The 66,873-nt window shown below is 60.5% G+C and overlaps 4 protein-coding genes and 1 long non-coding RNA gene across 16 annotated transcripts in view; 1 reads left to right on the forward strand and 4 right to left on the reverse strand.

Moving 5' to 3' along the window:
* Positions 1-238: 238 nt before the first annotated feature.
* Positions 239-12,635, reverse strand: SRF (serum response factor). 4 transcript variants are annotated; one of them, XM_042789286.1, is made up of 8 exons: positions 12,084-12,635; positions 10,807-11,073; positions 5,710-5,971; positions 5,207-5,362; positions 3,418-3,537; positions 2,481-2,672; positions 1,850-1,926; positions 1,231-1,551 (listed from the first exon to the last, which is right to left on the reverse strand). In XM_042789286.1, exons 1-8 carry the CDS (start codon positions 12,543-12,545, stop codon positions 1,456-1,458), a joined length of 1,632 nt encoding a protein of 543 aa, XP_042645220.1. In that variant the 5' UTR covers positions 12,546-12,635; the 3' UTR covers positions 1,231-1,455. The 4 variants fall into 4 exon arrangements, with proteins under 4 accessions (XP_042645222.1, XP_042645220.1, XP_042645219.1 ...); XM_042789285.1 differs by having other exon boundaries at positions 2,481-2,688; XM_042789288.1 differs by lacking the exon at positions 5,207-5,362 and having other exon boundaries at positions 239-1,551.
* A 5,551-nt stretch (positions 12,636-18,186) lies between these two features.
* PTK7 (protein tyrosine kinase 7 (inactive)) lies at positions 18,187-57,341 on the reverse strand. The gene is made up of 20 exons (XM_042789611.1): positions 57,228-57,341; positions 32,473-32,766; positions 31,861-31,963; positions 31,206-31,396; positions 30,369-30,516; positions 28,261-28,391; positions 27,700-27,966; positions 27,354-27,487; positions 26,837-26,972; positions 26,582-26,701; positions 26,288-26,437; positions 25,886-26,036; positions 25,428-25,555; positions 25,065-25,268; positions 20,898-21,053; positions 20,492-20,724; positions 19,825-19,905; positions 19,596-19,747; positions 19,339-19,517; positions 18,187-19,104 (listed from the first exon to the last, which is right to left on the reverse strand). Exons 1-20 carry the CDS (start codon positions 57,256-57,258, stop codon positions 18,944-18,946), a joined length of 3,150 nt encoding a protein of 1,049 aa, XP_042645545.1. The 5' UTR covers positions 57,259-57,341; the 3' UTR covers positions 18,187-18,943.
* Positions 57,342-60,471: 3,130 nt separating this feature from the next.
* Positions 60,472-65,903, reverse strand: LOC104368536 (heme-binding protein 1). Of its 2 annotated transcripts, XR_006165067.1 has the most exons (6): positions 65,750-65,903; positions 65,528-65,613; positions 62,049-62,190; positions 61,747-61,930; positions 61,368-61,610; positions 60,472-61,232 (listed from the first exon to the last, which is right to left on the reverse strand). XR_006165067.1 is itself a non-coding variant. In XM_042789868.1 (5 exons), the coding sequence occupies exons 1-5, from the start codon at positions 65,871-65,873 to the stop codon at positions 61,436-61,438; spliced, it is 711 nt and encodes a 236-aa protein (XP_042645802.1). In that variant the 5' UTR covers positions 65,874-65,903; the 3' UTR covers positions 60,472-61,435. The 2 variants fall into 2 exon arrangements, 1 of the variants encoding a protein (XP_042645802.1); XM_042789868.1 differs by having other exon boundaries at positions 60,472-61,610.
* Positions 62,290-65,573, forward strand: LOC116965859. The gene is made up of 3 exons (XR_004409732.2): positions 62,290-64,229; positions 64,397-64,601; positions 65,511-65,573. It is a non-coding gene; the product is annotated as an uncharacterized LOC116965859 (long non-coding RNA).
* A 65-nt stretch (positions 65,904-65,968) lies between the features above and the next one.
* Positions 65,969-66,873, reverse strand: part of KLC4 (kinesin light chain 4) — a 26,298-nt gene continuing 25,393 nt past the window's right edge. For all 8 annotated transcript variants that reach the window (XM_042789861.1, XM_042789865.1, XM_042789863.1 and 5 more), the window contains exon 16: positions 65,969-66,606. In XM_042789861.1, coding sequence (XP_042645795.1) covers positions 66,517-66,606 — 90 coding nt within the window. In that variant the 3' untranslated portion in view covers positions 65,969-66,516. The remainder of the gene's footprint in view (positions 66,607-66,873) is intronic.

Consider the following 66,873-nt stretch of genomic DNA (forward strand, 5'->3'; position numbering starts at 1 on the left):
CTCAAAAGCAAGGCCCCTTTCCTGCCTCCGTGCCCACCCACCCCTCTCCCATCCCCCTGGTACAAACCCCATGAAAACTGTACAGGAGCCAAACTTTTATTCCTTAAAGAATTACATAAATACTGAGTTTAACACTTAGAAAAATAAAGTAATTTTCTTTTTTTTTTTTTTTTTTCTCATTTTTTTTTTTTTTCTCCTCTTTTTTTTTTTCTCCAAGGCTTCTTTTGTCTTTAACTTAAAAAAAAAAAAAAAAAAAAAAAAAAAAGTTACAGTAGCCGCTTCTTCCCCCAAGGATTCAGCAGCTTCTCTCACTTGCTCTCTCTCCCTCTCCAGGGACAGGGCTAGGTAGTAGAGCCATTCACAGCAACTCCCATGCAGGACCAAGCATGCTCCAGCCCTTCTCCCCCAGCCTTGCCGAGCCCGCGCAGGCTTCCGACCTGCTCCTCCACAGCCCAGGGTGGCCTGCAGGTCACCCGGGGCAGGGGGGTTCAGAGGAAAAGGAAGACCCTGCCACCTGCCCAGCGCCCCACGGGCTTTTCCTTTTGACACTTGAGTTGTTTCTCTCCACCTTGTGTCTGCCAAATCTAAAAAGCACCGGCTGGAGCTGCAAGGAAGGGGGGGGGGGGGGGATGTGGGAAAGACCCAGCCACGTTCCCCTGGGTGTATGGAGCTGGCAAGCGGCGCGAAGGGCGGAGAGCGTGGGGCTGGGCTGGCCGCAGAGCCCCGTGTCGAGGAGCTTTCCAGGGCATCCAGCGACCACCTCAGCTGCCACGGCAGAGCCGAGTCAGGGCTGCAAATCTGCCGGGGGCAGCCCGGCGAGGAGGCACCGAGGGCTCGCCGCCGCGCGCAGGGGGAGAAAGGGGGGGGCCACGTGCCCCAGGCTCTGCCCCCCAAAAGGAGGGCACGCAGGCCCAACCGGAGACCCGGCCGCTTTCCCCTCTCCAGAAGCCTGGGGCGAGTCGCTGCAGCCAGGGACCCGTCGCCACCACAAAGGCACATTGCTGAGGCCAAGCAGCACAGCCTCGGCCCGCTCCCGGTCCGAGCTGAGCCCCACGCAGAGCAAACACTCATGGGCAAGGTTGACTCGGAGCGCCCAGAGCCTCCAGCTGGGAACGGCCCACGGTATTTATTTACAGCGCAGAGCAATCCTCCCCTCGAGAGACAAGTTTCTTTGGCTGGCGTGAGACAAGCACAGCTATCGCAGCGTCCGAACGTCCCCAAGCCCTGCGTGGCCCCAGCACAGCTCCGCCCCAGGTGAGTCCTGCAGCCCCACGCGCATGCCTCGTGTGTGTGTGTGTGTGTGTTTGTGTGGATGGGTGCATGTGTGTGTGTGTGTGTGGATGAAGGAAACGTGAAAAGGCAACAATAAATAACTGGTGCAGTCTGTACGAGAAGGGATTGCCACCAGCCCTGCCCGCAAGCCAGGGACAGCACAAGGCTGGCAGCAGAGGCCTCTCAGTCACTCTTGGCGCTGTGCGAGGTGTCCAAGTTGACCACCTGCAGCTCCGTGAGGCTGCTGCCACTGCTGCTCTGCTGCCCGATGACAGCCATCTAGAGAGAAAAGGGAGGAGGAAGCGCTGGGGGACAGCGTGCCCCGCGAGGAGACCGCGCGTGCCAGCAGCCAGGGTGGCACCGTCCCCTCCGGGCACCCGCCCAAAGCGGGCGAGACCTCCTCGCCTAAGGGTGGGTGGCACTGAGGGGGTTTTCCCAGACCTGAGGACAGGCCCTACCCAGGGACCCAGGTCTGCCCAGACCCACTAAGGATATGCAGAGCAAGGACACCCCCCCCCACACACACACACACACCACCCCCCTCCCCGAACACCTGCGAGTACCACTCTGCTCCTACCTGGTGAAGCTGGACAGCTGAGACTGGGATCTGAACGGTGCCTGATGGGGCTGTCAGGAACACTTGGGGGACACCACCTGCCACAGAGAGAGGGAGAACGCACAAAAATGACACCGTCCCTCAAAACAGTGCATATCCACCCCCCCCCCCCCCCCCCCCCCGGGGGATCTTTCTCTGAGCTCCATCAGGATGAAGGTGCCTGTTTGCAGGCACGGAAGCATCCCAGGAGAAAGCCACACGCGCTAGTGACCCAAACGTGGGGAGAAGCAGGCACAAGCCCTCCTCAGTCCAACTCTTGGCTTCATGCTGCTTCGTCCCCCAGCGCAACTACACAGCTGTCTCCGAGCTCCCTCCGCTGCCTGCCCCACACACCACCCGTCCCAGCAACCCTCACCCCTTTTCCCCAGCCGCCGGCTCAAGCAACCCTTTGCAGAGAGAATGGCGGGGTCTAAAAGCAGGCAGCAAGCATCCAGGCCTTTGTACAGCCGCCAGGACTACTCCAGAAGAAAATTCTTGTAAATTAATATACAGTGTAAATACATGCGCGATGAGAAAAAAAAAAAAAAAAAATAAAAAAAATATCAGGGTGTCAAAGCCCTTCAGGGAGCAGTGAGGCAGACAGCTGTCTTACCCTGATCCTGGACCTGGCCATGGGACACCTGCATCGCTGAGGGTGCCTGTGAGAAAGCGTTGAGGACCGCAAGTCCACCGTCCGCGAGGCCAGATGTGGGCGCGTACATCACCGCGTGTGGGCTGGGGTACATCATGTGGCCACCCACCGTGGTTGGCACGGACGACGTCATGATGGTTGCCGGGAGGGTCACTGGCACCAGGACAGACTACATGTGAGCCACACAAAAGGAGTCTGCTACACTCCAGACAGCTGCTGAGCACCCCTCCCTCGGCACGCTGTCCTGGGGTGCAGGTGCCTGGAGATACCCGTCTTACCCTCCCAAGCCCTTGGGGGAAAGCCCTGGGGAGCAGGCAGGAGAGCTTCAACCTCTCCCTTCCACCAGCGAGTACGAGAGGGCGGAAAAAGCAGAGGAGCCAAATAGCCCAGGACTGAATTTTCGACTTGAGATCGGTTGGATCTCAAAAACTTGAGTTTTCGGATGAAGCTTTAATCAAGCTGTTGAACTGGATTCGGTCTGCATCCAGGCACCCGAACTCCGATTCTGCTGACAACAGTGGTGTCGTCCACATAAAAAATCTCAAGGAGACGCGAGCCAACACCTTGTGCTGGGGGGGGGGGGGGGGGGGGGGGGCAACGCTGGCTCACTAAGAAACCATCTGAGAATTGGGCAACCTGTTCCCAGCTCCGTGCTGCAAGTAAGAGCAGATCAAGTGTCTGGGGAGGCTCCGAAATCCCCAGCAGCAGATATAGCGTAGCACAGGGGCTGGCAACAGGGATAAATACACCCGGGAGACTGCCAGCATGGCTGGGATAGGCTTGGTTTGAAGAAGGATCCTGAGCTGGGAGCAGGCGTGAGGTCTGTGGGTGCGAGTCCTTGTCAGCAGTGGTTAGGGAGGAAAGACACAACACGGTTACGGGTAACAGTCCCCATTACCTGTTCCACTGGAAGAGGTCTGGGTAAGGTCAGTGCTGCTGTCACTAGAGGGAGACGTTTGCTGCGGTGCCTGGTGCACCTGGATCGCCTGGACTGGGACCTGCTGAGCCATGGTACCACCTGGGGAGAGAGGGGAGCCCGTGAGCCTGTGGCTCTGCGAGGATACGGGCACTCTGGGCTACGTGAAAACCAACCCACCCCCCCACCCCCACGTCCTTCTCCGGACACGCACAGCTCCGCAGCACAGCTCTGCGCCGGGGAAGGCCAAGCGAAAGCAACACGTGGCAGAAACCAGGCCCTGCCCCCCCAAAAAGCAGGCCCAAAAACGCTTTCTCCTGGTACACGGGGGCCGTTAGCTGGCTTACAGGGCTCCAGAGAGAAAAGGAAAAGGCTACAGCAGGTTTTGTCAAGCTCCCGGGGAACGCTTCAGGTGTATCCGGGCCCCTCCTCACCGTTCCTGGCTCCGGCAGGATACTGCACAGGTGATGCTGGGAGGAGGAGAGGGCCCAGCACACGTCCCCAGCACCGCCCAAGCTCAGCCAGCCCGGCGAGGATCACCTCTCTGCACCAAGCAGAGCTCCAAACGCCCAGGCCAGCCGGGCTCCGCCGCCTCCATGCTCTGAAGCCCAGCTCCATCCTCCTCCACAGGGCACTCGGGGGACAGCTCGCTCACCCGGCCCGTGATCTCGAGGACATCACAGTGCCCTACCCGTGAATTTAGAGACCACCAGGCCACAGGGTAACGCATCCCAGAGCTGCAGGGGCACAGCCACACAGCCTCCAGCCCAGCCCACGCGCTGCAAAGCTCTTCAGAGAGAGAGCTCAGCACAGAAAGCTCCCCTCTGGCTCGGGTCCTGTCCCTTAGACGGGAAAGCAAGGGATGCCAGAGAGCAGGAATCACCCTGCTCAGACTAAGCACCTCCCCATGCACCACGCCACAGACACACACCTCCGTTATTCTCATAGCTCGTCCAGATCACAAGGGAAATCCAGTCCCCTTTCACGGGATCACACCGTCTGCCAGGGCCCACGGGAGCCATAAAGGCTCCGGGAAAGCACGCAGGCTTGTCAGACTCACTGACGTGGGCACAAACGGGCAGGACACAAGAAATACCATCTCGCTCCTCAGATGATGACTGCCCCCACGAAGGAGAGCCCACCCCTGCTCTGAAACGCCAGTCTGGAGCACGTCCAGCCCCAGGACGACACCTGGAGAGCCTTGACTCGGCGCAACAAGAAATTCCTACAGAGGGACAACAAGGCAGCACAGCAGCACCGCTCCCTCCTCTGCTCCGGGTCTCTCCTAATCTATCCTCGGCACTGTGGTTCAGCGGCACGGGCTGCTGCAGATCCAAACACAAAAGCGAGGGCAGCTACTCAGAGCCAAACGCGAGCACTCAGAAAACACCCACGGGGCACCTGAGCCCCATCAGTCCCCCGAGCAGCACGGGTCAGCCTCAGCACAGCCGCCCCAGGGGACCTTATCTCCTCTGCGTTTGCTAGCCGCGGGGGCAAACCCTGGGGGCAGGAGAGCAACAACCCACTGCTCCCGTGGGTATCCCCCGGGGATGCTGCCGCTCCTCACGCCAAGCATCCTCTGCCCTGCCTTCCTCCCTGCCCCCCTGCGGGTGGGTGCCCTGTGCTCCCACCTCCTCCGTGCTCCCGGGGCTGGGAGGGTGGGGTTGGGGTGGGGGGATCAGCTCTCTGGCCAGGACCAGGACCCCCTGGCCCCCCCACACACACCTCCATCCCTCCTCCTCAAGCAAGCGGAGGAGAAGCGAGTGCTGACCTGACAGCGACACGATCTGCCCTCCAGCTCTGGCAGGGAAGCGGAAGACTGTCTGCTGTGCCTGCTGCAGCTGTCCAGCCGTACCCGTGACCACCTGGCCCGGCGGCTGTAACTGAGCGAGAGGCATGGTAGGGGTCCCCGGAGACAGGGAAGCACCTGCCAAAAGGAGGGAGAAAGAAAGGCTTTGTCACCACCCCTTCTCCTCGCTCCCTCCAGGCTTCTCGGTGCTGCCCTGTGGTCCCAGCTCAGCTCCCTGCCATCACGCCCTTCCCAGCAGCAGGGCCAGCTAGAAACACTGTAAGGAAACGGTCGCTACACGACGCTTTCTCCAGCCACCGACCCGGCCTGGGCTCAAGCAAGGCATGCCAGCCAGTTCCACCCTACAGCAGCAACCACTCCGCTTCCTCCTGCCGCTAAGTCTCCTCTCCTCTCTCTTCTGGCGCGTGGCAACAACCACAACAACAACAGGATGGACGCAGCCCTCGTCCCCTAAAGGCACTGACCTGACATGAGGGTGAAGCCGGTGGGTATCGGCATGAGGCCCCCCGATGTCACTGCACTGGCTCCAGTAGTCTTCAGCACTGTCCCGTTGGCACTGGTGACGGCATTGGGGCTGATGCTGGCAGACACTGGCGCCAGGTAATTAGTGATGGGGAATGACGGGCCGCTGCTGACCTGCATGGAGGTCGAGGTGGTGGGGGCTGTCTGGATGGTGGACGTTGTCCCCGGCAGGTTGGTGATGGTGAACGCTGGTTTCAGTGCATCCTGGGGAAGGAGAGATTGTGACAGCTCAGAGACCGGCCCTGTGGATCTGGGCAACGTCTGCCCACGAGAAAAAAAAAAAAAAAACCAAAAAACAAAAACACCCAGGCTCCATAGGCTGCATCCCCATGCTAAAACATACCCCCACAGCCTGGTGCGGAGCAGAGAGGAGCTGCTGGTACAACCACGAGGAAACTGTGCTCGATAACGGGGCATGAGGAGAGCTGGAGGGAGCTCAGCGTAAACCTTGGACAGAAGCCCAGGGCCACGCAGGTCCCCTGAGAGACTTCCCTGCAAGACACTAGGGGATGAAGCAACCCTTCCAGGAGCCCCCCACCAAAGCCTCTAAGAGGAGAGCAGCCTCTTTTTGGCACGCAACAGGCAAAAGCAGCCCTTGCAGGGCCAGGCGTAAAGGCAAACACTGCGTCTCCTGTCAGGAACACACATCACTTCCCTTATGGCAGGAAACACATGGCCAAGAACGAGCCAAGAACCGGCTCTTAAAGGCAGCTGTACACCAAAAAGCACCAAGGAGAGGTGAGGGAGGCCAACCCCGGGCACCACGGAGCCTCAAACCCAGCCCTGGCAGCTGCTTTGGCAGGCCCCGGGGAACGCCTCCCCAAATCTCCCGGAGCAAAGGGGAGAAACCTGGCGAGGGGAAGCAACCGTGTGCCAGCCCGTTAGCAGGAGACGGGCGCTGAGGCGAATGCTTCCAAGGGATCCCTGCGCGTCAGCTACAGCCGGCACGCACCGCGGCCTTGCGAGGAGCCTCGGAGCTTTGTGCCAGGCTGAGGACAGGGAGGCTGGGCACCGGGAGGGAAAGGGCCCTGTGCTGAGCCTGGGAGGCCGGCCTCCCGAGGGACGGTGTGCCCAGCAGCCTGGCATACACAACACCCCAGTCTCCCCAGCCACAAAGGATGCAGCTGGCCGTGGCTTAGATCTGCAGGAACCCAGCAAGCCCAGCGGGATCCCCTGGCAGTCGCACTTCACCCAACCTACCTCCTTCCCCTGCCCTCCAAAACCACCTTTTGGGTACCCGGGGTCTTCACGGCTCCTCTCCCGCCCTGCTCCGCTGACCCAAAGCGGATTGACAAGGCACTGCTCCACAGGAGACCGTGCCACAGGGGACCTGCTGTTCCCGTGCCCTGCCACGGCTGCCAGCACGCCTGGGAAGAGTTAAGGCTGCCCCACACTCCCACCCCTCCCCGCTACAGGCTGGTGGGCCCAGCTCTCCCATGCTAAGCCTTGCTCCCAGCTTGTCCAGCTGCCAGGAACAAGGAATTCACAGCTCAACGAACAGCTAAAAAAGGGAAGGCAGCCCATTTTGGACAGGGGGGAGCCAATCCTGGGCACCCAGCCCTGCCCCAGGGCCCAGGGAGGGAGGAGAGCAACGCCCCTCCGCCTTGGCACTGCAGCCCTCGAAGTCTGAATTAGAAGAGGCACGTGATAACGGAGCGGAGCCCGGCAGAAGCACTTTCCATTAGCTCAACCACACACTCCTGCCACCCGGCACACGGAGGCCGTGGGTGCCCTCCGCACACGGGTGACAGGGCAGACCTCCCCAAAGTCCACCGGGTCACGGGAGCCACACCGGAGCAGGGTGGGTCCTGTTCCCAGCTGCTAAAAACAAGGCTCCCTCATCCCCCAAGGCACAGCCCTGAAGCTGCACACCCCCGAAATACAGTCCCCAAGCACCCAGGGCACTTCGCATCCCCCGCCTCGCACTCCGCACTCCCAGGGCTGCGGAAGGCACACCGAAAGATCCAACAACCCCCAAAACTCAGGGGTATCCTCAGGACTCCCTAAAAGCACGAGGGCAAACCTCAGCGTGACGCGAGCAGCAAAAAGGTGCTTGGAAGGGATGCTGTGCCAGCAGGCTCAAAGCACGCACGCAGCATCCTCTGCCCTCCCTACGCTGCCACAGGCGAGAGTCAGGTTCCTCCCATCTCCTCCGTGCTGCTACTGGGCTGCAAGCAATAGTTCCCAGTACAGAAAGAGAGCTGGGAGAGACTTTTTGCCTTCTCCCCATGGCTGGCTGGGGTGCCTCAGAGCCCCTGGGCACCTTGTGTCCCCACCCCCCCCCCCCCCAGCACCTTGCAAAGCGACGACCACAGGCACGAGGCCAGCCTTCAGTAGGAGCCAAGTCGCGGGTCACCTTCAGCAGAGACTACCCAAGGGGTCACGGACAAGCCCTTCCTTTCCTGATCCTGCTGCGCCATCCATCCCCCAGCACAGCTCGCTGCCAACTTCAGCAAGCAGAGCAGCACCTGGGGGGGGAGGGGGGATCAACGTGCAGCGGAGAGGTGCAGGAGGTGCCTGCCCAGACCCCCACACCGCTGCGCCCGCGTGATAAACGCGATACCAACACGAGGGTTCCGCAGGGCACGGCCCAGGCCATCCAACGCCCGTCCTGGATCGTAGTAGGGTCTTGGGGACAGAAACAATCCCACTCCACAGCTTCTGGGGGCTGCGTGGGACGGCGTGGTTCAGTGTTATTACACAGATGTTGCAGGACAACTGAACTTGGAGGTACATGGGAAATCCCAACCTGGTCTCCAACGCCTGGTCTGCATCCCAGATGGGGCAGAAAGTCCTCACACCTCTTCCCCCCCCCCCCCAGCCCAAAAAGAGATGGCCAGATCAGGAGCACTCCATGCTCTCACCCCAACCTAGAGCACCTGAGCTCCCTCCAAAAATCCCCTCTCCCACATAACCACACCCAGGAGATTATCACGAGGGCACTGTGTCCCCCTCTGGGGCCCAAAAGATCAGACGGGGCAGTGCGCGACCCTATCGCCACGAGGACAGAGCCGCTGTCTGAAAAGTACAGCACGCCCCAGCCCCAGCTGCAGTCCGAGCTCAAGTCCCCGGCAGGGAGCTTCGGTCTGGCACAGCGGGAGCATCTCGTAGCCGCTGCTGGCCGCAGCGCGGAGGAACACACCAGCGGGCTGCTGGTGCAGGTAACAGACACCGCCTGCGGTGCTCCCCCCTCCGCTGCAGCAGCTGAACACAAGCAGGTTTTGTCCATACAGAAGTCCAGGAAGACAGAATTCGCAGGAAGGCCAGGGAACAACTGCCCAACCCTCTCAGAACATCCTATGCGGCTGGACCTGAAAGTCCAGGCGCTTAATTTCCTGTCACCTCCTCCAAGAGGACACCGAATGATGACCCAGCCGCGTGTACCACCCGCCCCCCCAGGCTTCCTTCACCCTCAGAGGGCTTCTTGGTCTTTCTGAATTGGGCTGATCTCTGCCAGAGCACCAAACCAGGCTTCCAGCCCTGCAGAAGGCACAGCAGGACTGGGGAGGGTCAGGGTGGGACCTGTCCCAGCCCCAGGGCTTTGCGTGTGACAAGAAGCCACACTAGACCAGGGTGGGTTTAGCCAGGGTGTCAAGCAGGAGGCAGGGACACCTCGGCCCGCCACAGCTCCTCTGCCCACAGGGATCTCCGCGACCGCTGATATTTCTCAGGGCTCAGCAGCGATAAGCTTTTGCTTGGGGCAGCGCTGCAGACACGTGGGGAAGAGGGCAGGGGAGAGAATCACGGCTGCCGGGTCCCCAGCAGCATCACCACCAGAGCTGGCTGGGCTGCTGGGGGCTACAAACACGCGGCTGAACACCTCTGAAGCCCCAGAAAACACACCGGGCACGTCTCAGGGCTGCACCCGCTGCCTTCGGGATTACAGCGCAGAGATCTCACACACCCTTTCTCCAGGGTCTGCTCAACTGTATAAACTGCCCGCTTGATGTTTAGGGGCTACTATACAGCAGGGGTGCTGCTGTGGCTTGCACACAGCTTGCCTGGGGGGGGGGCTCCCTAAGAGCGAGGCCACAGTTGAGGTGGAAGGATGCTTTTGCAGCAAGCCCAGCACCCGTGCCATCAGCCCAGAGGTTCAGCAGAGCGGCTGCAACTTGCAGCACCCAACAGCACTCCACGCAGGCCCCGGGGAAGCTGCGGCACAACCACCCCCCCCCCCCCAGCTCGGCAAGTCGTCCCAGCCTTGCGCCACAAGTTCCCCTGCCTCCCGTCTCCAGGCTCGTGCAGAAGCTGAGCACCAGCCTGCAAAGGAAGAAGCAGGGATGCAGGAGCCAGCTTGCTCGCAAGCAGCTCCAAGGGACAGCACCAGGGGACACTAGGGACAGGACAAGACCCTTTCAGACTAAGGAGAGAAAAAAAAAAAAAAAAAATAAAAGGGGGGGCTGTCACCCGATTCAGGCCCTCTGCAGCACCCTGGGCAAGAGGCCACAAGGAACATGGGCAGGCAAGGGCTGGTGCCTGTAGGGACACCAGGCAGGGAGCAGAAACAGTCCGTCCAGCCAAATGTTTCCATTCCCCCTGTCCTCCCTGCCCCCTTCCAAAACAGCACCAAAGCAAGAGACAGCTGCAGCTTATAAGGAATGTGAGGGGCCCTGCCAGGGACTCTGGCGAGGGAAACCAGGCCTTATAAGGCCATGGAGGCAGAATCAAATTTTTATCAATGAGAGCAAGAGCATGGAGACGCCCAGGGAGAGATAAGAGCTCCAAGAGATGGCCGGGGTGGGGGGGGGGGGGTGAGCTGGGCCGGTGGGGAGCCCCGCTGCTGAAGCCCAGGACACTTGTCACCCGCTTCCCACCCTTCGGAATCGCTACCACGGGCCGAGCCAAGGAGCCAGCCCGGGGCACAAGCTGGCTCACCGGCGACACGGCAAAAAAAAAAAGGGGACTCGTCCTCAGCTTCCCGAGTTGTTTTTCGGGGAGGGCTGGGGACCGGTCGGGGGTCCCAGCTCAGCCCCAGGGGCACAGCTGTTGCTCCCCCCCCCCCTCCCCCGGGGTGCCCGGGTTAAGCACAGCAACCTTACCTTGGTTTCCCCGCTGCTGTCCGACTCGGAGACCTGGTAGGTGAGATCGGTTTCCTCGAAGCCCGTGGCGCTCATGCGCTGGTCAGTGGTGGGGTCCGAGCGCGGGGGCGAGTCGGGGGAGTTGAGGCACGTTTGGATCAGCGCCTTCCCCGTCTCGCTGGTGATCATGGGCTGCAGCTTCCGCGTGGCGAACGTGTACACGTGGCCCGTCTCGCTGGCCACCAGCAGCAGAACTTGGGTGCCGGTCAGCGTGGAGAGCTCGTAGGCCTGCCAGCAGCACGAGAACAGGGAGTCACAGGGCGGGAGGGACACGCAGAGAGCGGGGTGAGAGTCCCCGGCACCTCCGTCCTTTCGCTCCCCGCGGCCTCTCAAAGCGACTCGAGATGGGTTCCACACGGGTGGAGGTGCCCCCCATCCCCTTTAGCACGCCCACGGAGGGCGCGCGGGGCTGTCCCCACTCTGGGAATCCCACCCACTTCCCCGGGGAACATCTGGTTTGCCTCCCTGTCTCACCTCCGCCGAGCCGCGTGAGAGGATGCTACGGAGCCCCCGCGTCCCTGGCGCCCCTTTCCCTTCGCCAACACCCCGACTGGGCCGGGGACCCCGATTCCCCTTCCCCGGCGGAACACAACCACCTCCGCAGCGAGGCCACCGTCCCCGCGGGGCTAAAGGAAGGCGACGACCCTCGGTGGTTTCGCAGGCGGGGACGGCTTCGTTCCGCGTCCCGCCAGCACCCCACGACCGTCCCCCCCCCACGCTCCCCCCCCAACTATCCCGGGGTGCGCCAAAGCCCGGTTCACGCCGGGACTTGGTTGTTCAGAGGATGCTACGGGTGCCCACGGTGAGGGGTGGGGGGGGGGAAAACCCACGAAGTTTTCCAACGTGTCTTCACGCAAGAGCTCCGGCCAGCAGGAATCACGGAAAGACCGAGACATGGCGCTGGCCTTTTCCGCTAAGCCGAAGGAGACGGCCCCGCAGCCCGGTTTGCACGGGGGGGAGCTGGAGCACCCCGTAACGCCTCACGGAAAAAAAAAAGGGGGGGGGGGGGGGGGGCCGCCCCGGGACGGGTACCCTAAAGTGGGGGGGCTGCGTGACCGTGACTGCTTTGCTCACCCAAAGCACCGAGCGGAGGCTCCCGGGCCGCCCCCCCCCGCTTCCTCCCCCCCCCCCCGGACGGGGAAGCCGGCGGTGTTTCCGCGCAGGGCCGGTTCCCCGCTGCACGCACACCGCCCCCCCCCCCCCTCCCGGGGCCGCCTCCCGCCATCCCGGAGCCGCACCTTCTTCATGATGCCGGTCTTCCTCTTGCTGAAGGTGGTGTAGCGCCGCAGCTTGTTGTCGATGAACTCCATCTTGATCTTCACCCGGCCCCGCGTCTTCTTCCCGGGCTTGGCGCCGCTCACCGCCCCGCCGTCCCCGCCGCCGCCGCCGCCGCCTCCGCCGTAAGCGCCGGCCGCCGCTCCCGCCGCCGGCCCCGCCGCCCCCGCCGCCTCGGCCAGGCCACGCTTCACGCCGCGCCGCTCGCCGCCCAGCTCCTCCTCCTCGGCCGACTCCGAGTCGCCCTCGCTGCCGCTGTACAACGCCTCCCGTTCCAAGCGGCCCCCGGGCGGCCCCGCCGCCGCCCCGCCGCCGCCGCCGCCGCCGCCGTTCGCCCCACGCGGTACCGGCGGCCGCCCCAGCCCCGAGTCGCGGGCCAGCGCGGCGGCAGCGCCGTTCCCGGCGCCGGCCTGGCTCGGTAACATCGCGGCGGGTCGGGTCAGGCCGGCCCCGCCATGGCCCCACCGCCCCGCTCCGCGCTCACGGCCCCGCTCCGCCGCCGCCGCCCCCGCCGCGCCGCGCCGCCCCCATGGACCGGCGGTACAATGTTTGCCTTTTATGGCGAAGGCGCTCCTTATATGGGGCGAGCCGGCGCCCCGCCGGGGGGCGCCACCCCATTGGCTGGCGGGCGCCCCAGCGCCGGCGGCCATTGGCTGGGCGGCTCGAGGTTTGCATACGTCGCGGCGGCGCCCGCGTCACCCGCGGGGTGAGGGAGGGCGGCTCTTAAAGGGGCAGCGCGCCGCGGGGAGGTGGGGGGGGGGGGGCACCCTCTTTCGCTCCCCACGCGCTCAGTGTCCTCTCGCGTTTAAGGCCCACGCACACGCCTCGCCGTCCTCAGGACGCAGCTCCGCACCATCCTGACTGCCCCTCCGGGTTCCACCCGCGCCCTTCCCACACCCCACGGGGGACGTCTGGGGGGGGGGGGCTGCCCAGGGTCTGGAGGGACCGGCTGCAGAGGCAGCGGGAGGGTCTGGGGGGGGGGGCTTGCGTGGGTGCTCAAGGGTGGGCAGATAGGACCAAAAAAATACGTGTTGCCCAAGCAGCTGTTGACCAAAAAGGGTCTACCCCCCTCTTTGACAGGGGAGGGGAGTCCACAGGAGGAGAGAAGGGGGTCGGGGAGCTCCTCTGCCCACGGGCAGGACAGACCACCTCCATCCCTGCCAGTCCCCCGGTCCCAGTACACAGGCAGGAGCCCACGTCCACCACGAACGCGCCTCAGAGGGTTCCACCGCCCTCGTCCCCCGGCTTAGTTGTGAACCAGGACCTCCGTGGGAGAGGGACAGCCCACGCGGGCAGGACGAGTGGGCGCAAGGCCGGCTGCCAGGGACCGGGAGCTCCGAGCAGCCAGGAGAGACGGAGCCACATCCTCGGCTGAGAAAAGGGGCTCTGGTCCTCCAAACTGGGAACCGCAACCCCGGGGGCAAGCCCTCGCCCCTGCCAGCACCAGCCCCGCCACGGCCCCGGCTTGTCTCCTGGGCACACCGTGGTCGTGGCGTGGGGTGGGGGGTTCTGCCTGCCTGCACCAGCCCTCTTCCCCGCGCCCGTCGTCCCTCGGAGGACGCGCACGCTTGCCACCAGCCTTCAGAGCTGCCTCCAGAGCCAGGGAGTAACCGCACAACCAAAGCACAACCCCCCCCCACCCCATATCCCCGCCACCCCCTCCCCTCCCCGCCAGCCATGCTCCTCCAGTGAGCACACACGCCGTTTATAGCTCCCAGCAGCGCTGCTGGGACTCACATGCCTCCCCCATCACATGCCCTGGCCACCCTCTTTTTTTTTTTTTTTTTTTTTTTTTGAGCCGAGCTCCTACGACACCTGGCCCAGGTGAGACGCGGGGTCTCGCCGCGTCACGCTGTCACCGCTGTGGGGAGGCAGGATTGGGGTTCCTCTAGCCCGTGGGGACGGCTGCGCGCTCCCTCCCTCCATCCTCCTCCCCCCTGGGCCTTTTGATTGCAGGACCTGTGCCTGGAGGGGCCTTTTGCACCCCAAGGCTGCAGGAGAGCCTGCCCCGGGGGCAAGAGGGGCGAGCTGGCTTCATTCGGGGCTGGCTCACCAACCCTTCCACAGCCTCATCGCGGGGACGTTTTCCGAGACGCTCTCGCCCCACTTGTGCTCCGAACGGGACCAGAGCATCAGCCTGCCTCCGAGCTTCCCGGGATGCTGATCTCTCACCCGACGCACACTGCGGAGCCAAGCCCCGTGTCCCCAGGCCACCACCACCACCCACAGCACACCAGTCACCAGCAACAACCGGCCTTCCTAACCAAACCAGCACCCCGTGGCAGCCGAACGCAGCTTAATCCAGGTTGTTGGCCGCTTGACAGTCCCGTTTCATCTTCAGGGCTGTTCTCATTTACAACCCCCCCAGCCACGAAATTCACATTTCTAACCCTCTTACACAGCTCCACAAAAAAAAAAGCTTCTTAACCCAGCACCCCGCAAGGATCCCTCCAGCCAAGCCGCTGCCTGTGCCAGCTCCGGCGCAGCACGGGCCCCGATGCCAGCCACCCCCAGCCCCCCGTGACCCCTTTGCAATCCTGCTCTAGGACATTACAACAAGCCCTTTCTCACCCTTTTCCAGCTCTTCCTCCGTATTTCAACTGGGGAACTACCAAACACCCTCTGTATTCAACACTGGGGTTGTGATGGTTTCCATCCCGTTACCACTCTCCTTACTATTGATACTTCAGCTGCTTTTTTGACTGCTGCTGAGTACAGGTAGAAGCTTTTTTTTTTTTTTTTTTTTTTTTTTTTTTTTTTTTAAACAGCCGTATTTCTTCTACAAGCAGTAACAACCAGGCTGGGGGTCCCGCTGCACATGTAAAATGAAGTTAGGGCCTTTCTGAACACGCTTTTTTCAGTCAGCAGAGGGGTGCTTCTGGCCTTCACACACGGTATCAGAGATTAGCACGAGCGGGGCATCATCAGCCCACGAGGGATGATGAGGGGGTGTCTGAGGGTGAACCCCCTGCCCTCGCTATTGTCCCACAGAACCTGAGCAGCGCAGAGACGGGTGCTGGTAACAGGGTCCCTCCACACAGCAAGCGATTAACCAAGGTCAGTATCCACCCAGTCAGGGCCAAAATCAGGACCGGATAATAAGGCTACAATATACGCCTAGAAGACAGGACTAGAGGCAAAACCAAAACAGGAACGCCTACAAGATGGCACAAACCAAAACTGAAGACCCAGGCTCGAGCTTAAATGCAGCTCCAGAGGGCGGGGGAGTCCCAGGTGATGCTGTTTAGGACAATTAAAGCCCAATTAGTTCCCCTCCAGGTGCCTGGCACGGCCGCCTAAGAGCCACAAGGCAGCAGATGAAATCAGAGCAAACCAAAAAGTGCTTCTTCAAGCTGCATAGTGGCTCGTCGCCGCCCTGGGGTGCTCCAAGCATCCAAGTTCCCCTGACACCTAGGCATAAGTTTCTTGAAAGGAAAACCGCCGAGGACCGATGGAAATGCCTGGTTTGAAGGTTCTTTAGGGAGCTGCTAGCTGGGACAGTGCACAGCTGCTTGCGATCCTCTTCTGCTGTTCAGTAAATGTTCAGTTTTGGCCACAGCTGGCAGCCCACTAGGTAGACCTTTGCTCTGATGGAGCCGTTCTTTCTGGCCCTGGGTACCACAGCTTGTCTTCCTTTCCTGAGTTGTTTTGGGGGCTTTTTTGTTGTTGTTTTTTTTTTTTTTGTTTGTTTTAAGATGTTCCTTCAATGTGCGCTGAGGCAATCGGATCCCACTTCTGTCAGCTGCCCCAGGCCTCTCATTCTCCTGCAGGGGCTCCGATTTTCTGCCCTCCTCCACCGCATTTAGCTAGGCCTGTATTTGCTCAGCTTGCTGTTTCCAATTAGCTTGGCCAACATCTGTCCCATCGCCAAGGATACAGAACTTTTTCATGACATCACTCCCAAAAATACACAACCCCCAACCCCCCTGTCTTTCTGCACCCTTCGGGTCTGGAGTTTGTCCTAGCTTTGGTGCCTCTCCATCTGGGTGCTGTCACCCGGTCTTGACCGCACGGTAGACAGGCACTCGAGTCCCCCCCCCCCCCCCCCCAAGATGCGTTGGGATAAAGCGGGGCGCCCCATCCTGACACTGCTCGCAGAACCAGCAGTACGCCGCGAGAGACACCCGCGTGCACGACGCTGGCAGAGCAAGGACGTCACTCCAGAAGTCCCTGGCATCTCTCTTCTCCAGCTGGGCCATCGCAGGGATGCTGCTCGGCTAGGCCACCCCAAGTGACGGTGCCCGGCTCCAGCTCCGGCCCACCCAGCGGCATTTTGAGCGAGCACAAACGCCAGCCCTGCTGCTCTGCGTCACGTCCAACACCGGGGCAGCAAGGTGGGAGGACAGGGGCTCATTCGTTGGGTCCGGCAGGCAGGTTGGCCTTCAGCTGGGTCGCTCGCTGGCCTGGCTGATGCTGTACGACTGCCCTTACCCGCCCCTCGCCTCCCAGACACTCGCTGAAGACCATGGGGGGGGGAGTAGGTAACCCCCGCCGAGGGATGAGATGAGATGCTGCAGCGTAGGAACGCTAGTCCAGCTAGGAGCGAGCGACAGGCTCCGATAGGATCTATCCACAAATGTCCAAGGAAGCAGTTGCAGAACCATCTAGGAGTATTTCTGGGGCAAGATATGCTCTAGAGGTAAAAAAAAAAAAAACAAACCATACTACAGGGACGCACAGGCAGGACAAGACACATTCCTTAGTGACTTGGCTGCAGGAATCAGCCCACGAGTGTGCAGCCCTGCTGCCCGAGAGATGTAGGGCAGCAGGCAAGAAGGTCCACAGGAACGGGATACGGGTGGGAGAGACGGAACGAAAGGGCATCAAAGACCAGCAAACGCACGTGAGAGGTCCCTCGCAAGTTGGAGAGCACGCATGCAGCAGTGCTACAGCACTTGCACGCTTCGGCCGTGTTGGGAGACACAGTGGGAAGGACTAAGAGAAGCAACAAGAGGGACGCTGAGCTGCTGGGGGGTTAGAGAAAGCACATCGGGAGACCTCTGCCCGTAACAGCTCATCCCAGCGTGCGCAATGCCACAAGCCCCAGGCTGCGATGGCCAGGCCACCTGGAGAAGGGTCGCGGAGGCAGAAAGGGTTCAGGGTGACGATGACCTGCTGCCAATCCCACCGTGTAGAGGAGCAGCAGGTCTAGGGAGGAGAGAGGGGCCCAGCAGCCAGCCACAGCCGGACCTTAGCTCGCCAAGGCGTCTTGGCTTGGGGAGGCTCCACAGTTCCCAGCTGCCAGACGCAAGTCTCAGAAAAGGGACAAAACGCTTTAGATAACCCTGCTCTACAGCCAGCAAACTCGCTTGAGCAGAGAGGTCCAGCTGACCCCCCCCCCGCCTCCCAAACCCTGGCCCAAATCTCAGCTCGGAGCCAGCTAGCACATTCCAAGAAATGAGCCGTCTTCACCCTCCAGCATCTCCACAGCCTCTCTGGGTAGGGGATCGTGGACATTTCTGGTCTATCCCCGCTTACAGCACAGCCAACTAGATCGGGCTGTTCAGGTTTTATCTGGTCCAGGGTTGAGTATCTCCGATGATGGAGATCCCACCTGCTTCGCTGGGGCTGTCTCAGACCTCTATCACCCCTGGGGAGAAGCATTTTTCCTAATACCCAGTACGAATTCCCCTCACACGGCTTGTGCCCATCACCTCAAGTCCAGCTCTTCCCCTCCAGGAAGAGCTCAGATTTTATAACACCCCCCCCCCCAGCCCAGAGATGTGCAGCAAGCAAAACCACTGGTCCCAGCGTCCCACTCTGGCTCCAAGGGAAAAGGTCTGAGGGGGACATTTTCTTAAGACACATGTCCTTCTCGGAGAGCAACCCCTGACTGCCCAGAGAGACAGTAAGTGCTGAAGCAGAGTGCTCCCTCAGAGCACAAGAGTGGCATCTCAGATGCAGCCAGGAAGGGGGCAAAAAGAGTTAAACAGAGGAGAGAGATGCCTGAGGAACCAGCCCCCAACCCTTCCCAGGAACCATGTGGGAAAAAAACACAAACAGCCATCTAACAGCAGCACCTTACAAAGACCCAGGGGAAGGGGAAGAAGAAAAAAAAGAAAAAAAAAAAAAAAAAGCCTTCTTTATTGAGAGCAGCACATAAAAACCCAACAAAACCCAACCCTTCTTGGCTGCAGTACCCTCCGCTCAAGCAAACAAACTAACCCACTCTAGGCTGCATTCCAGTAACAGAAATACTATGGTAGGGAGGAGTCAGCGCTCTGGAAGAGGAAGAGAGGGGTGCTGCCTGGAGTCGTCGTACAAAAAAAAAAAAAAAAATAAAAAAAAAAAAAAAAAAGGCACAGGGTAGCTGGGAAAGGTAGTGAGCTCCTTCATGTGCCAGGCACTTTGTGTTCCTGCTGGCTGGCGGGTACCCGTGGGGCACGGGGGAAGGCAGGCACGCCAGGCACAGACGGACAGAGAGAGAGGCCAGGCCGGCAGATACGCACGTCGTGAGCGGGGATGGAGAGCCTGACGCTGGAGCCCGGCTCTCGGGGGCAGGGGGGGGAGCTGCGCTCCAGCCACACGCCAGCAGCCCAAGGGCGTTGGGCTGAGCAGGCGGAGAGCCAGAGGCAGCGAGGACTGTCTGTTGGGACCCACAGAGGAAGGGGGGGGGGGGGGGGGGTGTGGTGGGGGGGGTGTCGCGGGGCTGGGGTACACTGGCTTGTGCTTTTGAGTCCAGCAGCTGCTGGTGCTGAGCTGCTCACGGGCGCGTTGGGGTCAGATTCAGGAAGGGGCCACGGGAGAGCCAGGGGCTCCCCCGGCACCTCCGGACCCCCCCCGTCCACCCCGCCGCGTCCTTCCCCAGCGAGGGTCAGGGTGCTCAGGCTTTGCTGTCAGCCGGGCTGTCCCCGAGGGTGGCGGCGAGCTCGCTGAAGGAGGGTCGATCCTTAGGGCTGGGGGCCCAGCAGCGCTGCATCAGCTTGGCGAGGCGGGAAGGGCAGCCCTCGGGGTGCGGGAGCTTCGTCTTTCCCGCCTGCAGACCTGGCAGGAAAGCAAAACCCAAAGAACCGTTGGGAAGAGGTCTGATCCTCGCTGAGGGGGGGTGTGTGTGTGTGTGTGTGCAAAGGGGGCAGCAGCATCTCTCCACCTGGGCTGGAAGAGCCTCACCGGCCAGACAAGAGGAGGGGGGATGTCACAGAGCCCAGCTGGCCCCCTCCACCACAAGGAAAGGCGGCAGGCTGCGACGCCAGGGCCAGCACGAGGTGCTCCCCATACCTGCGAGGACCTCGTCGTCTGCCAGCGGGGTGTAGGGCATCTCTCCGTGCGTGAAGACCTCCCACATGAGCACCCCAAAGGACCACACGTCTGACTTAGTGGAGAACTCGTCCTCCAGCACGGCTTCGGGCGGCATCCAGCGCAGTGGGATCCAAGCCTGGCGGAAGTGGTAGTACTCGCTGCGGGCAGGAGAGGCAGGCGGTGAGACCGGTGCCCGTCCCTTCCCCTCCCGTTCCCCCGCCAGGCTCCCGGCTGACCTGTTGTACACGTCCTTGCTGAGGCTCAGGGATGAAACCTTGACCTGCCGCTGGGCGCTGACGAGGCAGTTCCTGGCTGCCAAGTCCCGGTGCACAAACCTGCCGTTGGAGAGATGCTCCATGCCCAGGGCCACCTGCGTGCAGAGAGACACCTGACCCCAGAGACACGTCAGCACTGGCCACCCTGGGGGTCCCCGGCCCCACAGCGCTTCCAAAACTGCACTGTCACCTTATGTTTGGTAGTGAGGGGCTGCGGCTTCAGAGACTCGTCTTTGCTCTTGGAGATCCTCAGGAACTGCTTCAGATCCCCCTGGGAGACAGAGAGCAACTCAGAGGCAGGACCTCTCCTCTCCAGGCTGCCAGCCACCCTGGTCCCCGCGCTGCCCCGATGCGAGAGGCACCCACGGATCCTCATCCATAGTCCCAGCCCATCCTCCCAGCCCCTGTCCTGGAGGACAAGCCTGTATCTCACTCCTGGGCCTCAAGCGGCTAAGATCAGGACAAGCAGGCCTGACGTTTCCAGGAGGTTTTTTTCGTGCCCTACACTGATTTCCCTCCCACAGACCCCAGGCTCCCCACAGCAGCCCTTGGCATTTGCAGCCGTTCTGCAGCACGGAGTCCCACGGCTTAACTTACTCCGTTGTGTCCTGGCCATAAACCACCCATCAGGGGGACGTGGAAGAGGACGAAGCCACCTCCAAGTCTCGCAGAAGACCCCCGTTCCCCTTGAGCCTCCTCCACACGTTGGGAAAGCTCAGCCTGGTCTCCCTAACACCCTGTTTGCCCCGTGCTGCCAGCCTGGACCACGTCGGACGTCGCGGGCCCCGTGCCCACTGCCCACCCCTCCTCCTCCTCCTCCTCCTCCTCCTCCTCCTCACTGCAGGCAGGGCCCTTACCAAGTCCACATACTCCAGGACCATGTAGTGTGGCTCTGCCTCACGGCACAGCCCCAGCAGCCGCACCACGTTGGAGTGGTTCAGCTTGCCAAACATCTCTGCCTCTCGACGGAAGTCCAGCTGCAGCTGCTCATCCCTCGTCTGCAGGCTCTTCACCAGGACCAGTGCTTCACCCTCACCGTCCTCTGCACCTTTTGCCTTGGCCAGGAACACTTCACCAAACTCCCCCCTGCCTGGAAGCGGAGGGCAACACAGGGGAAGGCAGCACACGTTAGGACAGCGGGCGTATTTGACAGCCAGCAGCTGCAGGGCCCTCTGTACCCCAGTTTCCTGGCTGGGACGCGCTGGGGTTTCAGCCACAGGTTCCCTGCTGGCGTGGGGTCAGGGCCACGGTGGCCCAGCCTACCCAGGGTTGTGATCGTCTGCAGGTTGGAACGGGGAAAGTGCGTCTTGTCAGCAGCGCTGTGCCGCTTGCTGGCCCCGGAGCTGCTGCCCAGGTTGGTCAAGGCCACTTCTTCCTGGATCTCCGCCGTCATCTGCCCGTTCTGCAGCAGGGCCCCACCTGCGAGGGAAGCACAAACGGCTTCAGCATCCTGCCAGCCTGTGCAGGGGACGTCACGCTGGCCATCAGCCCCTTCTCGGCGCCCGAGGCTCCAAGCACCCGCAACTGGCTCCGGTCACCCCCGCCTGGTGTCTAGCCCCGGGGCAAGAGCGGCTTTCACATAGTTTTTCTCTCCGGGCTCCCACCTGGCCCCATCTCTGGCAGCCCTGCAGCTTGAAATCAGACGCTGAGCAACGGCTTCGGTCCCCGAGCCAACCAGCCCCATCTGACCTCGTCCATCCCACGTCGCTCGCTCATCCCCAAAGGGGTGACTACATCCAAACTGCCATTTTTCTGTCGCTCCGCGGAACAGCAGCAGGAGGATGGGTGTGTGAGGCAGAGACAGAGCAGAGAGGAGCCTGCTCGCTACAGCCGCGCTCCCTCCATGCTCAGGAGACTCTCAAGCCTATCTGGCATCAGCCGCTGCAGCCTGAGCCCCCCTGCTCCTGCTCGGCCCCCCCGGCAAGCCAGCAGTGCTCAAGTCCTCGGTAATCCGGAACCTCTCGGACCACATCAGCCTGGAGTTTCCTTTACTGCCTGGGTTAAAGCAGTGCTAGGAAGCACTGCCCTTGCAGTCAACCCCAGCAAGCTTTCTGCTCAGGAGCTCCACTAGAAATTTCCCCGGCATGAACAGAAGCCAGGCAATAAGACAAAATATTACTGCCCTAAGAAAGTAGAGAAACCCCGCATTTTACAGGCAGCCTGTAAGGGAAAGACTGTATAGATAGTTCTATAGAGGGCAAGCATTGATTTTGAATGCATTTACTGCTTGGATCAGACCCGGCACTAGGAAGCGGCACTTTTCATAAGCTGAAGGCAGGAGTTTGAAGGTAAAGCGGGGCACAGCACCGAGCCGAGGTGGCTGACACATATGCAGCACCTCCCTGCATCACTGTGCACGCCCCGGTTCAGCCAGCCCCGGTGTAAGCGTTAAAGAAACACCTGGCCACGCCAAAGGATTGAATCACAAAATTAAGGCTGGACCCAACACGGGGTAACTCCAGCAGGAATCCCCCTGCCCGTAACTTCCCTCAAGGAGTATTGCACAGCGGTGTGTGTACATGCGTGCTTCCAAATGCACGCGTACGACTGAGGTACCAGCCCACCAGCGCATCCTGAGGAGGTCTGGCCACGATGACAGGGACCGTGGCTTTGTCACAGGTAGGCTGGGAGCTGTGAAGACTGAGAGATATGTTGGCTTAAGAGCTGTGGCTGCTGACAGCTGCTCTCTCTCACACGCTGGATTAACATTCGCAGGCGGCCAGAGCAAAAAACCACCACCTACCCTATAAATCACAGCCCAATGCTACTCACACTCTCCCCGGTTTTATGCTAATTATTTGCGAGACTGTTTGACCCTGTGCTGTCTGCCCTCGTGACTGATAGTGTCTCAAGAGTGCAAGCTCGAAGCCAAGAGGATAATACAAGGCGACCGCTGCAGCTGTGCCAAGAAAATACCAACGGCTGCAGAGTGAGTATGCTGCCACTGAGAGACAGCACGAGTGGGCAGCAAGGACGGAGGCTTTTGAGAACAGACATCCCCGTGTCCCAGAGCTTTGACAAGACAGTCGATAACAAAGGGACCGCAAAAACGAGCGGGAAATTTCATTTATGTAGCCAGCGGTCCGGAGGGGAAGCGAGCGCAGAGGAGCTGCCCTGCTTTGCCCACCTGCCTGGCAACACAGGAGCATCTCCTGGAGAAAGAGACGCAGCCTTGCTGCCCTGGAAGAATTAGCACACGCCAACACACAGAAGTGAAACACTCCCCTCAGTCGCCACAGTCATTAACCTCCCCGAATGCTAGGTCTGTATTCGCCCCCAAAAAAAAGCAGCGCAGCCAGCCAGAGGGACACCGAGAGCAAGCACCCTTGTCACAGAGGATGTGGCACATGAAGGATGTGACCCTGGAAGGTGACTGACTTGTTAGGGGTGCATTGATCCATAGGAAATCCATCGGAAGGATCCACTGCGAATCCACAGGAAGGTCAAATCTGTCTGGATGCTGAGGGCACTGGAAAAAAATCGCTGGTGGCCAGCCAGGGAGTACTTGTCATCAGGTAGGTGCCGAGACACTTCAGGTCACCCCGCTAAAGAGGGACCGCATCAAAAGGAGGAAAAGAGCCAAATCTTTGAAGACCATAGTGAAGGGGGCGACTCCACTGGAGCTGACAGCAAACGCAAACGACTTCTCCAGAGAGGCTATGGAAGTACCAGAAAGGAACGCAGATGTCTGGGCAGCTGGGTCTGCTTGTGGCAGTGAGGATGCGTACCTCTGACAGCTAAACTGGTCCCAAATGAAGGGGGTAAGAAGAGGCAAACTCTGGCAGAATAAAAAGAAAAATAAATATAGGCCAAAGCAAAAATCAGAGACCACCTCAAAAAAGATTAAAACAAATCCCTTCCCAGGAAGAGCCTGCTGGCTCGGGCGAGCTGCCTGGGACTTGTCCACAGGAAGAGCTCACGGTGGCGACAGCAGCAGAGCACAAAGCTGCACAGATGCTCCTGCATCCCTGCTCCCGGGAGGCTCCCCACGGCCAGACTGCTCTTCTGGAGGTTTGGCTCTGTTCAAAGCACCGATACAAGAGAAAGAAACGGGAGACAAACCTAGAAGCGACCTTTTGCCAGAACCTCACAGCGATCCCCGCGCAATCAGAACACGGCTGCGGGCTGGAGAACTGGGAGGGGGGAAGCACGATCTCTGCCTTTACAGCGGTCGGGGGGGCAGATCCAGGGAATTGTAAGGGCAGCGAACTCCACCGCACCCCGTCACTTACAAGCCCTCGCTGGTATCAGTGATGCGAGGACAACCACGATGTCGGGAGAAAAGAGCCGAAACAGCTTTTGGCAATGAAAATGATGCCCCGGAGATCTCCCGGGTTCCCCACAGGAGTTCACGTAGCTCACGCGCAGTGGGGACCCAGTTTAGTCTATTTGCAGGGCCTCCTCGAAACAACTGTTAAAAAGCAGCTCAGCTGCCACAGGACGGGAGAGAGCAGCCTCCAGTGGGCACACAGAAGGTAGGAACCAGGGTAGTATGATATGCTGCCGACGGGGAAAAAAAAAGCCACCAGCTGAGCTAGCAGCAAAGGTAAGAGGCCAGCTGTGGCCAGCTGCAGGGGGAGACGGAGCACAGGGAGGTGTAGCCAGAGGTCCACGAGGCCTGGGGAAAGCAACCCTGGCGTCCCATCCACGGCGATGGGCTCGGCCCAGAGCTGCCTGCTTTCTCTCCAGCGCGAGCTCTGCGGTCAGGGAACGGAAGCCAGTGGCACAGCTGAGAACAGGACACGGCACATCCGCGTCACTCCGGCAAGCGGGATGCGCCGGGTCCCTGCCGGGGACTCCCCACCTCAGAAAGGTGACAGCGCCACCGCAAAAGGCACTCGCATCAGACACACAGAAGAGCCGTGTGCTCCAGTGCAGAGCTGATAGGTGACAAGCTTGAAAGAGAAAGAGAGAGGTTACAGATAACCTGTTATGCTCCAGAAGTCCTTGTGGGAAGGTGCTGTAGATGCTCAAAGTGTATATGGGTTTCAGAGATAACAGGGTGAGTTCACAGCGGAGTTCAGGGCTGTTCACTGAAAAGTCTCTCCTCCAGCACCACGAGCTGCTGAGCTGTGATTGGGACAGGCCGACAAGAGTGCTACTATTTCATTGTATTGCAACAGGGATACTCCCCTCTCCTTGGCAAAGGACGTATGTGGTGCCACGCGTGGGTGCTGGAAAGCAGGAGCAGTACGTAAGGCAGCAGGCAAGAGACGGCCACGCCGTGGGGCTGGGATGCAGGTTTCACACTAACTTGCCTATTTCTCATCTGGCGGCAGGTCTCTGCCGCCAGCCACAGCCAAAACCAGGAGACTCCAAGGGTAAGGAGGAGTCCCGTGTTCTCCGGGAGCTCCCTGCCCCTCAGCCCCTCCAGCCCAGGTGTACGGGGCTGGCAGTGAAGTCCCCACCCCCAGGGGCCGCCGGCCTCACCATTCAGACACTCCATTTCAGGCTCCTCGCCCTCCGGGTGCTTCTTCAGCCTCTTGGCTTTTCTCCGCTTCTTACAGTAGAACATCAGCCCCAGCACGATAATAATGTAGGCAACGGCCGCCCCCACCGAAAGCCCAATGGTCTGGATCATCTTGTAGGGCGTGTGGCTGCCAGGTGCCCCATCCTCATCCACTGTTGGCTTGTCTGTGGGGCAGAGAACACCAAACCCATGAGGCTGCGGAGGGATTTCCCAAATTCCTCCTCGGGAATGGGCTGGGGCAGGCACGACCTGAGGCGTAGCACCCACCCGAAGCAGGGCCTAGAGCTGCTGGGGATACTGGGGACACCGGGGGCCTCCCTTACCTACAACATACAGGAAGGCCTCGCGGTGCTTGATGTTGCAGCTGTTGCCGGCGATGCAGGTGTATTTCCCGGAGTCCTCGGTGGTGACGTCGTAAATCACCAGGGAGCCGTTGGGCATGATCTGAATCCTGCCAACCACAGGGAGAGCCCTTTGCAAGCGCCGGAACCTGCAGCCCCATCTCCCCAGGATGCCCCAGCTCCCGTCCCCCCCCCCCCCCCCCCCCCCACCCCGGCCCCAGCGCAATCGTCTTAAATCTCAGGCTCTGCAGTGCTCGGGGACAAAGTGCTCAACTGCAGCTCAGCAGGCTGTGGCAAACCCTGGGGCCGGGAGAGCCCCGGCCCTGGGAGGAGATGGAGACAACCGTGTGCCCCTCCAGCTGGGAACCCAAGACCTCACCGCCGGCACCTAGGGAGTGCCGCGCTGCGCCACGTTTCGGTTTGGAACGGAGGCTGTGTACCTGGGCAAGTGCTTGCCGGGATCCAAAATCTTGTCTTTCCCTTTCCACTGGATATGTGGCACCGGGTCCCCCTCTGCCTGGCACTGGAACATGGCTGTGTGCCCCTGGTACACCGTCATGGGCTCTGGCTCTAGCTTGAAGGTGACGTAAACTGAAGGCAGAGAGGCCAACACGAGCGCTGTCAGCGCCGGGGGGAACGGTGCTGAGCTCCCACGAGGGAGCAGGGCCAGCACCGGCACGGTGACACATGCCCTGCTCGGGCCGTAGGCGAAGCACTGACAAACCAGACCCTCGAGGGCCATGGGGCAGAGCTCGGGGTCAAGGCCAGGCATTCCTCTCTCTGCAGGGGCGTCCCGGGCAAACCCCCACCGCAAGGAAGGAAACCCACCTCAGAGCCCTCACCTGCTACCACGAGCTGCACGGTGGCACGGATCTCACCCTGCGGGCTGTTGGAGGCGATGCAGGTGTAGTTCCCCGAGTCGCTCCTGCTCACCTTGTGAAAGGACAAGACGCCGGCGTTGTGGCTGACGTGGGACGGCAGGCTGCTCCCGTCTGCAGGGCACAAGAAAGCGGGAATGCGGCGGCCAGGCGCGAGGCGCTGTGCCACGGGGGCGCCTTCCCCGGCCGCGGCGGGGACGGGCCTGTGCGAAGTTCCTGGGGCCCCAGGTGGGAAAGAGCCCCCGAGCCCCCCCTCACCTGTTTTAGTCCACTGGATGTTGGGTTTCTCCCGGCCGGTGGCCGAGCAGGACACCGTAACCTCCTTATCAAACTCCATGCACTGCAGCGGCTGGGGCGGCGGGGTGAACTTCAGCTTCTCTGCAAGACGCAGACGCGCCGTCAGGCCCCCCCCCCCCCCCCCCCCCGCAGCCGCTGGGGGTACCCCCACGCCCACACCCCGCCAGGCAGCAGAAGCCCCCACGAGGGGAGGAGGCGGAGGGCTCGTCGGCGTACCTAGCACGTGGACCCGCGCGTATCCCTCGATGCTGCCGGCCGGCGTGCTGCTCACGCACTTGTAGACGGTCCCGTCGTACACCTCCACGTTGTTGATGCGCAGCGTCCCGTTCTCGGAGATCTCAAACCGCGAGTCCTGCCCACAGGGAAGGAGGGAGGCAGAAACGCCCCGGGCTCAGACCTTGCTTGCGCGGGCAGCTCCGCACGCCCAGCGTGCCCACCCCGCCCCGCTGAGACCCACGCGGAGGACCGAGACTAGCTGCAGTGACCCCTCGCCTGTCACTGCCCCCAAAAGCAGGGCGGGGCTAGCTGCCAGCCAGGCGGCTGGAGGCAGCCAGCTGTGCACCCAACACACCAGGAGGATGGCGACGGTGCTGGGGACGTGGCCAGACTCGGGGTGGCAGCGATGCTGCTGGGCCTAGGAGCGAGGCGAGGAACAACGGCGGCGGAGGAAGGTGCTGAGCAGGTGCCCGGCCCGAGCGGCCACGAGCAGCAGGGGCTCGCCCCATCACCTCACCTCAGAGATGGAGACGCCGTTGCGGTACCAGGTGACGGTGGGTTTCAGGGAGGCCTTGCTGAGGCAGTGCAGGTACCCCGGCTTGCTCTCCTCCAGCTGGCTGTCCTTGGGCATCTCCACCCATTTGGGCACCGCTGGGCACAGAGGCAAGGGGTCACCGCGGGGCCGCTCGCCACCCGCTCCGGCCAGCACCAGTACAGACCACGCAGGAGGCGTGCAGCCCCCCCCCACCGCCCCGGGGACCCCACGGCCCAGCCATGAGATGTGCCATCCCACCCCGGCTCACTCCAACCCCCCCGATCCAGCCCCTTCCCCTGCTGCCAGCCCTTCTCGGACAGCTGCCTACTAGCCACAGTGATGCTCAGCTCCTGCTTCTTCTCCCCAGCCTTGTTGGCAGCATGGCACGTGTAGGTCCCCGCGTCCGTCTCGGTGATAGCGGTGAAAACGAGCTGCTCGGCCTCTTGGTGCACCCTGCCAGAAGCGGGAACTCGTTCGTGGTTCCTCTCCCACCAGATTTGGGGCGGGGGTACCCCTCGCGGGGCAGTGCAGGCCACACGGTGCCCCTGGTTCGCCGTCAACACCTTCGGGGAGAAGGGTGCCATTTCGTCGATCTCTGAGAGGAGCGACAGACAGCAGGGATCAAACAGGGCAGGAACGCGTAAGCCAACCCACCGCCACCATCTTCGTCCTCCTCATCATCCCCACGGGAGGCGCCAGCCGAGGGAGGGAGGGAGCGCACGAGCTACGTTTGCTCCCCTCATCCAGGCAGGGAGGACGAGCCGTTTCACCGGTAACCCAAGCCGTCCTGCGCGGGCCGACCCATCGGGCTACAACGTCACGTAGCTCCAGAGCGACACCCCGACTCCGGGACCCACCGCCCGCCCCGCCACCAGCCCCAGGGCCTCACCTGCGAGCCGCAGAGTCGCCTTCAGCACAAGAGCTTTCCCCCTCTGCCCACGGCCAACGCACTTATAGACACCGGTGCTGCGAGCCCTCACCTGGGTGATCAGCAGGGAGCCATTGGTGAACACGGTGGTCCTGGGCACATGGGGAGAGGCAGAGGGCTCAGTGGGCATCTCGTCTCCGCAGGACACGGGCCAGAGCCACCGCCCGGTGATGTCCTACACGAGCCCGTGGAACTGTGCTGGGGATTCTGTGGCGGGGTTTTTTGGTAGCAGGGGAGGGGGCTGCAGCGGTGGCCCCCTGGGAGAAGCTTCTGGAAGCTCCCCCGGCTCCAAGTCGGTCCCACCTCTGGCCAGGGCCGAGCCAATTAGCGACGGTGGTTGTGCCTCTGCGATAACGTGTTTAAGAAGGGGAACCTGGGAGGGGGTTGGGACTGGTGAGGAGGAGTTGGGAGAAGGACGAACACCCCGGGCAGTGGAAGGAAGGAGAAGGAAGGGGGGGAGGTGTGTCAGAGCACAGACCCCCCCCTGTATCCCGTGGGGAGACGGCAGGGCCACCCCCCTGCCACCCGTGGAGGTCCACGGTGGAGCAGAGGCCGACCTGAAGCCTGTGGAGGAGCCCACGCCAGGACAGGCGACTGCGCTGAAAGGAGGCCGGGACTCTGAGGGGAGAAGCAGCCCCCGCTGCTGTAGTTTGGCACTGGGAGGGCTGCACCACGCCGGGGGGGGCCTGGGGAACGGCTGGGGCCCGTGGGGAGGACTCATGTTGGAGAAGGTTCCTGGAGGCCTGTCTGCAGCGAGAGGGGAGCCCCGGGGAGCAGGGGAGGGCTGGGCGGCGTTCCCCCCAGCTCCCCAGAAGGAAGGAGCGGCAAGCTGGCTGTGACCCCCATCCCCTGCCCCTGCGCTGCTGGGGGAGGAGGGGGAGAGATGGGGAGCAGAGCTGAGCCCGGGGAGAAGGGAGGGGTGGGGGGAAATGTTTTCAAATGTGGTAGTGCTTCTCCCTGTCCCACCTTGTCTGTTAAGTGTTGCCTTTTTTAATGTTTTGAATTTAAGTGATGTGTTCTCTTCTTCCCCTGATGATTCTGTCTTTTGCCTGTGACTATAACGGGTGAGCCTCCCTGTCCTTAGATGGATTCTTTGAGCCGTTTCTGCTTCATTTTCTCCTTCCCATTCCTGACAGGGGAAAGGGGTGAGCAAACCCTGCATGGTGCTCAGTTGCCCTCTGGGCTCAAACCGGGACAGGAACCAAGAGGGAGATTTTGTGCAGAGTCAAAGCTTCCCGGCGCAGGAGCAGCAGCACACGTAAACAAGGAGATGGTGGGAAATGAGATTTCATGGAGGAAATGAGCTACTAGAAGTCTGTTTCTTGTTGAAGAGCTGGCTCCCACCGAAAGATGCATCACCAAACTGGGCCAGCTCTGAAAGCTGGCACAGCCAGGGATGGGGATAGGGGGCACAAGGTGGCTCCTGGGACCTGCCAGGTATCCAGATAGCACCCCTTGCCTTCCACAGTGGCTAAGAGATATCCTGGGCTCCAGAAACACTGTCCACAGGCAGCCTGGGTTGGGAGATGTCCCCAGCTCTGGGGATTGTCCCGTGCGTAGGTGTCTGGGGCTCAGAAACAGTCCTGTCTCTGGGAGTCACCACGCACTGGTATCTGGAGGTGCAAGACAGCCATGGGGCCAGTGATCACTGTGCAGATGTTGGGGGCTAGAAGGTGTCTCTGAGTCTGGGGATCACCACCTGTGGGCATCTGCTGCTGGGACACGTTCCCTGAGTCTAGGAATTGCCCTAAGCGGGTGTCCGGGGCTTGAGGGGTCCCCAGCTCCGCGAAATCGCCGCACGTGGACATCTGGGGCCGTGAGACGTCCCCAGCTCTGGGCACCGTCATGCGTGGGCATCTAGGACTTACAGCCCCACAGAGTCATTTGATGACAAACTGCTTGCCGAGTCCTCTGCAGATAAAGTACCAACGCCCTGCTAAACCCGAGTCAGCCAAGCTGAGAAACCAATCCCAACGGCCAGCCCGATGCTGAATGCTTGCCCTTGGGCACAGCCCGAGGTCTGTCCCCTCTCCTCCCACCCCCGCCCACGTCATCGGTGTCCCTATTACTTGGATCTGTTGGTGATGGGGCTGTCTTCAAAGAGCCACTCCAGCGTGGGAGGGGGCACGGCTGCAAACTGGCAGTCAAACATGGCCTCTTCATTCTTGGTCACGATGAGGTCCTGCGGGACGATCACCGCCTGAGGAAAGCTCTCATCTGCAACGGCAGAGACCACAGGAGGGTGAGAAAAGCGGAGTGGCCTCTGGTGTCCCTTCACTGGTGCTCTGGGGGAAACTTCAAAAAGAGCTGAGCACGCTGCAGGTCCAAAGGAGCCTGCAGACGTGCCAGCACCCGTGCAGTGACGCAGTCCCAGCCCAGGACAGCACATGGCAGCTGCTCTGGGGAAAGCCCCTTCTACTTCCCAGCAAAGCCCTGCGCACGCTGGGCTCCCAGCAAACAGATCAAACCTGTCGCTGGACTGCAGATTCCCTCGTCTGATCCCAAACACCTCTCAAAGATCAACATCTGCCCTCCCCGGGCCTTAGCCTCCAAAAGCCAGTGGGGCATCTCAGCCACGCGGCACCGGCGTCAGCCAAACCAGCAGCACCCACAGCCTCCAGGCTCCAAATTGTGTTTAAAGAGGGAGGACCCTTGTGCCCCAGTCCCAGAGACGACAGCACAGCCCTGCTCCAGATAGGCGCAGGGGCAAATTAACACCCGTAGACAGGGTAGGGCTCAAACCCAGCCAGGTGTGGCCAGAGGCAGGCCTGGCAGAGGCTCTGCACAGAGAAAATCACACCAGCCTGACACTCCCCCCCCCTCCCCGCAGCCCGGCTCCCACCTTGCGAAGAGGGGAAGCTGTCAGCAAAGCAGGAAAACAGCCGAGCCCCCAGGACACGACTCACCGATGATACTCAGGGTGAAGTTGTTCTGGCTGCAGACGGACCCGACGGCGCTGCGGGCGCAGCAGTAGTAGAGGCCGTTGTTGTCGGGGCTGGCACTCTGCAGGGTCAGCGTCCGCTCCTTGTTGCTGACGGAATAGACGCCGCGGTCATCGGGGAGGGGGGCACCGTCTCGAAACCACTGCCCCGTGGGGCTGCAAGACGAAGGCGAGAGGGTGACCGGGTGGCAGGGCACCGGCAGGGCTCGGCGGAGAGCGCACGTGCAGGGGAGGCAGCCCAGAGATGGCCCGTTTCCCTGGCTCTCCGCTCCCGCGGCTGGCCCCGACACAGACACGAAGCCATGAGACATGCAGCCAAGTGGACGGGACGTGACTGGGAAGCGACGGCGAGTGACCGCAGCACACCAAGCAGCTCAGCAACCTGACTGTGACAGCCCATCCTTACTGTGCTCCTGGCTACGCGGCTCTGAGGAAGCCATTTGCCTTCTCCCCCGGTGCTCAGCCACAGGCTCAATCCTGCCTTTTGCCTTGCCTAGACTCTACTGAATCCTCACGGGAGAGAGGAGAGAGACAAAGAGAGAGGGGAAGAGCAGGCAGCAAAGGGGCAGGGGGACCCCCCCACCCTGGGCAGGGTCTGCTCCTCGGGAGGCAACCCTTACCGCGGGTGGCCGTCGATGTCACACCGCAGCACCACAGCGGAGGAGGGCTGGATCTCAGCTACGCTGGCCGGCTGCTTCAGCACCACACTGCCTGTCTCAATCCCTGCGGGATCAAAAAATAGCAACACAGCTGGCTCTCCAAGCCTACGGAGCCCAGGCGGACGCCAGATCAGTAACAACCAGAGCGGGCGACGAGGACGCAAGCAAGCTTAGAGACGCCCCAGACCTCAAGCCGGCGTGGAGTAAACGGACCCCCACCCTGCAAACGGCCCGCTTTGCGTTCTCCGAGGGATAAGGGGGGGGGGGATCTGAAAGGATCTGCAGTGCTCAGGACACACCTGGTGCAGCAACATCCCCATTTCACATACACAAATGGGGAAGGCGGCAGGAGAAAGCACCTCTGACAGCCTCGAGGACCCTAGCAGGCACGGAGGACGTGGCAGCTGGGCAGGAATCCTGCTTGCTCAGTTGATGCTGATCCCTGTCTGACCACCACCCCCACGGGGCAAAGGTGTTTCCAGTTTCAGGCCTGGCCCCCCCGCCCCTTCCCCGGGAGAGCGTTTTCCCCCCTCCACGGCGGGCAGCACCAGGCCGCCCTCGCCCCACACTCACACTTAATATTGAAAGATGCGTTGGCCGTGCGGGCCTCCTCCCCGGTGAGCAAGTTCCTCGCCACACACTGGAAGTCCCCGGCATCCCGGTGCCGATCCACAGAAGCAAACTGGAGGTTGCTGCCTTCCTTGAAGCGCTGCTCCGTGTCCTGAATGGGGAGCCCGTTCTGCAGCCATTCGAACTCCAGGCCCGCTGGCTCCTCCACCTCACAGCGGAGGATGGCGCTGCGGCCGTGCAGGGCATCCTGAGAGTACGGCTCCTTGGTGAAAAGAATCATCGCCCGGGTCCCCACCGCTGCCAGACAGAAAGAGGAGGGCACATTTAGAGCTCGGGGATAGGAAGGAAGGAGGAAGTAAGCATGTGCTGTTCTCCAGGGTCTCCAGGCAGCTGAAACCGCCGTGTTAGGAGAAGCATAACCGTGCTGGGTTTCTGTGGCGGGGTTTTTTGGTAGCGGGGAGGGGGCTGCAGCGGTGGCCCCCTGGGAGAAGCTTCTGGGAGCTCCCCCGGCTCCAAGTCGGTCCCACCTCTGGCCAATTAGTGGCTGAACTAGTTAGCGACGGTGGTTGTGCCTCTGCGATAACGTGTTTAAGAAGGGGAACCTGGGAGGGGGTTGGGACTGGTGAGGAGGAGTTGGGAGAAGGACAAACACCCCGGGCAGTGGAAGGAAGGAGAAGGAAGGGGGGGAGGTGTGTCAGAGCACAGACCCCCACCCTGTATCCCGGGGGGAGACGGCAGGGCCACCCCCCTGCCACCCGTGGAGGTCCACGGTGGAGCAGAGGCCGACCTGCAGCCTGTGGAGGAGCCCACGCCAGGACAGGCGGCTGCGCTGAAAGGAGGCCGGGACTCTGAGGGGAGAAGCAGCCCCCGCTGTTGTAGTTCGGTGCTGGGAGGGCTGCACCACGCAGGGGGGGGGGGGGGCCTGGGGAACGGCTGGGGCCCGTGGGGAGGACTCATGTTGGAGAAGGTTCCTGGAGGCCTGTCTGCAGCGAGAGGGGAGCCCCGGGGAGCAGGGGAGGGCTGGGCGGCGCGTTCCCCCCAGCTCCCCAGAAGGAAGGAGTGGGGAGCTGGCTGTGACCCCCATCCCCTGCCCCTGCGCTGCTGGGGGAGGAGGGGGAGAGATGGGGAGCAGGGCTGAGCCCGGGGAGAAGGGAGGGGTGGGGGGAAATGTTTTTGAATGCGGTAGTGCTTCTCCCTGTCCCACCTTGTCTGTTAAGTGTTGCCTTTTTTAATGTTTTGAATTTAAGTGATGTTTTCTTTTCTTCCCCTGATGATTCTGTCTTTTGACTGTGACTGTAATGGGTGAGCCACCCCTCCTTGTCCTTAGTTGGATTCCTGAGCCCTCTTCCTTCATTTTCTCCTTCCCATTCCTGAGAAGGGAAGGGGTGAATGGCTGTGTGGTGCTCAGTTGCCCTCTGGGCTCAAATCACGACAATAACCCAAAACACACCTGCCAAAACCAATCCCTGGTAGGGGAGTTTAGTCAGATCTGTGCTTGGATTAGAGCGCAGCTGCTTTAAGGCTATCTCTCCAGGAATCACTGGCACGGGGATGCCAGAGCTTGACACAAGCCAAGGAGAGCCCTCCGCTCCCTGGGGCCAGGGGCGTTAGGAGGGAGCTCCTGTGACCCACTGCTGAGCGCCACGCTTCCAGCATCAAGAGTGCCCCAGATGAGAAACACCAATACTGTTTCTAGGCTTTCCTCAAAGCTTCCCTCCTTGGGATCATATCTCCATCTCACCTCTGCATTCTCAGAAACCACCTGGAAAAAAACTGGTCTGGAGCAAGGATTGCCCATGCGAATAAACACAGAAGCTGCTGGGGCACTGCGCGGGAGGATACAGCAGGGACACCCCAACCTTGTGCTGGGGACTTGCAAGGGGGAGTGGAAACACAAAATTGCAGTGGTTGACCCCAGGGTCTGATGGTGGCCACGGGGTGGCTCTGGAGGTCTGGAAGCATCTCTCTGCAGTGGCGGAAAAGCTGAAGAGTCCTCCTCCACGCACTAACCCCCCCACCCAAGGTCCGGGGGACAGAGCAGTCAGCGCTTCCCCAGGCACTGCCTGACGTGGCTGCTGAGGGACCACGCTCGCTTATTCCTAAATCTGGCTGCAGCCAGCCAGGCAGGCGCTCTGCTCCGGTTACCCAGCTGGCTGCAGAGAGGAAAGCAGACAAAGGGCAATTCAGCACATGCCGGATTGCTGTTGGACTCTGTTCCCAGCACCATGCTCTGCAGGGAAAGAGGCCAAGCCGGGCAGATTTTGAGCATCTCCGAGGCAATCTCTCAAGAAGGCGGACAGGAAAGCGGTCAAAACGGCGCGTTCCCACCACTGCAAGGGAACAGACTTCATAAACCGGTTGCTTAGGCGAGTTACATGAACGGGATCCAAGCCCAGCTGAAGGGCAGCTCCTCTGTGGAGGCTCAGCCACATCCTCCTACCTGGTGTTTGTATAAAAGCCCGGTAAAGGGACACAATTTGACAGGCTATCTCAGTCACTCAGTGCTAAGGGTAAGGGACCCTATTCTGAAGGGGATGTTTGGAGGGAGGCATCTAGATCACCACATTCCAGAAAGCCTCCAGGGCCATTTCTGTGCCTTTGGAGCCCGCTGCGTAGCGCGAGCGCCAAGCAGCACCTGCAGCCACCCATGGGCACCCCAGTGCCAGCCGCACGCTTCCAGCACAGCTAGGCTGAGCTCTCCCGCTCACAGCAGGAGAGATGGACACAGCAAGACACGGAGACGGGCACTTCTCCAGCACTGCTGCTCCTCGGGACGAGGCTCCGGCCTCCCAGCTCCAAGCACACGTCAGCCAGGAGCAGGGGCACTTCAGCCTGCGACTGCCGTGTCTGCTCACACCCTTTCCCCATAGTCCAGACAGAGAGAGCAACAAAGTCCTTCCATTGCAAAAAAAAAAAAAAAAACAAAACACAGAAGTCTGTTCTCAAAGACACCGGGGCAAAGAAGACAGTACTCCAGAGCGCAGAGGTCTCTGCTGCCTGTAGTCTTTGCAAGACGGGACTGTGGGTTCAATTCTAATTTTCAGTCACCCCAAAGAAGCCGCCAGGAGGGGTGCAGCAAGGAACTGGGGGGTCACAGCAACACGCTGCGGGGGTCTAGGATGTGGACCTCGTCGCAGCCTGGCTTTCTACCTTCAACACGCAATTGTGCCACTGACCGCCGTGTGCAGGCCAACATCCCCGGGGGTCCGTCCCCAGCCAGGTTGAGTCCCACAGATCCCGGGTGGATGTCACTTGTCAGCCACACTCGCAGCATTTAAGGCCACCAGGAGTTGCCACTGACTGACCCCCCGTGGCCCGAACGACAGCCCCAGATGGTGCCTCAAGTCCTATCTCCTGGGTCTTGTGCCCCATCAGCATACCGTGCTCCGAGGGTCGGCACGCCCACCGTGCACCTTCCCAAAAGGTAGGAACTATCCATCAGCCTGTGACAGTCGTCTCATGAGCACCGCAGGATGAACGCATGCCCCCCCAAGGTGAAACAATGGGCGGGAACATGTGTTCCTACAGAGGTACACACAGCTAGCCCCCTGCACATCAAATCTGTCTCACCAAGAGCACTCAGCGGGGTAGCAACCACCCAACCCCACACGAACAGAGCTATGTGCTCAATAGCAGAGCAGCTCCGGGGTACCAGGAGCTGAGCTCAGGCCAAAACAGGCTGCTGGGACAGACAGACAGGAGCAAAAGGGGAACAGGACAGTCAAATCCGCTCGGGTTTGAACCTCCAGAAGCTGAGTCTGTCCTCTTCCACAGATAACACCTCAGGGCACCGAGGCGCACGCCCATCAAACCACACTTGGATGGGACAAAAAAAAAAAAAGTGCCAGGTGGCAGCGTGCATTAGGAGAGTTCATGAAGGAGATGAATCAATTCTCCTCTTGGGGTCTCAGCATCCCAAAACCTTTCACAGTCTACTAGTCACGCTCGTGCCGGAGTTAGCGATGAGGCACCTCTCTCTGAAGGTGTAGGCCATTAGGGTCTTAAGACACGGTATTTTAAATGAGGTGGGCTTCAAGCATGAAGTCGGCTGCATTAGCGGTAGAACAACAGCAGCAGAGCTGCTTTTGCCCCATCACTGCCAGCACAGACAGCTGAGAGCTTCAGCTGCCTCATCACCCGTGTCATCCCGCTACCTCAGCATCCCCCACGTCCAGGCAGGAAGGCATGGCTCCGGGCACAGGGCATGTAAAGAAGGCTTGGCACAAGCTCCACGTGGAAAGCAGGGGTTTTACAAGGTGTCCGGGAACGCTGGGATCCAGCTGCCCAGTGAAACGGGAGAAACTAATTCTGTCCTTATCTTCCACACTGGGGAAATGGGCACAACCATCGCGGCTCAAGCGATGCCCCCGCGGTGAAAGTCTCGTGAGCGAAAGTGCCAAAGCAAACTGGGATAAATAGGTGCTAAAGCAGTAAGAGCCATAAACTCGGGTTTTGTTTTGACAATAGCAACGAATGTGCCGCGGGTGGACTGGCTGAAACCACCGTCCCCACCTCGTATCAGATTCGGGCTGCAAGGAAAGACAGGTAGCAGCCAGATGTGACCCAGACGTTTTGGGACGGAAGACAACAGAAGCTCAGAGCGGAACACAGCTTTTCACTGCACTCTCAATTCAGAGCACCGGGGCCCAGTGTTTGCAGATGGGACGTGCTCCACTCGCTCATAAAAGCTGTACAGCCCCGGTCCAGGCAATGGCTTGCAGTCAGCAGGGTTTAAACATTCCCCCCCCCGCTCCCCTCCACTTCGTCTGGGCTTTTGGGACTGAGGCTCGAGCAAGCTGTGCAAGCAGAGGGCTGCCTGTGCGGGATGCCATTACGCCAGAGTTTGGGTAAAACCTGGATAAAGGCAACAGACATCACCACCTGTACCGAATGAAGAACAAAATGCCTCTCTGCTTGTTCCGCTCACCCAGCCAGAGGAACCCCCGGCACCACCGTCCGGCAGAGCCACGGTCACGCGTGGCTTAGCCACCGGAGGCTGCCAAAATTGCCCAGGCTGGCAGATGAGAGAGCTCTTGCAGCAGCTGGTAGAGAGCAAAGGTGACCCCTGCCCAGTCTGACTGGACCCCTTCAACAACAGCACGTTTTTACTGTGGTTCCATGGGCTGACCTGGGCTGGCCCGCAGCGCTGGGAGCTGCTGAAAGAAGCAAAATGACTCTTTCTCTTCCCCTAGTGAGAGCCACCCCAGAAAATACCCAGCAACACCAAGTTTGTTGGAAATCAGCTTAGCAAGCCCGAGCCAGTGCAGAGCTCTCCCCTCTTAACACAGCTGGGCCAGCCGCAGTCCCGCAAAGCCGACGCCAAGCAGCAGCCCCAAATGCACGCACTGGCAAACACTCTGCACACGTATGTGACACAAGCCACCCCTGGCTGAGAGAAAAAGAAACCCTCAACACATGTTTCTGGCCTAAAACCATTTCAGCTGCGGCTACAGAACGTTTTTCAGGAACGATTCAGCCAGATTAGATAAATACATTTGGAATGCAGCACACTTGAAAACGCCCAGTGGTGTTTTACCCAAAAGTTATTTAATTAAAAAGCAAAACCCCCCCTGTTGAGGTAACAGATGAAGGTTAAGTGAATTGTGTAGGGAAGTCGAACCCGTACCTACAGGTCCCCCAGGGTATCATTCACACACCACAGAGCAAATCATCTGCAGGGAGGGGACTGGCACCAGCAGGACGCACGAGGACAGAGAGAAGAGGAGGCTCTGCGAGCGTACTTACGGCAAAGATCTAAATGCAGGAACACGGCATCCTCCATGCAGAGGTATCCCCCTGCTCAAAATTAATTTCATTTATTGAAAGAGGCAATTAGCACCTGCCTAGGAAAAACACTCACACTGCCAGCCTGAATTTCTACCAAGTGTATCTCAATTCACTTTTTTGCTTATCCCTGAGATTTGGCTGTTGCAGCCTCCTCCGAAGGTGGGCTGGGCATGTGTAGCATATTTCAGGGTGACGAATAAAACCAGCAAAGCCACATCCAGGACAAACTTTGCGAGCAACCCTATGAAGTTAGTCACTGCTGTCTGAAGCTCTGCAGAGCGAGTTCTCAATCCTGTCCACTCGCCAGGGAGAAAAGGGCACTCCACACCGGCAGCGAAGGAGACCCAGCCCCGCGGCAGCCAACCCCTTCGAGCGCTGCCACAGCATTATTGCAGGGATTTGGCAGTAGAGTGCAGCACAGCCTGGGAATGGCCTTGGTTTGGGGCTGTTTTCCAGAGCTAGGAAAGTAAGAGGCATCACTGCTGATGTTTTCATCAGCCAGAGCTATAGGAAAATGCACCAAAAGAGCAATAAGGATCTGAGGGAGCCACTCCAGAGCTGGGGCTAGCACTGGGAAACCAGGGCTGAAGTTTTGGGGGATGCCAAAGTTTTGAGTCTCTGTTCCCAACGGGGCAGCACCAGGTTTGGTACATCCCGGGCAGAGAGAGGCTGTAGGGCTCTTGTGGAAGGAGGTGGCAAGCAAACTGCCCAGCCACGTGTCCCAGTGCTCACCCCTGAGGCTGGACGCCGTCCTCCCGCGGAGATAGCTGGGCAACGGGCAACAAAGCTCAGGGGCAGCGGCTCCTCGTGGGGCGCGGGGCTTTGTAGTCGTGGAGAGGCAGACAGAAAAGGTGTGTGGGCGGCAGGACTGGCTGGTGGGCCATCAGCCATCTCTATTTAAGGCTGCAGCCACCGAGGGGGTCTGTGGCCCTGGCAGTGAAAGCACCCAGCCCACCTTCTGCACCATAGCAAGCGGCCTGAGAGCACCACGGGTACTGCCTGGTGGGGTCCTGCCACGGCAGCAAGCCCAAACCTTCATCTTTCAGGCGTCAAGGGCACAGGACACCATTACAAGCCAGACCTCGAACCAAGCCGGGTTTACCATCTCTTGCCTAACGCCTCAGTGCCAGTCCCACACCAGCACTTGCCTGGGGACCCTCCAGTAGCCCAACCCCATCTGGCTGCCCCAGAGCAACTGTGCGAGCTGGGGAGAGCAGACAGCACATCTCCCGCCCTGCCTGGCAGGCCAAGTCACCTACATCTTGAAGCAATCCCCCCAATCATTGTCTCCTTGCCTAACGACATCGCTTGGGAATGCAGCCTCAACCGCAAAGCCCCCAGCTGCTGCACAGACCCCGATCCCTGCCGTCTCTGCGGCCATCCCACTCACCTACAGCCGTGCTGGGGAAGCAACAGGCAAGTTGGCTCAGGGGCGCTTGCACCCCAGCAGCAGCTGTGGGAGGAAAGCAAGCCGGCACGGATCTCCGCCAGCGACGGCTAGCCTCGGCGGGCACTTGCCACGGCTGCAGTGCTCCACATCCCCAGCCCCACGGGAGACCCAGGCTCCCCGCAACCCTAATCCACCCGCTCCCAGGCACGCTCAGCGCCCAGCTTCTGGGCACCTCCTCCCCGAGCTAAAAGAGCTCTGGACAGAGGGCAGAAAAGGAAAGGATCCGTTTCCCTTTGTACCCAAAAGAGCCTAGGTTATCAACCTCTTGAGACACCACAGCTGATGCAAGGCTATGAGTAATCCCAAAGCTGCTTGCAACCAAACAAGGAATTGGAAGCATGGGAACGGGATTCGGGAGAGGGCTTTGTGCAAGTTTAAGGTTTCCTGGTTCCTGGTCACTTCAGCAAAGTTCACCGTGGGTCAGCTCAAGCCAGATGTGCAAGCCAGCTCCTTTGACGCTCTGCATCAAAGGAGCTGCAACTCATCTGCAGTGCCCAGGACAGCAAAGCCCCAAGCACCCAAACTGCATCCTTCCTCTCTCCAAAGGGGAACCATCCTCCTCCTCTTCTCCCCTGCCAGCAGGAGACCTCTGACCTGCCCCAGCCGTGGAGGGGGACAACTGGCTTACAATAAAACAAAAACCCACAGGTACCAGGATGCAATGGAAGAAGCTAGCTGCAAAAACCGGCGCAGCCAGCTCCCCCAGGGAGTTCTGGCAGAGGACACAGCTGGCCAGCATCTGTTCTGGCCTCTGAAAGCAGAGAGGACCTCAAACACTCCCATGCCAGAGCACGGCAGCTCACAGCTGCCCCAGCTCCACTGTGGGCCCAGCACTCCCTGGGGATGCACAACTAGCTTGCAAGCCTCAGCCCGGAGGTGGGAGCTGGATGTGTTTACACCACCAGCTCAGCACCTAACCGGACAGAGAGCTTGGTAACACGCTGCTAAACACTTGTTCCCTGTCCGCTTTCTTTAACGGTTAGCAAAGATGCCGTGTTCCACAGGAAGGCACGGCTGCAGCACACAGGTTGGGAGCCTGCTCCCCAAACCTGCAGGGCCCTTTGCAACACCCATGGGGCAAGGAGCACAGCAGCTCACCTGGGGAAGGCCCTGGGTACCTTGCAGCAACCACACAGTGCACTTTCCTGCAGAGAGGAGGCCAGGGGTACAGCTAGGAGAGAGGAGGGTGGCCCTAGCCCCCACCGCTAACTTGAGGTGGGCAGCGGGAGTAGCCCAAGTCCATCCCCCCCAGGCTGCAGCCCTTCAGCCTCAGACGGAAAGAGCAGGGTTAAAAGACACTTTCACCACGTTCTGCCGAGCGACCAGCTCTGGATGTGTCAGCTAATTCACGAACCTCAGCAAAGCCAGTTGGCAGCGACAGCTTTTTGCCCCCTGGGAACCCACTGCCGGTGTGGCACCAGCCCACCAGAGCCACGCCATCACCTTAATGCTTCTGGCCCCGCCGCTGAGGAAACAAAGCCTCTGCCGTCAACCTAGCAGCCACACAGGCTGCTCCTCTTTGATGAGGAATCAATAAGGAGAAAGGAAGGTTTGGATGAGCTAACGCACTCGGGACTCGAATCACTCTGCAGCACTCGCTCCCAGCTCCGTAGGGCTGTAGCAAGGAAGACAGAAGCAGAGCACTGCTTTGAAGCTGCCAGTGCATCCCTCAGCAGCATGCTGCTTAGCTGCTGCTAACCCCAAGCAAAATTAACAACCCAGGCCACCGCTACGAAGACCACCTGGCTCCCTGCAAGCCCAGGGGCAGGGCTAAGGGCCACGAGAAAAGCAGCCCTTGAAGGAAAGGAGCATCAGACCTCAGCAGAAGGGACCGAGAAGCTCATACTCGGGTCTCTCGTCTCAGAGAAGCTCACCATGGGATGGACGTGGACAGCCCCAAACACGGGACTGATTTATTGCCACGTTCTCTGGGAAAGACATCAGGCCCCAGCAAAAGTCGGGTGCCAAAGGCAACCATGGCCGGATTTTCAGAAAAGACCATGACCCGCGCTCCATCTCAAGGCCGCAAAAGGCGCAGCAGGGATCGTGTTCGGAGTCCTGGACTCTCACAGGTTTCAAGAACACATCCCCAGAAAGCATTCTCGAAAGGTCTTGTCCTTAGGAGCATCACTGGCCGCAGGCAGAAGCTCCTCCTGCTGCCAAGGCCTCGGGAAGGGCTCCCCAAGCGCTGGGGCTTTGCTTTTGGCCCCTCGTGGATCAAAATGCAGCAGACTCCGCGTCCCAGCCCCGGGCAATCAAATCACTGGGCTGGAGCATCTTGCTGGTGCAGAGGAAGCACTGAGCCCCCCCCCCTGCAAGAACTCCCCTCACCGCGGGCAGGTTTAACTCTTCACGTGCTGGGCAGGCACTCCTCAGCAGCGGCTTAGCCCATGCAGGCTCGGCAGCAGTTCCTACAAGGGAGCGACGCTGCAGACGCCGGAGTGCTGCCAATGCTCAGGACTCTCACCAGACAGCCTGCCCTTCCTGCTGCAGCCAGGCGCAGCGTGCACAGCCCCCACCGGCCCTACGATCCCGGGGCCCCGGTGGCCTCCACGCATCCCTCCCTGTCCTCTCTCTTCCCCATCCCGAGCCGTCAGCAGCACTTCTCCGCTTGCCTGCAGTACGCAGGCTCCTTCCAACCCGGCCACGTCTGCAGAGAAGCAAGCCAGCCCTCCCCGGGCCAGGGGAGCCACAAAGAGCAGCACACAGTAAAACCACTCGCCTGGCCTCTCCTCCTGCCCTCTCTGCCGTCACTGGACCAGCCAAACACTTTAGTACCTTGATCTCACCTCCCGATCCCCACCCGCTGCAGGCTGGAGGATGAAGGCAGCCCCAGAGCAAGAAATGCACACCAGCATCTGCTCTTTGTCCTCGCGAGGCTCTCGGTGAGCGCAGGGCCCCATACAGACCTCCCATTCACGGCTCAAGCGAGCCATGTGTTTCCTGGCACAGTTCATTATGAACATGCTCCTATAAAAGCAGATTTTTGGCATGCCAGGACCGGGAACGACATATGGGTCAGCTTTTCCTCCCCTCCTGGTCACAAACACATAACCAGCAGGGCTCGTTTGCACCAGCTGAAGCTGTAGAAGCAGGCAAGAAAAATCGTGAATGCTTAGTAACACAAACAAACCCCCTGCCTCGCGGGCCGGTCCCTATAGCCACATAAAGCAGCTGCTCAGAGCATGCCAGCTCCACGCACAGCCTATTCCACCGCTTAGCAGATACCGCGGAAGCAGCAGCCAAGCCAAACACCCTGAGAGATTTGCATCTCCAAATGATTTTCAGCCAGCGTGTTCCTCTGTGCAAGAGAGGTTCCAGTTGAGAAAGCCTCTCAGACGGGAGAAGATGCAATAAACCACTCTCCCACCAGGCCAGATGGAAATGGTTTGATGCAGGCAAGGAGCTCTGGACACGGCAGGCTTGGTCTGATCAAACCCAACATCTGGAAAGTCTTTGGGCACCCATCATAGAAGCCTTTTAAAAACCGAATCATTTCCCATTCCAGTTAAAGTAAAAACAAAAACTCCCTCTGCACCCAGGGATAAAAAAAAAAAAAAAAGAAAATTAAAAAAAATCATTCCTATTTGAGTCCCCAGCACAACTGGATGGGTACAAAACAGCATTTCCAAGAAACGCTCAGCTAGAGCGGCTTTGGCTCCGTGAGCCAGGAGGAACCGCACCAGCACCGAGGAGCTCCAGATCTGGGGTAAACGAAGCACGGTCGTTCTGGGGTGGATCAAGACGATGAGGGATTTGGGAAAACACCATCCCTTTGCCCCTACAGTTGTACCACGCATCTGTACCCCTGTTTGCTCAGACGACCACCTCTCTCCCCCTCTCTCGGCAGTTTGCTCCGGACCCCGCGGGAGCTGCGACGCCTGCACACCACTGCACTTCGTGCCAGCGATCACACGCATCTAGCTCCTCTCTGCATATTCCACGGAGGGGCCACGCCAAATCAGCCTGCCGCGCAGCCGCTTGCATCCACGGACAAAGTTTCAGCTGCAAAGCACCCAGACGTGCAACCTCCCAGGTGGGATTTGCTGATCCAAAGGAGAAGCAAGCCGGGATGAAAGCAGGCACAGAGGTACCCCCCACACACACCCTGTAACAGCCGGGGGCATCTGCTCATCCCACAGTATTTGGCTGCTTCGCTTCCCAAATGGAAAGCGCAGAGCTGGTCCACTCTTTCCCCACTTCCATCCCTGTGAGCCAACGCAAGATTACACCTGCCCAGACCCCGGCCTCCCTCGAGGACCCCACCAGGAGCCCCTGTGACATATGGTAGATGCAAGCCCTTGTTTGGAAACATCTTGGCTGCTGGCCTGCCAGTGAGTGACAACTGGTCTGCAATGGGACCAGAGTCTGGGCTCGCGCCTGGGGGGCCAACAGCACCTCTCTCCACTGCCCTCTGCGTGGAGGGGTGCTTTTAAAACACAGGCTCCAAGCCGAGAAGCCAACTCTGCCCTTCAAACCAAGCTGTAGAATTAAAAAAAAAAAAAAAAAAAAAGCCACAACCACTTAGCACAATTCCCATTAGCCTCCCCAGAACTGCTCAGAGAGGCAAGCAAGCTGTGGGGGATTTTCACCCCCGTGGTTTAGCAACCCTCCCTGCCCCTCCCTTCCAGGCCCGGGATCCCAGACTTGGGAACAGCTAAGCCCGGTTTCTGAGCAATTATCACAAGAAAGCAGCACAAAGCCGCTGGGATTTGAATAGTGCAAATCCATGGCTGGAGCGATCGCTGACGGTGACGCTGGGGTGCGGCTGGCCATGGGAAGAGCTCACTGCCACCCGCGGCGGGGAAGCGCCTGCAGAACGCTGTCGCACGCAGCCCCCGTCCCAAAGCAGGCAGGAACCGCGCACACGTGTGCCGCGGGAGGGGGAAAAAAAAAAAAAAGAAAAAAAAAAAAAAAAAAAACACACACAAAAAAAAAAAAAAAAAACAGCGTAACTGAGAAAAAGGCTCAGCACGAGGAACGTGAGCCCAGAGACCCCGACGGCCGTCAGCCGAGCTCGCTCGCTCACCCAGTTCAACCCAGTTTGTTTGAGGTTTCCCTGCCTCTGTCCTTCATGCTGCCCATCCTGCTTCCCCAGCACAGCACCGACCCTGCGAATCCCAGTCCCCTCCCCAGCCACACACCTCTCAGGCTGGCTTACTCCGAAAACCACCGTAATTTCTGCTCCGGGAGCTCCGCAGATACTCTCACAGCTCTCTGCCTTCCTCCTCGCACCAGCAGCAAGCAGAGACCCCCCCCTTTCCTGCGTGCTCAGAGCCAGGCGGCAGGATAAGAGAAGAGCCACCCCGAAAGCAAGGGGACACGGTAACCTCTGCAGCCAGGGCCAGGGCGGTGCTCAGGCGATGAGCAAGAAGAGCAAGAGTTGCTGCCATCCTGCAGCCCCAGAGCGATGGGAAAGTTTGGGGAGGTTCCTCCTCATTCTGGCTGCTGCCAACCACCGCTTCACGGCAGGCTTAAGCCGGGCTGGTGGGAGAGCCACCACGCTGTGCAGTTTCCCCTCTAAGGACTGTGCCCTTCAGGGTGTGGAAGATGCGCCCGGGCTGAACTGCCAGCTGTGCGTTTGCCCCGCGGTCTCTCCCGACATCTCAGCGCCTTGCTCAAACGGGGGAAAGCTAGAGCAAGCCAGGGAAGTCCCAGCGGGAGCCAAACTCCTTGGCTCCCCACAGCAGCCGGGACTGCTGAACCAGAACAACTGGCCTGGGAGCAGGGTGACACCGCTCTGAGCCATGGGGCTGTGCCTGTGCTCCTGGAACCCACTGCAAGAGGAGGCACGGGCACCTCCGGGGGGGGGGGGGACACAACGTGCCCAGCCCGGGGGAAAGGATGCCATTCTGTTTGGCCACCGAGGCAACCGGGTGGTCCCAGGCCCCTGTGAGAACCCCACATGCTCCCCCCCCCCCGAGCCCCTCTCCCGGAGAACCAGCCCCAGCCATGCGCACGGCGCTGGGGTGGCGCAGATGGGAAGGGGGACAGGGCGAAGTTAGCAGCCAGACCACAGCTCCTGCCCAAACGCCAAAGCCTGCCGAGCGCGGGCGCTGCCGGCTGCATTGCTAAGCTCCAGTGAGCCACGCAAATGCCTCAGGGGTGACTCAGCACCAGCGACAGGCTCGCTGCACCCCGCTGCTCCTGCCAACTGACTCTCCCACTCGGAGCCCTCGAGCGATTCCCTGACTTCCTCAGAAACAGTGATTTATAGGTGACATGTGCCACCGGCGGCAGCGCAGGGCAGGGCTGGAGAGGCAGCTGATGTGGAGGCCAAGCTCCACTTTTCTCCCACGAAAGGGAAGACGGCAGGCAGGCGCCGAGGAGCTGCACGCTCCCCGTGCGGCGGCCTCGGGGGGGACGATGCTTGCCCCACAGTTTAAGGAAAGGGCACGTGAGAATGCAACGGTCTTTACCGAGCAAAACCCCCCCTCGGCAGTAGAGGAGAGCCCAGGCGGTGTTGAACAGCCGGGGAGGTCCTGCCACAGCGGGAGAGAGCTGCAATATATCTGGCTCAGCACCCGTCGCCCCGGGGCTGGAGGCGAGACCCGCCGCCTCGCGCGCCCGAGAACTCGTCCCACGGTCTCGTCCCACGGCCGTTGGGGCCAGCACCCCCCAAGGGATCACACAAGAGCTTGCCGCTACATCCTCAACGCCCCTTCCCTCGGGCCCGAGGAAGGCTGGTGTAAGCTCCTGACAATCCAAAAGACCCGGCCAAGAGGGATTCCTCCACGGCAGCCCTGTGTGCGTGCAGGGAGCCCCTGGCCAGGGCTTCGCGTTTTTCCTGTTCCAGCTGAAACGCCATTCCAGGAGATGATGGGAAAAACCAGAACGAGCTCCATAAAGCTGCCTGGCGCTTCCCTTCAGCAAACGGGAGCCCCAGCCGGCCCAGAGAATGGAAATTCAGGCAGCAGAGACAAAAGAGGGGGCGGGGGGAAGGAGGGGGGAGTAGGAGGCCAAGGCAAGGGAAGCAGCGAGAAGAGAAGGAGCATCCCCACAAGGCCTCCAAGCAAAGCCAGCTGCTTCGTCAGCGCACCGTTAGAGAAGACAAGGCTGCTGCTCAGAGCCAGCCCCTCTCCACGCAGCGGGGGCCGTCGGGTCAGCACCCAACTCAAGGCTGCACTGGGCACGGCACACTCCTGCCAGCGAGCCCTCCTTGCTCTCTCCCGAGCCAGTTAGTGGAGGAAGAAGCAGATCTGGCACCGAAGCTGCTTGAGCCAGCTGCTTCTTTGACTGCTGCTACCAAACCCACGGGAAGGGGGAAAACCTCCCCAGTACCACCCAAGCCTGCGCTCGCTCTCCGATGTGCTTGGTGAGGACGTCTTGCAGATCCTGCTTTCTGGGGAGGGGGGGGGGGGGGGGGGGGCCCAGCTGGGAGGGTTACAACCTTCTCTGGCAGACCCCGAGGCAGACCCGGCTCACCAGCAAGCTCCACAAACACCCCGAGAGCAACAGAGCAAGGACAGCAGCTGCGGGGGGCCGACGGGGGAGAGAGGAGGGAGTCAGGGACTCGCACCTACACCAGCAGAAGTTACCCTGGGCGTCCCCCTCTGCGTTTTGCCAACAGCTCTGTGTTTACACCATCTACAGGGACCCCAAGCCCACTGATAAGCAAACCCTCCAGCCCCGAGGAGGACTGAGAGCTGGGGACAAAGGGACAGCTGCACTCCTGAGCCTTGCACGCAAGGAAGCAGCCAGGGAGCTTTTTTATCTCCCAAGCCCTGCTCCGGGATAAATATTTTAAACCTCTCTCGAAGTCACGACAGTGTATTTACAGCTAAGTTTCCCTTCGTTATTTGCTTGTGGAGACTCAGACGGATTTGCCACGAAGCCAGGAATAGGCAGCTGGCCAAGTTCGCCACACAGCTTGCGGCTCATGGGAGAAATGGTTCACCCGGTGCCACGGTCTTGAAAACGGCACCCGACGTCGCGGCAACCGCTGCAGGGATTCAGGTGTGCCCGAATGCGTCCAGCCCCTCTCTGCCTTCCCAGGAGCGAGGGAAAAGCACAGGGAACGGGGGGGGCTACCACACAGACCACCACATCAGGGGCCGGGCCGCGGGTCCAGCTCCAGGTGAGGCGAGTCTCTAGAGCATCCCGCTTCGCTGCTCGAGGTACTGCAGGCTTGACCTGTTTGTTCACCCCCAATAGGAAGGGAAGAAGCTCCCAGGAGAGGTGCTCCTGACAACACGAACCAGCTTTTCCTGGGAGCCACCACGGTGCGAGGCAAAGCTAAAAATTGCCCCATGCATACAGCAGTGCCAGGGACAAGCGGAGCGGCCAGAAGGTATCGAGGAGACAGCTGAAAGGGGCCTCACTCCACCAGCTGCACGGCTGCCTTTCCGATTTATATGGGCTCTACACTGCTGGGTTTTGACCTCTGCCTGCATCTGAAGGTTGCAGAGGAGGGACTGGTTGCCCAGGGCTTCCCTCTGGGTTTGTCTCATTCCTGTGTCACCCCTCATGAGTGTTTCACTAGTCCAACCTGCCAGCTGCGCCCTGCACATCCATTTTCGGTCTGCGTGGCACTGCCTTCCTCCCGGCTACAAAGCATCAGCCACCACTCCCCAGACCTGTCTCCAACTACATCCTACAGGTCTACAGATTTCACCCGGCTCCTTCTTCGCTTCGGTGCTGAAAAGCTGAAGCCCAGCCCCATTCCCACGGTCACCGTCTCTGGCTGGGCAGGGCAGCACTGCTGTCCAGCTCCAGCTCAGTACCTGCCGCCCGGGGAAAACATCACCAGGGAGGCTGGACCTGCAGTATCACCTCTGAAAGCAAAGAGGGCACAGAAAGGAACAGTTACTTGATTGTTTTCATTAGAGCCATTTCTGAATCTATATTAAAAGCCACAAGAATAGGAAAGCAGACAGAGAAGCTAATATTTGCTCTGCTCATGCATTATTAATTAAAAGGCAGCTTCTCCATCAGGCATTGCTACATTATCTCTCAGCTAAAAATGGAGAAAAGTCACTGAGTGGGAAGGATATGCAAGCAGGGCACTTTCTGGAATACTTTTACAAGTCGGTAACTAGGCAGAACGCTTGCTACGGGCAGATCTAATGCAAAGCTCCAGTGACAAATTAAAGAAAAGCCTGGGTGTAAGACTCGCAGAGACAGAAATTCGTACCAACCAAACCCCCTTGAAAAACAAGTGCTTTTCTCCATAGCGGCAGGACGGCTGATTCCAAATGTATCTGGAGAACAAACAATTCTTATCAATCAGTCACTAATCCACCAGCGGGAAGAGCACCGGGACATCCTAAGCAACCAAAGGCTGAGGAAGCACAGAAACAGCGGCAAGAGACATCCAACAGCCAGGTCCTGGAAGAGTAAGAAGTTGTGCTGAGATATCTGCAGGTGCCTGGCTGCTCACGGTGGCTGCTCAGCAATCCAGGTAAAGTGGATCGCTCCACCAAACCCAAGGCACACCTTTGTGTGCACAGGAGCCACGCAGGAGAGCATCTCCAGCGGCGAGAGGAGAGGCCAAGCCCCAGCAAGGCCACGGGAACACAGCGTGACACTGCAGGATGCCCTGCACGACACTCTTGTTCCCTGGGTGCTTCTGCTAAAATATTAACCATTCACACTGATGGTTTTTGCTTTAGGCCACGTGGTTTTGAGACTCCTCCTTAGCTGAGTGGAGGGATCCTTATCAAAAAAGCCTCTGATTTCCAAGAACCACCTGAACATCCCAGCAGCCCTGCCCCAGCTCTGCGCTGATTTCTCACCATCTGTCGTGGAAGCCTGGCTCAAGGAGACAGGAGCAATCTCAAGATGGGGGTAAGGAAGCCACAGCCATACCTGGCAAAACAGCAGTGCTCAAGGCCTGGCATCGGAGAGAAGCCGAGCAACGGGAAAAGTCTGAGAAGGGGACATGTGGCATGCCATGGAGGAGGGGGTCTGGGTACAGAAGAGGAACCAGGAAAAGGGGAGACAGGAGGCACAAACGCCAAAGGAACAGCGGCACCTGAGCCAGAGCAACAAGGCAGCAAGCCAGAGGCAGGACCCGGGCAGAAGGATCAATGCTGCTGTGCCAGGCGAGGCCCCAGCAAGCAGCTCCTCCACGTACACGTCTGAAGGCTGCAAGCGCACGCAACATGCAGGGAGAGCCATCAGGAGCTAACTCGGCAGGAGAAAAATGGCCTTCGGAGCTCAGCTTTTGCTTGGAATAGGGTGGGTAACCATCTGCTCAAACCTGGCTGGAGGACAGAGTGATGTCCAGGCAATCGGCTGACATCCCACCACCTCGCTGCTACCGAAGGAGGCTCAGCCCGCGGAACCGGCCGCTCCGGCGGCACCTACCAGGTGCTCTCTCAGGCGGCTCCCCGGGTTCACCGCAGGCAGCACGGAGGGATAGGAACAGAGAGGGATGCCAGGTAACCCACAGCAAGTTCTCTTTTCTTTGGCCCGAGACAATTTGCACCGTTCTTCAACTGCTTGAGGAGACTTTCAACGCTGGCCCCTCTTCAGGGCAGCTGCAGAGGCAACTGCACGACCCGTCCGCAGCCGCACGAACCCGTCTGTGCTCCCAGGGATGGTTTGGGAGAGCTGGATGCACTGCCCTGTGTGGCACCCCACAAGACCGTCTGGTTTTATCTTCTCTGATCTCGTCTTTGTGGGGAGGGACAAAAACCCTAACCTTTCCTCTCTTGAAAGCTTCCCACTGACACAGACACCGCCAGCAACTTCAGCAGAGCCAGCGCCACGGAGCATCTCTGCGCCATGCAGGCGACGTGCCTCTCCAGCAGAGCCAGGACACACACCAAAGCACACGGCGTGGAGAGCAATAAAGGCACTTGCAAGCCACAGCTTGTCCTGCCTTGAACCATTCGGAGAGTCACTGGATGTTTTGGAATCAAAGGCTTCCTTTGTGCTCCTAGAGAGGCCAAGGAGCAACCGTCACGAGGGAGAGTTTATAGCTGGTCTGAAGCAACACCGTGCCTATCTCGTGCCAGCATCACGTCCTAGAGCAAGGACAACCCCGCACAGAGCTGCCCAGGGGCACATGAGCCTCTCATCTGCAGCACGCGTGGGGCCTGGCCTCCCCACGCCACGGCTCCGGGGACGGAGGACAGAGTTAACTTGCCCGCGTGCCCGTATGGACAGCACCAGGGTGCTGTCTTGGCTGCTTTTCAGGGCGGCCCGAGCTGCACCCAGGCGTAAAACCCCGACGGTAGCACAAGGCTCATTTCACAACGGCATCCCAGGAGAGGCAAAGCCTGTCACCTTAGAGCTACCCTGAAAACCGGTATCTTGTCATTAGCACTGAGGTCCGGGTGTGAAGCGCTGACGGGCACTCCGCTGGTCCAGGACAGAAGTCACCTAGGAACTGAACGTATGTCAACCAGGGGCTGAAATACAAGTAGGCTCCTGATACTCCCTCCCTTAAACCCCAGCCTCTTCCTGCACCAGCTCCCAGCACAGGCAGCAACTCCGTGTGCGTCGCTGCCTCCTCCCAGCCTGCAACATTCTCCCTTTCCAGACACGGGTCTGCTCGTATCGGTTTTCCTCATTCGTCATCCTGCACAATACGAAGACCGATCCGAGACATCCCAACCTCACCGAGGTCCAGACCATCTGACCCGGTGGTGGATTCAATTCCCACACACTCGGGGGCCCGGCGCACACCCCAGCTGGAGCTCGGTTTGACAAGGAGAAGACAGGCCACCGGTGTCCCATCAGCACGCCCCATCTCACGCGAGGAATCGTCAGCTATAAACAGCCATGTCTCCCCTCCAGACCCACAATTTGTGTGCACCTGCTGTGCCGGGGGACAGGGAGTCCCTCAATACTCATCGCGGCGACGTTCCGCCCTGGCAAATCCCAGTCTGAATTCTGTGGTTGGATCCGGCCAGTTTTCACGCTCTCTGGGGCACCCGGACACCTCAGCATCCATCTGTTCGCTATCAGCAGGAACGCAGTGACCCGGGCCTCACCTGGGATTTTCGATTAAAAAGCGTTTTCCTTGCAGAACAACTTCAGAGGGTCAAAATCTGATAACAGAGGATGGATTTTCTGAAAGCTGACCAAATCAAAGGAGCAGTCCCAGACAGTAACTGTCTGCCAAGAGTATCCACAAAAGCACCTACCCGTCAACCTTCCCAAAGTGCTCTAAGACAAGCAGGCTCAGAAATGGTCCGAGATGGGCCGGCACACCAAAACTCCTCATTCCAGGCACACAGACCAGGCTTTCAGAAGCTTGCAAACCACTCTGAAGTCCTCCTCACCTCTCTCCCTGCTGATCAGACAGCACATATTAGCTACCTCTCAGAGGAGAGGAAAGCAGTCTGTTCTGTGCACAGAGATTGCTTCCCTGAAAAAGGCAAGGCTTAAATTAAGACTAGAAGTACTGTACGGCTCAGCCTTTTAAGCTCAGGAAAAACATTTTTGTACTAAATTTAAAAAAAAAAAAAAAAAAAAAAAAAAAAAAAAAAAAAAGCTGGCAAGAGTGAGGAATGGAGCTGAGGCAGCAGTCAATGAAAAGCACATGCGCTGCAGACCTGGCTGCCAACACAAATTGATGCTTTGAAACAAAGACCACTTGTGTTTGGCTTGAAGATCTTACACAGCTACTCGGCAGGGGCTGCGCAGATTAAAAGGAGACACAGGTAAACACGGGAGAAGAGCGCTTGATGCCAAGTATTTCCCCAGGACAAAGGAATGACCCGAAATGGAGTCCCTGCCTTGACGGGGTGGCATGGGCTCATCCTCACCACGCTGCAACGTGCCAAAGCAGGCAGAGGCGAGGAGAAACATCGGACAGGTCTCTAATTCAGCCCGAACTCAAGCAGCACCCAGACCCCCAGGCACACAGCATGGACCTGGAAGAGCTGCAGCTGCTTAACGCCTCCAACCTCGAGAGCCCACAGGAGCTTCACTACAACCACTCCCTGCTCACCTCCCCTGGAGGAGAACACCCAGAGGGAACCCCAGACGACTATTCCTTCCAGTGCTCCGCTCCTTCAGACTGCAGACACTCGTGAGCATCCTGCAAAGACTCTGTTGCGCTCTGGTCTAGCTCCCAAACCAACCTACACCCCTATAAAGACGTGCCTTGCAAGCTCTGCTTCCTTCCCACCGCCCGCACAGCGGTAAGGTCAGAAGGCACAGGAAAGGCGAAACAGGAGAGGGTCTTCCTCACGACGATCCTTCAAATCTGGCCCTTTTTTGTTCGGGGGCACCAGCTGTCTGGCCCAACCCCAACTGCAATAGCAACAGCTCCCATTACAACGCAAGGTGGATCGGCTGGCACTGCGTGACATGAGAGGTGAGGGGACACCGCACCCCTCACACAGCACCCAACAACCACGCCGGAAAGCAGCCCCTGGACCAGATGCCCCTGCAACAGGCAAGGAAGAGGAGAGACAAAGGGAGAGCTGACAGCTCCTCGGCACAACCAGCACAGCGGGTCCTGACAGGGTCGGGTAGGATGGAGGAGCTGGAATTGCAGGACCCTTGGCCAGGCCACATCCTCCAGAATCAAAAGGCCGCGTGCTTGCTTTCTTACGCTGCCGTCCCACAGCTTGGACACTAGGAAGTGAGCAAACAGCTTCTAAAAGCCCCCACGGTCTCCCGTCTTCCTCGCGCTCCCCCTGAACAACCTCTCGAGGCGCGCAACGTGCCTGGACTGCTGGAAGCTCACAAGGACATCAGGAACGAGACGTGAACCACGTGCAGAGCCTCCCAACCACAGCGAGCAACCCCTGCCCTAGCAGGCAGCCGGATGAAAAGCCCGAAAACCTGCAGCATCCCTATCTGCTCCCTGCCAGGTCTCTCTCAGAGAACAAATCCTTCCGTGCTCAGCAGTGGGATCGCTTCTTCCAGGCAGGCTGGCACAGCAGGCACGCTTCGTGCACAGCACAGCCCTTTAGCCCCGCTGTGCAACGTTAACATCTGCTTTTCTAACAGACTAAAGGCATTTACAAACAGCTCTCGGATGCTGCGTCCCAGCATCCTCCGGGCAAGGAGCAAGACACAGAAACCGGCCGCCCAGCACGGCACCGAAACGCACGCTGACGCCCAAGAACCGACACGTTACCAATCGTCAAACCGTCATTTCTTCATCTCCCTTTCCCCTCACACACAGTGGATTTCTGATAAAAGACATTACATTTGCCCTTCTCCCACCTCGGGCGTGACCAGCCAAAGGTGTTCACCTGGAGGGGGGGGGGGGCCTGGGGAGGGGAACTGGTCCGGCTCCCTCTTTCACTTACACAGCAAAATCCACCCTGCTAGTTCACAGCTTCTGCAAACTCACCCCCAAAACCCAATGTCAGCAGCCCGCGCGACTTAAATCCTCAGGAAGAAAAAGGCTTCTGTGCATCTGCCAAGCATCTTGTCATCCTCGCTGCCCTTCAGGCCTCCAAGGAGCTGCCTGTCCCGGCCTCTGAGACTGCCACTCACGTCAGGAGAAGGGGAACGGTTTCCTTGGGGTCTGGACAAACAATCGCACGTCCTCCCACCTCAGGGGAATTTCCCTGCAAACACCACAGCAGCAACGGCCTTCACAAAGAGCACGTTTGTACCCAAGTTCATCTTCTGCTAAATAAGCATTTGTTCCAAGTTCCCAAATATCGAAAGCAGTGGAAACACCCACTGCTAATGTGAAATATTTTGCATTCCAGGCCTGAGAGCTACGCTTGAAAACGTTCAGAGAGGAAAGAGTGTTTACGCACCGGAGAGAGGTGTAGGTCCAGCTATTTACTTAAGTCCACGTGTGCTTGCTGGAAGACAGCTTTGATCTTTGCAGCTCAAATAGCAGAAGAATTGCAATGAAGGGAAGAAAAATATTAGTGTAAAGTTCCCCTGGTAAATACCTGTAAGCAGGCCTCACTTTTAAGTGCCTTATTGCTTACAGCCAGGCTCGCCCTTGCGTTCTTGCCCGCTGCCCCAAAGCCAGGCTCTTCTCTTCCCACTCGTTTCCTACCCACCTGCCTTTAGAGATGCTCTCGTTCCACATCAATTAAGACTGGTATCAGAGGGCATCTCTAAAGGATGCAGAACACGACAACCCTCTGGCCGGCGCCTGCTCTCCGTGGTCCAGGACCCACTGTACAGACAAAGAAGCGCCTACGGCCACGACTACGGAGTCACCGTGCCTGTGAAACCTCTGCCACGTTGGGGCTACATCCTGCCGAGAGGTCTGCCTGAGCACAGCTGAGTCCCAAGGGGGACCACATGCTTTATAAGAAAAGAATGATATCGGCTTGTCATCGCTTTGCCCCAAAAGAGCCCAGGAACGTGCCGAAAAGCACAGCTTTTCAGCTGCTGAAGGGATGCTCGCTCAGATCAGCTATCACAGTACTCGGTCTGGCTGCAGAGGACTCGGAGCTGCTGGAAAACAGATGGCAGCTTCAGCTCAAAGAGCAAAAGTCACCCGAGTCGTACTATTGGAAATTTATTCCGGACCCTTTAAACCCAAGAGAAAGTCTCAGATCTGATCTGATTGCTCCTGTTTTCAGAGTCTTTCTTCTTTAAGAACAGGCTTGCTACTGAGCACAAGAAAAGCACTGCCATACAGAAACATACAGCTCAACACAGGACACGGAGGCACTTTCAGAACAAAATAGACCTTTTGGGTTTGGTTTTTTTTAGCTTGAAAAAAAAAAAAAAGCTGACTCAGCAAATATTTCCTCTGCTAGCATTTCAACCACACGTTCCAGCAGAAGCCAGCACACATCTGGCACGCGGCGGTGTCACCGCCAGAAAGATCACAGCTTCCCTGAGCAACGGAAACGGAGGAGCAGGGCCCGGCAGCCCGAGCATCGAGCACTCCTGGAGCACATACGTGGCAAAGGAGGATGGCAGAAAGGACCCGTGGTGAGCCACGGACACCCCACGCCTCACAGGCCCTTCCCCAGCCCTTTTTCCAAAGAGCACCCACAGGCAAAGGGAGACACTGCCCTGCAACCCGCAAAACTTACCACCAGCCCCTAAGAACTAGAATCAAACTGTAAGTTTTGGCCACACTGAGGGTGTCTAAGAATTTTTTTTTTTTTTTTTTTTTTTTTTTAACGGCGTCCGTCAGCCAGGCAGCAGCACGTTCCTCCCAGTGCTTTAGGACACGGTCCTGCTGAGCAAGCGAAACAAGGATGAGAGTACACGCTCGGAGCAGGGCAGAAACTCCAGCAATTGAAGAGGGGGAAGCATGCTGCCAGGAGAGGCGGCAGCCAGCCCTCCCCGCGCGCCCCAGCTGTGCCAGACGGGGGGGTGAACGCCGTGGCAAGCCCACGGGACCTCGGGGGGGCTCCAACCAAGAGCCCCAGCAAAGCGAGCGCTCCCTCCTCCTGCGAGGAGCCGACTGGCAATCGTGGTGCTCACCGGCCAGGGGCGGCTTTTTCGCGCTTGCCGGCTGCAAACCGGCCATCGCTCGCAGCCTGGCAGCGGGGCTCAGCCACAGCTCCAGGCTTGTGAGGAGCAGCAGTGCCATAAATACCTTTCCCTGGGAGGCAGCATCCTCCCCAGGCGTTAGGGTAAGGCTGCTCTTGGTTTCGCAGCCGAAAAAACGCGAAGCAAACTACAACGGTCGAGCGCTGTTAACGCAGGAGGGGACCACAAGCGACGCGCAGGATTTTCAACTGAAGAGGTTGAGTTGGGGGGGGGGGGGGGGGGTTGTGTTAGAAATAAAGCGGCGTGGGGGAGACGTGGGGTGCTTCAAAGCCAGGCTGGAAACCAGCTCACAGCCCCCGTGGGTGTTGTGCCCCAGCCAAAATCCCGGGTTCCTCAGGCGAGGAAAATGGCGCTTCGGAGGCCAACAGGGAGAAACACGGTGCAGCCCCAGCGAGGGGAGGGGGGTTTGGGCCTGGTGGTTGGAATGGAAGGCTGGGAAGAGCGGCGGCCGGGGGGGGAAAAAAAAAAAAATAAAAAAAAAATAAAAATCAAAAAATCAAAATCAACCAGCTGCCCCTCGAAAGCCTCCGTGCCACCGCGGAGGACGGGTGTCGCTGCACGGAGGGTGGCACGATGGGGCGGGGGGGGGGCGGAATGAGACAGTTTCCACGGGTGGGAGCCGGCTGCGGGTTGTTTTTTTGTTGTGTTTTTTTTTTTTTTTTCTTTCTTTCTTTTTTTTTTTTTTTTTCCTCCCAGTTATGACGGGCTCGGATTTCACGCGGGGGGGGTGGGGGTGTGTGTGGAAAAAATCCAAACCAACCAACCCACCCGCTGCTGCTCCACGCAAAAGGCCTTTTCGGTGTCAGCCCGCAACCACGGGGCCGAGCCCCTGAGAGATTTGGGGGGGGGGGGGGGTTGCTCCAAGCGGCAAATGCCTGGCGCGTTTTTGCACCCCCCCGTTCCTTGAATCACGGCGCTCCCCCGTACCGGGGGGGGGGGGGGGGGGCGACTCCCGCCGCACAACGGGTGGTCGAATCACCGGGAATCGTGGAGGGGGGGGGGGAAGGACCAGGGCTACCCCCCCCCCCATCGGATCCGCATCCCCCGCGGATTTTTTTTTTTTTGTTGGTTTTTTTTTTTGGGGGGGGGGTACAGGGTGAGGAGCCCGGCCCCGCCCGCAACTCACCCAGCACCAGGAGCGCCCGCACCGCCGCCATCCTCCGCGCCGGCTCAAGGCGCCCCCCAGCCCCTGGCCATGCCGCCACCGCCCCGCCCCGCCCCGCGCGGCCGGGCGGGGCTTCCGGGGGGGCGGAGCGGCCACCGGAAACCGGGCGGGGCCCCCGGGGGTTTGGGGGGGGTCGGGGGGGGGGGGGGGGGGGGCGGAACGGAGCGGAGCGGGGCAGCCCCAGCGAAGCTTTTCCCCCGCTCTGTGCCGCTCCGAAAGCGGAGCGGGGGGGGCACCCAGGAGCATCGCCCCCCCCCCATCCCTCTGTGGGGGGCACCAGGAGCATCGCCCCCCCCCCCCATCCCTCTGTGGGGGGCACCTAGGAGCATCACCCCCCTCCCATCCCTCTGTGGGGGGCACCAGGAGCATCGCCCCCCCCCCATCCCTCTGTGGGGGGCACCAGGAGCATCACACACACCCCCCATCCCTCTGTGGGGGGCACCAGGAGCATCACCCCCCCCACCATCCCTCGGGGGGGGCACCTAGGAGCATCACCCCCCTCCCCATCCCTCTGTGGGGGGCACCAGGAGCATCACACACCCCCATCCCTCTGTGAAGCTTCCCCCCCCCCTCTGTGCTGCTCTGAAAGCAGAGCTGGGGGGCCACCTAGGAGCATCACCCCCCCATCCCTCTGTGGGGGGCACCTAGGAGCATCACCCCCCTCCCATCCTTCTGTGGGGGGCACCAGGAGCATCGCCCCCCCCCATCCCTCTGTGGGGGGCACCAGGAGCATCGCCCCCCTCCCATCCCTCCGTGGGGGGCACCAGGAGCATCACCGCCCCCTCCCATCCCTCCGTGGGGGGCACCAGGAGCATCACCGCCCCCTCCCATCCCTCCGTGGGGGGCACCAGGAGCATCACCCCCCTCCCCATCCCTCTGTGGGGGGCACCAGGAGCATCGCCCCCCTCCCATCCCTCCGTGGGGGGCACCAGGAGCATCGCCCCCCTCCCATCCCTCCGTGGGGGGCACCAGGAGCATCACACACACCCCCCATCCCTCCGTGGGGGGCACCAGGAGCATCACCCCCCCCACCATCCCTCTGTGGGGGGCACCAGGAGCATCACCCCCCCCACCATCCCTCGCGGGGGGCACCTAGGAGCATCACCCCCCTCCCCATCCCTCTGTGGTGGGCACCAGGAGCATCGCCCCCCCCCATCCCTCTGTGGGGGGCACCTAGGAGCATCACCCCCCCCCCCATCCCTCTGTGGGGGGCACCAGGAGCATCACACACCCCCATCCCTCTGTGAAGCTTCCCCCCCCCTCTGTGCCGCTCCGAAAGCGGAGCTGGGGGGCCACCTAGGAGCAACACCCCCCCCCCCCCATCCCTCTGTGAAGCTTCCCCCCGCTCTGTGCTGCTCTGAAAGCAGAGCTGGGGGGCCACCTAGGAGCATCACCCCCCCATCCCTCTGTGGGGGGCACCTAGGGGCATCACCCCCCCATCCCTCTGTGGGGGGCACCTAGGAGCATCACCCCCCTCCCATCCTTCTGTGGGGGGCACCAGGAGCATCACCCCCCTCCCATCCTTCTGTGGGGGCACCAGGAGCATCGCCCCCTCCCATCCCTCTGTGGGGGGCACCAGGAGCATCACCCCCCCCCATCCCTCTGTGAAGCTTCCCCCCCGCTCTGTGCCGCTCCGAAAGCGGAGCTGGGGGGCCACCTAGGAGCATCACCTCCCATCCCTCCGTGGGGGGCGCCTAGGAGCATCAGCCCCCCGCCCCCAATCCCTCTGTAAAGCTTCCCCCCCCTCTGTGCCACTCCAAAAGCGGAGCTGGGGGGCCACCTAGGAGCATCACCCCCCCATCCCTCCGTGGGGGGCACCAGGAGCATCGCCCCCCCCCATCCCTCCGTGGGGGGCACCAGGAGCATCACACACACCCCCCCCCGTCCCTCTGTGAAACTTCCCCCCCCCTCTGTGCCGCTCCGAAAGCAGATGCTGAAGGGCCTGGCGCGGCGAAGCCCGAATGGGACCCCTGCACCGTTCCCAGAGCCCTGGGGGAAGGAGCACTGCTTGCACAGCAATCCGCTCTCCTCGGGAAGCCACCACCACCACCAGCTGGTTCTGGGTCCCGCTTGCGGCTGGGGACCAAGGAACCTCGGAGGAAGGGGTATCCCGCTCAGCAACCTCTAAAGAAAGCAAGCCCGCTTCCTCCCGCGGGCGCGGGGCGAGCAGGCGGCGCGCGGCGGATGTACGAGGGCCTCTCTCCCCGTCCCACGCGCACGCCGGCCGGGCTTCGCTCTCCCGCCGCCGCCCACCCGCCCGGCTTCACGCGTGGGGAGCTGCTTCTCCTCCTCCCCCCCGCCGAGCGCAGTGCCGCACGGCCAGGCGTCACCCGCTCGCTCTTCTCCGAGGAGCGTTTGTGGCACCCACGCTGCAGGCTGCCACGGCCCCCCCCCCCCCCCAGCCCTACCCGCCTTCAGTGCCCCAGGGACAAGACGCCCGGGGAAATGGCTGTCTGCTCTTGCTGTCCCAGCCCAGACTTTGCCCGAAGCTTCTTCGCTTCCTCGGACGGAACGCGCTGGGCTCCGCTCTCCCCGCGGCCACAGGCTGGGGAGCCACAGGGCGAGCCAGCCCGGCCAGGGCAGCGAAAAGCATCTGCCCGGAGAATGGAGTTGGCAGAAGCCACCTGCTCTCCTTGGGCAGCAAGACCACAGAGCTGGCCCGGATTTTTCCCCCCTTTCCGGCTGCGCCGCAGGGCCAAAGGGTCCGAGTGGGAGCAGCAGCGGGAGGCGAGGAGCGCAGCCGGCCTCGTCCCAGCATGAGGAAACCGCGTTGGGACCCGGGTGAGAAGCGGCCGCAAGTCCCTCCGCGCCAAAGCCGGTTCAAGCACACGGCTGCGAAAGCACAGCGGCTCCTGCAGCCAACCAGCACGACGTGCGGTCACGTTTGAATTCTCAGACCAAAATCGGGCGTCCACGTGCAACACGAAGGAGCCAGCTTTTTGCGCAGAGGAAGAATGAGGCTAGAGCAGACCCCGTCCTGCAGAAAACCACCTCACCTGCAGGAGAGCGTGGCCACGGGCGTCTGCAGCAGCGGGGTAAGCAGCCTGTGCAGCAAAACAGAGGCTGTGCCTGTCCGAGCGTGAGGCCATGACCTCAGCAAACATTAGAGCCCTTCTAACTAGGCACAGCTTTGCAGCCTGGAGCATCTTGAGGAGCGAGGCTCTTCCCGAGCCAACCCCCCCCATCCCCACCACCAGCGATCTGCAACGCTCTGAGCTGGGTTTATTTACTGTTGGCACGGCTAGCTTCCCCCAGGAGGGCACGACAGGATTCACGGACGTGAAACTCGCTGGTCGATGCACAAAACCACGCGCGGCGGTGCCACTGCTGCTGCTGTCAGGTCCCGTCCCTCTCAGCTTACAGCAGGCCTGCAAACCAGCACCCACAGCTGATGGGCGAAGGCTGCCAGCACCCTGGGCCTGGCTGAGGGACGGTGAGTGACAGCCAGGGAGGCACCCAACAGTCCAAAGACAGCCACTCCCGACAGGAAACATTCAGGATCCAGGTTTCGCTTGTGGTTTCTTTTTCCCCTTCCCCCTGCAAACCCCACCAGCCCCGCAGCAGCATCTCAGCGGCTCTGGTTCAGGACAACCAGCCACGCTCACCAGAAGCGGGACCCAGACAGAGCCCCACAACCTCGTACACAGTCTTCTACACACCATCAGCTCGGGACTCTGCCAACCACCAGCCCGAAGCGGCACCGCCCTGCAACTCCAGCTCAGAGCTGAGAGGCGGCCAGCTCAGGCTAGCACGCGGCACGAGCCCACACAATTACTGCTTTACACGAGCCCCCACCCCACGCTCGCGCAGGGAGGGGGCTGCAGAGGCTCTCGGCTGGTCCCTACGGGGGGGGGGGGGGGGAAGTGAAACGCAGACCAAGCAGCTTTACCCCCTCACGGGGCAAAGCACAAGCCCACCCCGCGGCCTCCCGCTGTGCCACCCTGTGGGCGGCCAGCGGGTCAGGATGTGCATTCGTTGCTTTTGGGTCAGGATGTGCATTCGTTGCTTTTGGGTCAGGATGTGCATTCGTTGCTTTTGGGTCAGGATGTGCATTCGTTGCTTTTGGGTCAGGATGTGCATTCGTTGCTTTTGGGTCAGGATGTGCGTTCGTTGCTTTTGGGTCAGAACTGCCATCTCGCACCGGGTCTGTGGTCAGGGAGGAGGCTCGCTCACTCCGCTCGGCAGATGAACCAGATCTCATTGCGGCGCTGAGGGACGCTGGGGTTTTCGTACGTAGCCACGATGTAGGTGTCCGAGAGCACCGTGTCTGCGCAGCCCAAGAGCTCCCAGAGGAGGCTGATCTCGCGCAGAATCGTCTCCTCGGTGGTCATCCCATAGAAAACCCTGCAGCAAAGGGAGCAACGTGAGCGACAGGGACAGCACATTCCCCCCTTTCCCACCGGCTCAAGGAACCACAGCAGCCACGCGGGACGTTCATACACCTCTGCTGAGCCAACACACCCCCGAGCGCTGGGGTCACCTGGTTATAACCCGGAGCGGTGCCCTCTCGGTGACGTGGATGTCGGGGTCCAGGGGAACAGGAGGGTTTTGCTGAAACTCCCCTGGGAGATAATACGCAGTGATGACCTCACGTTCCAGCTTGGTCCTCTCCTTGGTCAGGCGGATTTCGGTGAGCACTGGGACTGTCATACCCAGGTAGCAACCTGGGAGGAGACAGGGAGGCAGCGGGCACGGTGAGACGGCCGGGTCAGTGGCGGCGGCCCTCCTCCCCACCCCAGATGAAAAGCAGCAGCCCCCCCTCCAGCCCCTGCCCGCACACACCTACAGAGTTCTCCTGGCAGATGTAGCGCATGAGCTTCATGAAGCTCAGGGAGATGCTCTGCTCATACGCGGGCTCCCCCTTGGTGACACACGCCCACTTCCCAGCCGGGTACCGCCGCTCCTCGTAGGCTCCCTCCTCACACTGAAACAGGCCACAGACAAGCCGAGTCGGAGTTAAGCTGCCAACGCTGGGAAAAACTAACACCGACAGGCAGGGAGCAGGGGAGGCAGGACCCTGCCAAAATGAGACACCCCCCCCGGCTCGTTAGTGATGGGCAGGGGAGGCCAGAGAAGGCGAGGGGAGCTGGCATCACGCGCGGCTCAGACACTCGCCACTTACACAGCACGGGGCAAAAGTCAGTGAAAGGAAAAGCCCGGAGAGGGGAGGGGGTGCAGGGAGGCTCAGAGGCTCCTGGCACGCACAAGGAACGCACACCCTCAGCAGGAGGCACAGGACTTTCTGCTCCTCTCCAGTCGCTGTCCTGCCTGCTCACAAGGGTGTTCCTGATTCCGGGGCGTCCAAAGGTTGACGTTACTCTCAGGTGCAGTGCCTCTTTCCTGGAGCACTGCATGCCTCAGAATGTAATAAGCAAAAAGCCTCCTGCCCAGTGGAAGGGAAAGTCTGGCAGAAGAGCTCTAGCACCCAGAAGAGCTGTGAAGGTTGGAACAAAACTCCTCTCAGATCCTTCTCCCACACTAAGATGCGACAGGAGGAAGAAGAGACGTGAACCCAGCTGGTACAGAAGGGAGAGCTTTGTAGGATGGGTCAGAATCTCTATATCCAGGACAGATGCCCAGACTTCTAGACAAACCCAACACAGAAGGGGAGCAGGGGGAGTGGGGAAATTGCATCTGAATCTGCTCGTGGTTCAGCTCATGGCATGGTTCTAACCACAGGTGCCGCATAAAGAGGGGCTGGGAAGTTGCAGCTAGCACCTATCTCCCCGCTCTCAGCTCGTTCTGCAGTCAGATTAGAGCGGTCACGAGACAACTTTATTCCACGGAGCTCAGGGCACCTCTCCAAACATCTGTGCTCCACAGCTGCTCCGGCAGCGAGCGAGACAGAAAGCTGCGACCGGTCTCAGCATCGCGTGCAGCCCTCCCCGTGCCTCCACCCAAACCAGGTCTCTACTCAGAAAGCCAAACCGAAGGCAGAAGGAAAATATCGGGACTGCTCACATGCATCCGCGGGGTGCCAGGTAGAAGGCTGCCCCAGAACACAGCAGGGATGACCCCATCTGGCCTGCAATCGTCCCACCAAGCAAAACAGAGCAAGAGCGTTTTCCAAGCAAGGAAACCGCCAGTCCCTCTAGATTATTTGTTTTACCTGCCACACCACCTGCGAATAAACCTATCAACCCAGCAAGGCTTAGTATCTGGTCCTTCCACAGCCTGATCCTTATAATAAGCACCACCGCTCTGGAAGATTAGACTTGACCACGAGAAAGAGTGAAGACGCTTCACACACATCCAGTGGCCACAGGTCCCTGCAACGAGCGGGGGAATCTGGCTGAGTACAGACAGAGCAAGGCTCTGTAGGTGGCATAATAATTTACCTGCCTCCAAGGGGATGAGAGCTTGACAGCTCAGGAGGAATCAAACGCTACCGGCCTGCCCAAGCCTGGGAAATGGGTCTTAAGGGGCCCCAGGTCCAGTCCCCTCAGCACTAGTGACAAGGAAGCAGCTCCCATCTCCTCACCCAGAGTCAAACTCCAAGAATACCTGCTCAGGCACAGGGGGCATGCCAAAAACCACCAAAAAATATTCATGCCCCATTCCCACCTGGGAGCGGCATAGGGAGAGAAGAGCCCAGACTAAGTCCCTAGGACCTAGAAGAAGAGGGAGTGGGGTGAAGTGCCAGCTCAGAGCCCTACAACCCACATGTTCAGGTTGTGTTTTGCAGGCAGGAGTGCTAAACCTCAGCCCAGAAGAAACCGGTTAAGCTCTCCTCGTAGAGAGGACAACTGGCAGATGTCTTCTTGGTAGCAAGCCCAACCGAGCCTGCAGAGACACGGGAACCAGTCTGACAAGCACTTCTTCACAGGTATTTCTCAAAGCTCAGAAGCACCCTTCTGTGCCAGGGAGGAGGGGAGACGTGCAATTTGGCAGCAAGCACGGGAGAGCTTCAGGCAGAAGCCACCGCGTTTGGATGGGCAGTTGTGACAAACGACGTGTGCTCAGGTCTGTGTTCCCCTACCTTGTGCCAGCTGAGGTCTCCAGCTCAGCCAGCGGTCACTTAACGAGCCCAAACCCAACAGGACTTTGGGCTATGCAACAAGGGGTTTTGAGCAAGGCAGGGAGCAGACTCTGAACTGAAAACCCCACTCTCTTGGTTGTGCGCACCCCAGCAGAGGATAGGCTGGTAAAGCAGGCAGCTGGAAGTCAGGAGACCGGAGAAAGCAGCAAGACTAGTCCAACTTTCAAATCAAGGCTGGGAAACTGAGCAGTGCCGTGACTCGAGGCAGAAGATGCAGGAACAGCAGAACGCTGCTCCAACCCAGAGCGGCCGTGCTTCTGCAGAAACCTCCCCGAGGCCGGTGTCCGGGAGCTGAGGTGGGGTCACCTCCTCTGCAAGGAAAGGGCTCTTGCTGCTCCTCGCTGCAGGCGGGGGGGGGGGGGGCTGGAGGGTGGGCAGGCAGGAGGGTGGGGGGGCAAGGCTGGAGGGCCGGGGGGGCAGGAGGGAGGTGGGGGGGCAAGGCTGGAGGGCCGGGGGGGACAGGCTGGAGGGCCGGGGGGGACGGGCAGGAGGGCCGGGGGGGACGGGCAGGAGGGCCGGGGGGGACGGGCAGGAGGGCCGGGGGGGGCGGGCAGGAGGGCCGGGGGGGGCGGGCAGGAGGGCCGGGGGGGGCGGGCAGGAGGGCCGGGGGGGCAGGAGGGAGGGCCGGGGGGCAGGAGGGAGGTGGGGGGACAAGGCTGGAGGGCCAGGCAGGAGGGCCGGGGGGCAGGAGGGAGGGCCGGGGGGCAGGAGGGAGGTGGGGGGACAAGGCTGGAGGGCCAGGCAGGAGGGCCGGGGGGCAGGAGGGAGGGCCGGGGGGCAGGAGGGAGGTGGGGGGACAAGGCTGGAGGGCCAGGCAGGAGGGCCGGGGGGGTGGGCAGGAGGGCCGGGCAGGAGGGCCGGGGGCAGGCGGTCCGGGGGGCAGGCGGGAGGGCCGGGGGGCAGGAGGGCCGGGGGGCAGGCGGGAGGGCCGGGGGGCAGGCGGGCCGGCCGGGGGGCAGGCGGGAGGGCCGGGGGGGGCAGGCGGGAGGGCCGGGGGGGGCAGGCGGGAGGGCCGGGGGGGGCAGGCGGGAGGGCCGGGGGGCAGGCGGGAGGGCCGGGGGGCAGGCGGGAGGGCCGGGGGGGGCAGGCGGGCCGGGGGCAGGCGGGAGGGCCGGGGGGCAGGCGGGAGGGCCGGGGGGCAGGCGGTCGGGCCGGGGGGGCAGGCAGGCCGGGCTCGGGCAGCGGCTGAGAACCCGGGCGCGCAGGGAAGCGCCGGCCTCACCTTCCCAGGCTGCGGGAGGGGAACGCAGGGCACGGGCTCCCGCGCCTGCCTGTGCCGGGTCATCTGGAGGATCGGGCCCGCCATGTCTGCAAAGGCAAAGCGCGGGAGAGGCGAGGCTCGCGCCGGCCGGGCGGCCGCGGGAACGCCGCGGCAAAAAATAAACAAATAAAAAAAATAAATAAGGCCCCCCCCCCCCCCCCCCCCCCCCCCCCCGGCGCTCACCCCGGGGCAGGCTCACTCGGTGCGAGCTGGCGACGGCCTGCCAGCGTGCGAACAGCCGGCCCCGCTCCTGCTCCTCGCCGCCATCCTCCTCCTCTTCCTCCTCGCCCGGCCTGACGGCCGCCATCACCCCCCCCCACCCCCCCCCTTCTTCCCGGAAGCCAGCGGGCATCGCCCCGCCCCCCCGGTGACGTCAACACCCCATCCACGGCCCGAGCGCGCTCGCTTCTAATATCGGATTTTATTTATTAAAGTACAGCAATTAACCGGCTGAAAGGGCGGGGGGGGGGTGTGTGTGGGGGGGGTGTGTGTATCATCAACCGCCCCACCCCACCCCACCCCCAGGACTGGGCAGGGATCGGGGCGCTCCCGCCTGTGCCCCCCCCCCCCGCCTTTACCCTCCCTCGCCGCTTGGCTAGCGTTTGCGAGCGGTGGCGAGCGTGCTGCCACCGAAGCTGCCAGCCCGGGGAGGGGGGTGCAGCGGAGGAGCATGCATATGGGGGGGTGGGGGTGCGGTTCCCAAACTAGCTAGGACCTTCCCCCCCCCCCCACTCCCCCCCTCCCCTCCCTATTATCCCCCAGCGCTCCAGGCTGGCCGGGCTGGGATGAGAGGGTGGTGAGGCGGATGGCTGGGGGGGGGGGGGTGGGAAAAAAAAAAAAAAAAAGAGAAATTGAGGTGGGGAGGGTGGTGGGTGCCGCCCTGCGGCGGCAGCGGAGCAGCCCAGGGGCGAGGCCGGGGTGTCTTTGGGGGGGGGGGGGGGGTGTCGGAGTCAGTTGGAGGAGAGCAGGGAGCTGTGGGAGGACAGGTCCATGCTGCTGGCGCTGAGGCCTCTGCTCTCTGCACGGAGGCCTTGGGTGCCCTGGAAAACACAGCACCCGTCAGGACCTGCGATTCACACCACCCCCCCAGACCCCCCCCCCCCCCCCCAAAGCCGCCAGCCCACCAGCAGCACCCTGTAAACCCGGATTCCCCCCCCCCCCATTCCCCTCACCACCACCACGCCGTGAGTTGCCATCTCTACCCTCCCCGCTCCCATCCCGCGGCCGGAGGGTTTCTGAGCTCCGCGGCGCGCGTGGTGGTTAACTGGGGTACGGTGGGGGTGTTTGGGAGGGGGGGTGGGTGGTAC

Source organism: Tyto alba, unplaced genomic scaffold (genome assembly GCF_018691265.1).
Source record: "Tyto alba isolate M040663 unplaced genomic scaffold, T.alba_DEE_v4.0 Super-Scaffold_16, whole genome shotgun sequence".
In the NCBI taxonomy this organism is placed as follows: domain Eukaryota; kingdom Metazoa; phylum Chordata; class Aves; order Strigiformes; family Tytonidae; genus Tyto; species Tyto alba.

Excerpts from the sequence above, each read along its gene's own strand:
- PTK7 (XM_042789611.1), bottom strand. The coding sequence starts at position 57,258 with ATGGCGGCGGTGCGGGCGCTCCTGGTGCTGG. Across the intron at positions 21,054-25,064 it reads TGAAATGGAGTGTCTGAATG|GTGGGGCCCTGCTGCAGAAC; the intron begins GTGAGGCCGGCG and ends CTTCCCTCGCAG. Across the intron at positions 19,105-19,338 it reads AGACGACGAGGTCCTCGCAG|GTCTGCAGGCGGGAAAGACG; the intron begins GTATGGGGAGCA and ends CTTTCCTGCCAG.
- SRF (XM_042789285.1), bottom strand. The coding sequence starts at position 12,545 with ATGTTACCGAGCCAGGCCGGCGCCGGGAACGGCGCTGCCGCCGCGCTG. Across the intron at positions 5,363-5,709 it reads CGGCTTCACCCTCATGTCAG|GTGCTTCCCTGTCTCCGGGG; the intron begins GTCAGTGCCTTT and ends TCCTTTTGGCAG. Across the intron at positions 1,552-1,849 it reads CAGCTGTCCAGCTTCACCAG|ATGGCTGTCATCGGGCAGCA; the intron begins GTAGGAGCAGAG and ends TTTTCTCTCTAG.
- LOC104368536 (XM_042789868.1), bottom strand. The coding sequence starts at position 65,873 with ATGGCGGCCGTCAGGCCGGGCGAGGAGGAAGAGGAGGAGGATGGCGGC. Across the intron at positions 65,614-65,749 it reads CCGAGTGAGCCTGCCCCGGG|ACATGGCGGGCCCGATCCTC; the intron begins GTGAGCGCCGGG and ends TTGCCTTTGCAG. Across the intron at positions 62,191-65,527 it reads CCCTCCCGCAGCCTGGGAAG|TGTGAGGAGGGAGCCTACGA; the intron begins GTGAGGCCGGCG and ends GGCCTGTTTCAG.